Here is a 72,089-nt window from a genome sequence, read left to right on the forward strand (position 1 = left end):
ATATATTTACTTCAGGCCTTGCCTAGCTGCTAGTAGACCTGGCAATTTCTTACACGACCCGTTAACACGACACGTAAACGACACGAAAATAACGGGTTTCGGGTCAACACGATAACTAATCGGGTCATTATCGGGTCACACGATAATAACCCGTTAATAACGGGTCCTTAACAGGTTTCCACGAGAGTGACACGCGGGTAACCTGTTTCGACACGATAAGAAAAATGCTATTTTGATGATTTTAATTTTTTAAACTACTAAAAAAAACTTACTATAAAATGCAATAGATATAATGAATATGTATATATTGTTTATTAATTATTATTCTTTATAAACTTTAAATTTTAAGTTTTATTTATTTATTTATTTGTATGGTATATTATAGGCAAAGATTGAGATTAAAAATCATAAAACACATTAAAAATAAAAATATCAAGTAATATAAAAATACCAAACACATTAAAAAATAATAATAATTAATTTCCTGCCTAATATTTCAAGAGTTTCATCCATTTCCCGCCTAATGTTTGGGAAATTTTGCAGCCTATATCCATCCATTTCCCGCCTAATATTTAACCCAAAGAAACTCTAAGTGTTAGTTAATGTATCGTTTTGATGCGATACGCATCCTATGAAACAAATTTCAATGATCCAACTGTCAAACTTGTTTATATATGCTTCGAGATCTCATACGCCAAAATTTGAAAACAAAAAAATATTCAGAGACCAAGAAACGAGACAAAACTTTTCAACGGTTATAAACGAAAAATCACGATTTAACGATTGTTTTAACTCTGATTTTGATGATTTTTTTACATCTATACTCTTTGACCCTATATGAATATAATGAATGAATTCGATCTTCAATTTAAAATATTTACATTGGTGGATACCACAAAATCTTATATTATACTTGATAAAAGTATAAATAAACTCTCAAGTGTTAGTGAATTTATCATTTTGATGGGATACGCATCTTACAAAACTAATTTCAACGATCCAACCGTCAAATTTGTTTATATATGCTTCGATATCGCATACACCAAAAATTGCAAAAAACAAACATTCAGAGATCAAGTAACGAGACAAAAAATTTGGCGGTTATAAACGAAAAATCACAATTTAACGGTTATTTTAACTCCGATTTTGATGATTTTTTACAGCTACACTCCTTGACCCTGTATGAATACAATGAATGAATTCGATCTTCAATTTAAAATATTTATACTAGTGGACACCACAAAATCTTATGTTATACTTAATGAAAGTATAAATAAACTCTTAAGTGTTAGTAAATCTATCGTTTTGATGAGATACGCATCCTACGAAACTAATTTCAACGATCTAACCGTCAAACTTGTTTATATATGCTTCGAGATCGCATACGCCAAAAATTGCAAAAAACAAACATTTAGAGATCAAGTAACGAGACAAAACTTTTCAACGATTATAAACGAAAAATCATGATTTAACGGTTATTTTAACTCTAATTTTGATGATTTTTTACAGCTACACTCCTTGACCCTATATGAATACAATGAATGAATTCGATCTTCAATTTAAAATATTTACACTAGTGGATACCACAAAATCTTATGTTATACTTGATGAAAATATAAATAAACTCTCAAGTGTTAGTGAATCTATCGTTTTGATGGGATACGCTTCCTACGAAACTAATGTCAACGATCCAACCGTCAAACTTGTTTATATATGCTTCAAGATCGCATACACCAAAAATTGAAAAAGACAAACATTCAGAGATCAAGTAATGAGACAAAACTTTTCAACGGTTATAAATGAAAAATCACGATTTAACGGTTATTTTAACTCCAATTTTGATGATTTTTTATAGCTACACTCCTTGACCCTATATGAATACAATGAATGAATTCGATCTTCAATTTAAAATATTTACACTAGTAGATACCACAAAATCTTATGTTATACTTAGTGAAAGTATAAATAAACTCTTAAGTGTTAGTGAATCTATTGTTTTGATGGGATACGCATCCTACGAAACTAATTTCAATGATCCAACTGTCAAACTTGTTTATATATGCTTCGAGATCGCATACGCCAAAAATTACAAAAAACAAACATTCAGAGATCAAGTAAAGAGACAAAACCTTTCAATGGTTATAAACGAAAAATTACGATTTAACGGTTATTTTAACTTCGATTTTGATGATTTTTTTACAGCTACACTTCTTGACCCTATATGAATACAATGAATGAATTCGATCTTCAATTTGAAATATTTACACTAGTGGATACCACAAAATCTTATGTTATACTTGATGAAAGTATAAATAAACTCTTAAATGTTAGTGAATTTATCGTTTTGATGGGATACGCATCCTACAAAACTAATTTCAACGATCCAACCGTGAAACTTATTTATATATGCTTCGAGATCGCATACGCCAAAAATTGCAAAAAACAAACATTCAGAGATTAAGTAATGAGACAAAACTTTTCGACGGTTATAAATGAAAAATCACGATTTAACGGTTATTTTAACTCCGATTTTGATGATTTTTTATAGCTACACTCCTTGACCCTATATGAATACAATGAATGAATTCGATCTTCAATTTAAAATATTTACATTAGTGGATACCACAAAATCTTATGTTATACTTAATGAAAATATAAATAAACTCTAAGTGTTAGTTAATGTATCGTTTTGATGGGATACGCATCATATGAAACTAATTTCAATGATCCAACCATCAAACGTGTTTATATATGCTTCGAGATCGCATACGCCAGAAATTGCAAAAAACAAACATTCAGAGATCAAGTAACGAGACAAAATGTTTCGACGGTTATAAACGAAAAATCACGATTTAACGGTTATTTTAACTCTGATTTTGATGCTTTTTTACAGCTACACTCCTTGATCCTATATGAATACAATGAACTAATTTGATCGTCAATTTAAAATATTTACAGAAGTGGATATATACCACAAAATCTTATGTCATGATGATCTATGAAAATTGAGGATTTTGTAAAAGGAATAACATGTAAGCTTTGAGTTCCATTGGCAAGGTTACATGGTCGTTTAGATTTTTAAAACCCTTCAAATCTCATGAACAATGTTATTTATTTTAGTGAAAAATTAATAAAATTAATAATAATTATTGTAGAAGTGTGAAAAATGTAATCACTCGTAATAAAAAGCTTTACAACTTTCATTAAGGGGTCAACTCCGAAATTTAGTATGCATATACTGATTTAGTATTATGTTTTACATTTTTTTTGGGTCAAATTATGTTTTTCATTTTCATTTTTATTGATTTAAAATATATTTTTCTTAACGGGTAACGGGTCGGGTCATATTACCTGAAAATATTAACGGGTTGATTTCGAGTCGGGTCATATTAACCGTTTACTTTAACGGGTATTACACGACACGACCTGTTAAGCTATCGGGTATGACATGAAAACGACACGAACACGAGAAACACAACACGAATGCCAGGTCTAGCTGCTAGGCCTCAGCCCGTTGCTCGACTAGGGCCTAGCGTTTTTAGAACCTTGCCATTGGGTAATAGATTCCCCATTGATTATATGGTATATCCATCTTCGTCAATGCAAAAAAAATTATTCGTTCGATTGACACATTATAATTTAAAAGATATTAATTCCGTCATTAAATATCTATATCCGGATCATAAAAAACATAACAATACTTTCTGGAGGTGTTCATGTCAAATATGATAGCAAATTAAGGCAAATACTAAACGTTGATGGTCGGTTTGATGTCAATGAGGCTATCCGCGGGATACGAGTGGTAGCGCAAGACGCAGTTGGTGATTTTAAAGGTGTTGTTTCTATGCCCACACCTCTATCAATCTCGGTTCCAGCGGTAGAGCTGCATGCAATCAAGAAAGGTTTGAATTTTGCACTGGATTTACGATTCGTGCATTTTGTAGTTGAAACTAATTCTTTGAGAGCCGTCCAACTGCTTACTCAGGATGTTTGGCTGCTGAAGGAGTTTATGTGGATGGTATACGTGCATTATTACGAACTAATCAGGTGGTTTTGAATCATGTATCAAGGGAGGCTTATAGCGGTGCTCAACGTTTAGCTCGGTATAGTTTGCATTGTCGAGAATTATTGTTTTGGGTGGATATGGGGCCTTCATGGCTAATGCATTGTATCCATGCCGAGTCTGTAAATGGGAATTAAGTTTGTCTTGCATGTGTGACCTCTTTTGCCTTAGTTGGCATTTTTACCATTGGGTTTTACTCGGCTAAGGTTCTTTCAAAAGCCGTCTTTATACCTACATGTACGCTTATGTTACGTTTTGGATTGATGTTTGAATGAAGTACACTTTTACCTTAAGAATTTTTTTTAAAGACCAATCTAAATTAAGGTGAAAGTTGATGCACCAATTCTAAATTTTACTTGTATTTGGTTCTTTACCGAAAGAGAAAATTGTAGCAATGATCCCTCAGCTTTAACCCAATTGAAGTAATGGTCCTTCAACTAAAAATTCATGACCATTGGTCTCTTAACTCATCAAAACATGTAGCTATGGTTTTTTTCGTCAACTTCATTGGAACTCTGTCAAAATGAGTCATATTGAAAGGACCATTGCTACAATTGGTTTAAAGTTGAGGGACCATTGCTCCAATTAGGTTGTTGAGGGATCATTTCTCCAATTGGATTAAAGTTGAAGGGTCATTGCTACAATTTTTTTCGTTTGGTTTACCGTATTTTTCCAGCCTCATGTGCATTGCACATGACTAATTTTGATGTAAATTCTAATGGAATTGACGAAAAGGATCATAATTGTGCGTTGATGAATTAAGGGACCAATGGTAATGAATTTTTAATTAAGAGATCATTGCTCCAATTGAATTAAAATTAAGGGACCATTGCTAAAATTTACTCTTACCGAAAGGCAAACTTGGAACTTCATTAACAGGTTGCGATGGAGGTGGTAGAGAGAGATCATTGCTCCAATTGAATTAAAATTAAGGAAAACTAATGAAAATGACTTGAAAACTTTGGATGTTAACCAAAAACCATGCAATAACTTTATTTAATGGTTAGGACAAACCTAACACTAAACAAGTCTAATGAAAATGGCCCAAACAATGAGTTTCATGTTTTGTACCTAACGGCAAGCCTTTGTTCATTATGGATATCTCAGCTATGCTGTGTCTCCCCCATTTCATCATGACTGACGATAAACGATCTCCTCCCTAAGAAGGAGAGGAGAGAAGATGAGAGATCGTTGCCAGCAACCTAACACCAGTCATTCTCTTCTCTAGTCACCCTCCTTTAATACCCTCTCTTCTATAACAATCACGACTCGTTGTCCTCTGTCGTAAGAAACACTGATTCTTAACGACGACCTCCAGCGATGGACGCCGTCGTTTCGAAAAGTCTCGTCCCGCAATTGTTTAAGCCTTGGCTTGAATCTTGCAGATGATTGCAGAGACGTCCTAATTAAGCTGTCAAAAACCTCCTTCCAACAATTTCCCTTTCATTTTGTCTTTTTCCTTTTCTTTTTTTTTTTTAAATTAATAAAAAGTTGCTAGTTTGATTTTTCATTTTATTATTGATTAACTTTTGCCAAGCTGTTGAGCATGAGCCCTTGGTCCTTGGAGAATAGCATGAATTGAGGACACACGTTCTCATTATCTTGGGCAATGTATTAACCTTTTTGGAGAAATTTTATTTGATGTGACTGAAGCTTTTGCGAATTCTTCACCGAAAGGCAAAAAAGTTAAAAACTTTTGTCACATAGATGGCTATATGTTATGTCAGTGATTCAATATTTTGTGTTTAGATTAGTTGGTTTTTCCGATAAAAAAAAAAAAGATTAGTTGGTTTTTTACTATTAGTTTTGATAGTCGGTTGTATACTCATATTCAAACGTAAAGTTATAGTATTTGGCTCAAGACATATATGTTAATTTGTGGTGAGTTTAGTGTTTTCATGCAATATTTAAAACACAAAATAGGTAATGAAACCCCTCTAGTTTAGTCTTTCGTTCAATTAATTTTGAATTGAATCATCACATTCTAATCGTCTTTTAAACTAATAACATAGAAAAATTATTGTGAGATGAAACCATGAATCATGTATGTACATTTGCTTTAGAACTTTACAATATTATATAGGTTGATCCAAAAGTTGATTACTTCTGGTTGGTTATTTTTCTTGTAGGAATTTTTTTCTTGGATCTGATAAATTACAAAGATATGGATTTGTGAATGAAACCTATGTGTTGCATTTGTGGGTGCCTGAAATTGTGTTTTTGTTTAATGGATATCACACTATTTATGAAACTACAGCAAAATTACACGCTATTTCTGAAACCGAACCAAAATATTCTACACTATTTTTGAAACTAAATCAAAATAAACAACATTATTTCTGAAACATAGCCAAAATAACTCACACTATTTCTGAAACTAAATCAAAATAACCTAAACTATTTCTGAAACTAAAGCAAAATAAACAACATTATTTTTGAAACATAGCCAAAATAACTCACACTATTTCTGAAACTAAATCAAAATAACCTACACTATTTCTGAAACTAAATCAAAATAACCTACACTATTTCTGAAACTACAGCAAAATAACAAACATTATTTCTGAAACATAGCCAAAATGACTTACACTATGTTTGAAACTAATGCAAACTTACATACTATTTCTAAAGATTGAACCAAAATATTTCACACTATTTATGAAAGAGAACAAAATAATCATTATTTCTGGAACTATAACAAAATAACATACACTATTTCTGAAATTGATCCAAAATAACCTACTATTTTTGGAACTATAGTAAAACTACACACTATTTCTGAAAATTGAACCAAAATAACCTACACTATTTTTGAAACTATAGCAAAATAACCCACATTATTTCTGTAACTACAACAAAATAACCTACACTATTGCTGGATGTGGAATTTGCTTTTCTTGGAAATAGAACGTACAATGTTGGATTCAATTACAAAGAGAGCACATTAAGTTTCACAGTGAAAATTGGAAATTCTAGAAGGGTAAAACTTTAACCTTTTCATATTAGGTAAAGAAGGTGAATGCACTAACATGAATGAGGGCCAATTTTCATTAGGTACCGTACGTATTTAATTTTAAATACATAATTTATAGCTCCACGATGTACGATGAACGAACAAAATTTGAGGATCTCGAAATCCTCACAAAGAGGATCCGGAGAGGATCCTCAGTCCACTAACATGATAGGCTCTGACTTTTAAAGATTATCGATTGATCTCTTTTCCCTCCCAAACACAATGTTAATGGTATTGAAACCAACTAATTTCAAATTTGATTATCTTTTTACAATTGTTTTGGCCTCGGTCAGTTAATTCTTATTTTTGGTCGAAAGGGGTAAAAAAAAAAAAGAACATTAACGAAAAGCTTCTGGTATTGTTCACTTTAATGAAAAATCATATTTTTACACTAAAAAGTCAATCATGATACTATTCACTTTACCCTTTATTTTGTATCATTAAAACTCAAAGTTTTTAAACTATTTTCATTAGTTTTTCTTAAAAAAAATGTAGAGAATCAATTCTACCTGAAAGATATTTTATACACGAAGATCCTATAAATTGAAAAGGGAGTGAATTGATTTTTATTCAATCAAAGTTCTAGTTATGTTAATATTTATAAAAATTCAATTCAACCTTAGAAGTTTGCAAAGAAAGTAATCAACGGACAAACTTTCTTTTTCTTAGTTTTCTTCTATTTTCATGCCTTCTCTTCCTTCTATCATTTTCTTTTTCTCCTCTTCTCCGTCTACCATAGCAGATGGAAATTTTGATAAGTTTTGATAAAATTTGAAGTATCTCAAAAGCCTAGAAGAATTTGGTTGCTTTGTTAAATTTACAAACTTAACTTTTTCCCCAGAAAACTAACCAAGATTCCACGCTTCAAATTCCATATATCGAAAAACAACCAGCAACATGATAATCCTTGTATGCAACCTCTAGATTGTTGGGCATAAAAAACAAAATTGCTCTAAATCTGTGTAACAATTTTCGAAAAAAGAAAACAAATTGGTGACAAGTTTATGCAGATTCATGGAGAAGAAGAGAGGGTTGGAGAAGAAAACCTAAAAAAAGAGAGAAAGAGAGGGTGTAAAAACCAAGGTAGATATTAATGCTTTGTCATGGAAAAAACAAAAGGAATTTAATTTTCGATCACAGTTGGATTTGAATAAGATAACGGGTTTGGTTGGATTCCGTCAGGAGCAAGTTTGGAAAAAAAATATTTATTGTTGGTATGGGCCTCTGATGCAGTCCATGAATTGTTATGTTTGTAGAGATGATACATGAATAATTGTGTTCTTATGATTAAATTTTAAGTTTTTTTTATTAAATAATAATTTATGATGATTTTTGGTTAAATTAAAGTTAATTAATTCCTTTTCATTAAAGGTCTCAAAATTTAGAGATTATTGTGAAAGTTTACTCTTACGCAAACTTAGAACTTCATTGACAGGCGGCGGTGGACGTGGTAGAGAGAGAGAGAGAGAGAGAGAGAGAGAGAGAGAGAGAGAGAGAGGGGGGGGGGTAATTAATTAAACACATCATGGACGTGGTTGAGAGAGAGAGAGAGAGAGAGAGAGAGAGAGAGAGAGAGAGGGTAATTAATTAAACACATCTTATCAAGAATTTCGGCACATCGATCATGCCACAGAGACCCAACATCGTGGCTCGTCAAAGAAGCCAATGCACCCACAAACACAGGTGCATTTTAGGGCCCCGCTCTGGACGCGTGTCGTTTTCAGACTCTGCAACCCACTTGGCCCCGGCCCTTTTATTCTGGTACTCATAATTATTCCTCTGCAGTTTGTGTTTCAGTCGCTGGGGCTTTGCTCTGATCATTGGCAACTTTGCTCAGAAAAATATGAAGGTAATTAGTACGTACTAGTTGCAGAACCATGTACATTATTATATCATGTTTTAACTTAATGCAGAATTTATTAATTATAACCAATATAGTTAATTGTGCAATATCACTGATTGGTCTTCTTTCCTTCTCTGTATGCAGATCTTCAACTGGGTTCATAAGCGGCTTCATCACAAAGGTTTTATTTCTTAACTTTTCTCTTTATATATGGAATTGAATTTCTTACTTTAATTTGATTTTTTTGTTATATGTATTATCACTTAAGTTGATATATTATCGTACCTATTTATTTATTTTATTAACAAAAAAAATTTGTCATTTTTCTATGAATTTATTTTATGTGCTAACTGAAGAATAATTTGTTTCCCTCAGATGGATTTTCTGGAAGTGTGAAAAAGACTGAACTGGAAATGGAAACCAATGACAAGGGCACACAAGCATTTCTCAAGCAAGTCGGGCTTGTTGATGTTGACGGGCTTGACGGCTGGAGGGAGGGCATTTTAACGATAGGTACCTTGGGTTTCAATCCTCTAAAATCCTTCAACCAGAACGAATATTTTGTTTTGGAGAGCGAAGAGGACGATCAGGAAAACAATGGATTTTCACACAGTGATAATGATGACGACAATGATGAACATTATGATGATAATTTTGGAGATGAAGAACTGAATCCTTTAATGTTTAAAACATTTGGACACAGTTTTGAGGACGTTGGGTCAAACTCTGATGCCATTGAGAAACCAGCTGATGATGATCATGCCATCTTGACCGTTGGTGGTGTTCCTCTTACACCATTTGAAGGGTCCCACTATGAAATCAGTATTGCGTCACCTGATCTTTACTGTTCCGAGATCACCGATGAAGATCAAAGGAAGAAGAGAGGTCAAAGAATAACCCTAGCTGACCTATTCCAGGCTGATCATGTTCATGATGTTGGTCAACTGAATCTTGACTCCTGCAAAGTCCAGCCAGAAATGCAGAAAAAGGTGAATGTGGGAACAAAGAGTGGCCTAGCATTTGCCAAGAAGCTCATTCCTCGCGTCAAAGAGGATTCAAGTCCAATAAAAAATCTGCAACGAGTGAGTCATTTCTTTTGATTATTTATGATTTGGTTCATATGTTTCCCTTCTTTTTATTTTTTTATTTTTTTATACAAGTGATATTTTACACTGAATTTATCTCTAGTGGGGGACTGAACTTGGGGTGGGTCGTTTGTTTCCTATCAAGTGAAATTGTGATGCACATTTTTTGTCCTAGATACACATAAAGGGTACTCACTATAGTAACTACTTTTTAACTGTTAATAATGGTCTTAATTTTCCCAGTTCAATGATTTAATGAACAATTTGTAATTCCGGAACCCCCCAAAACGTAACTAATTAATTGTTTGTAATGCTAAAGCTGATGAGGAGGATGTTGAAGAGGAAGATCCATCCAGCTGAGCTTGATGTCAATGTTCACAAATCAGATGGCCTGAAGCAGCCCCGTGCAGTAGAACTCATCACCAATGTTGAAAGTGATGCCTCTGACTCAGTTTCTTTGCTTCCAATTCAAGGTATATATATATATATATATATATATGCGTACTCTCTTCAATTCAAAGACAAAAAAATAGTTTCCACATATTTTTGTTCACTAAATTACATACCATTGAAAATTACACTAATCCAAAGTCGATAATATAAAAAGGCCTAATTATCTTTTCAGTATCATAATAGTTATAATGTCATAATACTAAGTAGTAAAGGTTATTTTTATTTTGGTCAAAGCAACTATCATTAAAAATAAAACACACTAGTATACAGTGAGGCAAGTCCAAAGATAATTCACAACATTAAACTAAAAGTGCAACCCATAAGTAAAATAAACAAATCCAAAAAGTAAGCCCATAATAGTGCCTAAGCCGAAAACTTAGATCTGAAAATGAGAACTAGCCTCTTCACCAAAATAGCCGCACCACCATCGCCAAGACGCCACCAAGAAGAAGAACCAACGAATCGAAAGGATGAATGGAAATGGGGGTGGGGAAGCCACTCATGCTAAAAGCGTCCCCATAACCCTACCAAATATTGAGAATTGAACATTGGCAGCCACCGACACTAAAGGCACGCCCCAAACTAAAGTCTATGGAGGAATAACTCGAGGAGTCGAATAGCCAAACCAAGTGGGCAGTAGCTTGTGGCTAGGAACAACAATTTGGAAAGAAAAAGACATGAAACTTTAATAAGCGACAAGATTTATCAACAATTGAGACAGAACACAAGAAAATTGAGGCAAAATTCAAGGAAAATGAGACAAACTCAAACAAAACTACGAAAGACTAGAGAAAAGGAAAAGGAAGAAAATGAGGATCACGGAAGAAAAAATGGGGTTGACACCGACCCCACCAAAAAGGAAGGACCCGCGGCTAAGGTAAGATTGGGGTTCTTTGGGAGAGAGGGAGCGGCGCTAGGGGTTCTCCAGAGAGATAGCTCTCGAAAGTGGCTACTGGACATCTGTTCTATATTCCAGCACTAATTGCTAATACTAAAGGGTATCTATAAGGAGCTAATTTGTCAAATCTTCATCCAATCATTGTGAAATCATCTAATCCATCAGCATGATCATGCATGTAAAATATGGTTTCAATGTGTTAACTTTAGGGTAGTGCTATCCACAAACTCATTTTTACTTTTCACACGTCCTTTTGAATTTTTGGCTATTGAATCGAGTGAATTGAAGAAGCTCAAAGGTCAAAAATTAAGAAAGGTGTGTTAGAGGTAAAAAATGAATGTTTTAAATATGACTTTCCTTAACTTTATGGTCCGAAAGGACCTTCATCTTCTAGCACTACATATTACATATCTTTTGATGTCATAGCAAACATTTTAGATTGCAGCAAGTATAATGGTTGGATGTGTACTGAACAATTCAAAAGAATTTAACCAGTGGATCTAAATTACTTAAATATGTAGTCATATACTGATTGTACTGAAGTAATATTTAAAAAATACAAAAATAAAATTGTACACATAGTCATCAAATTAGAATCTGTATATAAGAAGAAATTTTTTTTAACGGAGTCAAGTATTTTGTCATTCTAAAACTCCATGGTCGCATCATGAAGTTATTTCAAATTAGTTGTTAGCCAAACTATAATAGATCTAAACTATTGATTAAGTTGAATATAATTTCAATTGTGCAATTTTGATTTACGATCTGATAATGTAAGTATATGTCTAATAATGTAAATCTAACAAAAGAACATTATTTTCACATCACTTTTTATTATTATCGATCTGTTGGTGATCCGTTGTAGTTTAATCAAGTCGAAATCATGTCTTGTATGTTTCAAATATGCGAATCTGAACACCACCTTATATGTTTGCTCAACTTTTTGCAGGTGCTACTGCTTGTGTCCATTGAAATATGGCTTGAAACTTAATTTATTTCCTGGAAATTACGTACTTTGGTTATTGCTGATCACTATATGAAGGACAATGTTAATTATTTAGCTTTTGGCGTATGTGTAACTGTTGAACTATGCTATTCCTGTTTTAATTTGTAATTTTTCTTATTTGTTTTGGTTTTAGTATGATGCGAGTTATATTTTTGGGGCATAGCTTATAGGCTATGATTTGTGTGTCGGCAGTTTGATGCATTATCTATTAAAGTAGCAAAATGATCCAACAGTAGTACGCTCAACAAAGAATATGATACTCCGGCACGGTTTCTAGACAAGGTTTGGCTTAAATTGCTTCAAAAACACTTTATTTTTGCCACTGTTCTAAAAACTCCCCAACGGCGTTAGGCAGCTTGCCATCACCCTGATTAATCCTTAGGTATTTGAAAATTAAGAAAGGGCGACATGCATAGGCACCCGTCTAGGTTGTAGCCCTCACTTAGATAGAAAATAGATAACTTTCATTTTGCATTTTATATTTTTAAATAAATTATAAGAGACTTGTTAATACCTAGATAAATACACATTATATGCTTATCTCCCATGTTTTCATTATGTTCTAATACTTTATAATCTATACGCCATTAATTCTATTTTGCAAATTATGTATTCCAATGCAATTATGTACTTTTTGAAGTATAAATAGGTACTTAGTTATACGTTATCTAATAAATTCACTTAAATCCGCCTAGACCTCACCTAGGAGCTAAGCCCTGGCTTGCCGACTAACTAGCTCTTAACGTTGCCTTTTAAAACCTTGATTTTTGCAAATAAATAAGGGAAACAGACAGAAATATGACATTTTCTTAATCTTGGGACAAAAATAGGATTTTTTGAATATGCACACGCTATGCACAACAATCGAACAAAAATAAGATTTTTCGTACACCTTGAAATGACTTAATTACCCTCGTATATAAATGGGTTATTTCCTTCCATTTTCTGATTTCTTTCTCTCTACTACCTCTCTCCTTCCCTCTCTCTTGTCTCACTTTCTCTCTCACGCATTGTCTCTTTCGTTCTCACTGTGCACACATGATGCACATTCGTCCCGACCAACATCGTTCAAAATGAAGCCACCACCTAATTCATCTCAACCTCACTAGTCCAAAACACCTAGCCTTGTATGAATCTCATCCTCGATCGTTAGGATCAAAACTCAAGCAGACCGTGAGTTTTCTGGCCATTTTTCGGCAACAGGTAAACAAACGAGGCTTGAGACCACCACTACTGGACTCGCATCAAGGGTGGAAACAAAGCCTAGTCATTAATTGTTGGTGCACACACGGTGCCTACTGGGAACAAAGCCCCCCCTCTCTCTCTCTTCCTTTCTCCACGAACATCCTAGGCATGAGGGGTCAACACCACCAAAACAAGTTTTTGACCAAAAATCAGAAAACCCAATTGTTGTTTGCTCTCTTCCTTCCAATATTTTCATATTAGTGGGATCAAAGAAGTGAGATTTTTCATATTTGGGGAAGGGGAGAATAAACCGAGAAGCTGTATGAAGTAATAGTGAAACAAAATTTAATCAATTTCTCCCTCTTTTATATCATGAGATTCCCTACCTTGTTTGAATGGTGTTTACTAAAACTTGGCAAAAATTGGTGTTTTGTTGGATGAATTTTTCAGGATATGCTCACTGTATGTAGACGACATGCATACGACATGCACATGGTATGCTCACAGATATGAGCCAATCCAAAAAACCTAGAGCTCACAGCTTTCTCTTCGAAATTAGAAAAATGACGTCATCACCTATAACGTGACCACCGTATACACTATATGCACACCACATGCACATCATGTGCACATTACATGCACATGATATGCACAGAACTGGAGATTGAAACTTTAATGGCAACCTATTGGTATAGTGGATATAATTAAAACATAATTGTTATGTATATAAGGTTACAGTGGCAGTTTGAAAAGTCTTGTTATGTATATCAATCACGCTTAACCGTGCACATGGAAAATATGATACTCGTTGTCGTTATTTCATGGACACGCATGACCCCTAACGTCATCTAAGCTTTTTCTTAATTTTTTTTTTTTTTCGCCGAGGCCAACTAGGTTGTGCTCATACTCGCTAAATTCCATAGCATAAGATATGTGCATCATAACTGGTGAACATTGTCACTTTTCATATTAAGATGTAGCTATGCACACCACATACACATTACGGGAAAAATTTCACAAATTTTTGCAATTGAACACTTAACCATAAATTGTTCCATTCCAGTTTTGAGCACGTCAAAATTTGAAATTTATTCCACAACCCATAGACCCTAATATGAAACACAAACCCTAGTTTAACTTCTAATTATATATTAATTTATCTTACAAACAACCCATTTATTCCATGAATCATTGATGAATGAACTTGGAACTAACTCTACCTTACTATTTCTGCCAAAGCTTCAGTTGCTAGAAAACTTTCTGGCCAAAACAAAAAATATGGTACAAAACCCAGCTCACTCTTTTCACGTCTCTCTCGTATCCTTTGTTCGAAATCAAAGGTTTGAGGCCAACCCAAAACCCAGCTCACTCTTCTCACCTCTCTTTGGACTTCCCTCTTTTCGAAATCGGAGCTCAGAGACTGAGCTCAACCCAGAAACCCAAAGCTCACAAAGCTATCTCGACATCCCTCTCTTCCAAATGAGAAAAGTGATGCAATGGGTTGATATTTTTTAGTATTTATATGGGGGTATTTTGGTAATTTTAGTTTTAAGCATGGTGTGCATGGCTTGTGCATGGCCGGTGTGTCCTATTTCTGTCCTAAGATTAAGAAAATATCCTATTTCTGTCTATTTCTCAATGAATAATTAATAGTTCTACCACTTTTTCTTTTCTTTTTCTATTTTAATGGGGTTCATTTCTTTTGTTGTTTTGCTTGTTTTTTTCAAGAGTGATTTCTTCATACATCACGGCGTGTCATCATTTCACTATACAAAAACGTTATAATCTGAACTATTCATTATCTTTATCATCATCTCAAGAAAATTTCATTCGATTTGGAGACCATTTAGTCATCCATATGATTCAAAGAAATTTGTAGTTAACCATTAGGATATTACAAGTTACCAAAACCCGTGATGAAATTGGTACAAGGCTGAATATTCTGCAAATAAAAATTTAATTTTGCATCGTAGACTAGCCAAATGAGCTGGTCAACTAGTTACAAGTTAGTCAGTACGTCCAACTAATCAAAGTTTGCCTAGATCAGTTTCACAACACCAAATCCTAAACATGAACACATTTACTTATTAGTTCAGACAACAGTGACAAAACAATTATAAATTAAAGTATGCTAAATTGACTAGTCAAGGTTATCAGTCAACTAAGTATAGATTCGTCATTTAACCAAACACAAATTACAAATCAAACTTAGTTCACTACAAGTTATCATAGTCAATAACAATTCAATTTATAGCACATAATATGCAGTGTAAACTTAGTCACAAACACATATCAATTAACAACTCAAAGGATGCATGAAACATATACTAGTGAATAAGATATGTGAACAAGTTTAAGAGACAAAAGACGCAATAAGTTTTTGGCCCGAAAAACCCACCTCTGGGTTAAAAAACCCGAAACTCTCCACTGAGTCCAATCCATTAACGCAAATAAGGTTCATACAAAGATCCACACATCTTAGATCTAATCTACAGAGCAGTTTTACCTTTGTGCAACCTTACTTTGCACGAGTTGAGGATTCCTTCGATCTTCATGAAGTGGCAGCTCTTCCTAAGCTCATCACCTTGTGGCACCGAAATGGAGTCGTCTCTAGTCTTCACAAGATGGCATCTCCTCTTGAACTTTTAACCTTGTGGCATCGAGACCAACACCAACAAATGCAAAATGATATGATGATAATGATCAAATCAAATCTAGATTCAACGACCATTCAGTTTCTCCAGTCAAACAGTTGAAAGGAGAAACTAACAAGAATAAAAAAATGGGTCAGTTTAAAGATTTGAAACTTGAAGAACTTGACCACAAAATTAAAACAAAACCATGAATAACAATGCAACCTTATTATGAAATGATTGAGTGTATAATGCATGAACATGGTTTTGTGGCTAGTGTTTCTAATGAAGAACACAAGAGGCAACCCAAGGTTTTAAAAACTCTTTGAAAATGTAAAATGTCCTAGCCAAAAAAATTGAGCATATAAAAAGATTTAAACAAGCATTTTTGGAGAATTATAAATATTCAAAGAAGAATATTACCCAGAAAGAATGCTTGATGCTCCTAAGGAGATCTGAGATGGAGAGGAAAAACACCTCTCAAAATTATGAACTTTCTCTCCAAAAAGGAAATGAAATCCTCTAACCCTATTAAAACAAAACCTTTGATTTCTGCAAACAAGGTACAAAGAGACACTTGTCAAATGTACAAGCAATTTGAGCAGATCAATGGAGAAAATCTTAATCCCATATAAAGGGTGCCAATCAATCCATATGGGCTATCTTAAATTGCGTGCCCAACTAGCTAGACAACAACGAGAAATTCTGACAAGACAAAGTCACTAGCCAAAATGCATCAGTATGTTAAACATGAAATGCATACATGACAAACCTTTGAGGTGATGTGCCACAACTTTGATGTGAATATTTCCAACAATAGTAGCCATTTTTGCAGAGTATGTCCTAAAACTAATTTGACCATGTGTGGTACGTATTACAATGTTGACAAGGAAAGCCAAACCAAAAAGTTTGGACTTCACACTTGCTTTGTTTGATACATACATCTGAATGACTAAATTGTCTCCAATTCAAATGATTTTTTTTTTTTTTGCTAGCTAGAGATGATCTTTAAATGATGAAAAAGAAAATGAACAGTTTGAATTACGACATTTGTACAGTGAAATGATGTTGACACACCCCGACCCGGGATATCTACCTAGAATCTGAATTGAGTTGTGGTCGAGGAACTCGCCGGAGAAAATGGCGAATGATGGTGCCTCGAGTTCGGCTGAAATGGTGTCAACACCGCCAGACTTTTTTTGGGTCTGTGTACGAGACAACAAGAGATGAATGAGATGATAGTAGAGGGACAATGAAGAGGATAGTGGTGTTCTGGTCTTGGTGCCAGTGGTTGTAGAGGGATGAGAGAGTTTGAGTGAGAGACAAGAGGAGAGTTAGAAAGAGAGAGATCCTAGTGTGTGGGAGAAAGGAAGACACATGGAAGAAATGGAGAAGAGAGCAGGTGTGGCCCCACGAGCCAGAAAAATTATTAAAATAATAAAATATCTCACTAGAAATTATTAAAATAATCAAGGACCAAAATTCAAAAATGCAAAATTACTAAAGTAACCTCACGTTCATATTTTCGTAAAATTTTAACCATAACTCCGATTTCAATTTCGCTTGCGCCCACACGTTCATAGTAATGAGTACTACACGAATACCATAAGATAGTAGTCCATACATGTCACAAAGTGACGGTCAACAAAAGTCAACAATCTCGCCTCCAGGGGCATTTTGTCAATTCACACATTTAAAATTAATAAAGCCGTAAAATTATGGACTGGTTGTTACAATTTGCCCACCTTAAAAAAATTTCGTCCTCGAAATTTGAAAATAACTTGCTATACATTAAAGAAAAAAAAAACACTTCGAAAGATAGGAAGAAAATGTATTTAAGATAGAAATCAGGTTAGAATGGTTGCATAAAAAAGAATGTCATTCTGTCGCGATCGGATTGCAATGATTCCTCTTTCATGCCTCCAAACTCAAACTTTTCTTCTCCTTCAATACTAGAGCATAAACGATTATTAGGCCTAGTCCTGTTCATGTTAGAATATCTCTACATGAACTCATGTGTTAGCATATTTCAACGAGTACTCAAAATGATATGTTTGTTTATGTAGATTATGTGATTACTGGACGTTATGTGTTTATTTATGAAATATTGTGAATTATTGCTTTCTCAAGATATTACTGTTTAGGGTAAGTATTTTCATACTATACGTACTACGCTATGTTTGGTAACTATACTTGTTTTACGGCGAAGAGTTATTACGTTTTCGAGAAGGTTTTACAAACGTTATTTGCAAGCCCACTCACCCTTGTTTTTCCCCCCCTCCAGGTTTTAGTGGCAGAGCTTTTGTGTTGACGAGGATTCTTGGCAAATATTGGTATAAGAGAATACTTTCAATGGTATAATTCTCATTCTACTTTTACTGTACTTTACTTATGCTCTGACATCATGTGTGAAATGGGTTTATTCCCGCTCACTTGCACACTCTTGCAATTTAGGCACTTTTAGGTTTAAATTTATTCACATTTTCCACTTCACTACACTTTATGGCTTCTTCACCTTCCGGGGTGTTGGCTAGCACAGCTCAATTCGGAGTCTATGTGGACATTCTGGATCGGAATGTGTCAGATGCCACATCATTAAGTAAAGAAAAATAATTTCTTACATGGAAACAACCCAAGTATAATGAGAGCTTTGTATATAAAGAGAAAAAAAAAAAAATTCACTATATGTCAAGGAACTCCACTTGTTTTTAAACATGTCAATGAGAGACAAAAGCATAAAAACAACTAACGCCCAGTCCAAGAACATAGAAATAATGTTTTAAAATATAAGCCATACCCCTAAGGCTTTAGGGTTGTGAATAAACCCCAACCCTCATAACTCCAACAAAATTAATGTGCCATAAGCTCAATCCATTATCGACTATTTCTGCAGAATCAGTTTTGAAACCATATGTAGAATCAATTTGTATAATTTATTACTAGAACTATTTCAACTGTCCTCAACCATTTTTACATAATCGGTTCAATTAGTCCTCCACCATTTTTGCAGAATCAGTTCACCCGTGATCAGTCATTTTTGCAGAATCAGTTCAATCTGTCCTTAATCATTTTTGCAAAATCAGTTCCACTTGTCCTTGACCATTTTTGCAGAATCAGTTCCACTAGTTGTCGACCATTTTGGCAGAATCACTTCCACTAGTTGTCGACCATTTTTGCAGAATCAGTGTAATCAATCATCGACCATTTTTGCAGAATCAGTTCAACCCATCCTCGATCAATTTGTCCTTGACCATTTTTGTTGAATTAGTTCAACCTGACCATTTTTGGCAAAATCAGTTCAATCCGTCCTAAACCATTTTTACAGAATCAGTCCAACCTATCCTTGACCATTTTTGCAGAATCAGTTTAACCCATACTTGATCTTTTTTGCAGAATCAGTTCAACCCGCCTCAACCATTTTTGCAAAATTAGTTAAACCTACCTTCGACCATTTTTGTAGAATTAGTTCAACCTGTCTTCGACCATTTTTGCAGAATCAGTTCAACTGTGCCAACATCTACTACTTTAAGGTCAAGAAGTCGGTCGAGAAGTTCGCCGTGCTTCAATTCGGTGTTTGTCCCTTTCGCTAGGACTTTTTCAAGAGCTTCTTGATTAATAATTCATATGTGCCTTTTGCATTTCCTTTATGGTTTTTTGTTTGTGCTTTGTTTAGCTGCCGAAAAAGTGAGGAAGAAAGTAAAGTGCAAAAGTTTAGGAATTTGCACGTATAACACGATCCAGACGTCGAATCAATGAAAAAAAAGAGAGAAATCAGAACAAAATTGAACTGGATGTGAGAGACTTCTTGCCGATATGTAAGGAAGAAGGTCATCTGTGATGAATTGTGTTTGTTTTGAATATCATATACCATAAAGCAGCAAGAACATTCTTTGATCCAATTTTAAGGCACATTGAACTTGAAAAGGGAAAAAGAAGGGAATTATAACCTTCTAAAAAATAATTAAAACTAGATGGAAACTTTAATTGTCCAATTGGGAAGGAAAATGGGATGGTAAGCTGGGTAAAGGGCATAGATCCACAAGTTCATTCATTAATTAAAAAGCCAATTACTAGTTTGGTGCATCCACCCTTCATTCAAATGGTGTCCCACTAAATCATTATTATAATTATCAACATTTGAATTAACTAATAAACCTTGTTGGAAAGCCAAACTGAAAAAGAATGGCAATTGTAATAATAAACCTTGTTGTCTACGTATTTGCCTTATTCAAATCCTAAAACTTATAAATCCAAACATTTTCAAAAAAAATTGGATAAAAGTTGGACCACATATTTAGATATGAAAATTTCCAAATAGAATGATTTATTTTTTATTTTTTAAATATCTAATCCCACTGGTAGATTAGTACAAATAGAAATAGCTCAACGAATAATTAAATTGAACCAATATTTCTTGAAAAGGGAAAGAGAGAGAAGGGAGCAACAGTTGAAGAGATAGAAGTATGGATAAAAATTTTCCACTATAAAGGGTAATTTTGTAACTTACACTCTAGAGAAAAAAAGGGTAATGATGTCATTTTTCACATTTTTAACTTTTGCCTCTTTTGGAAATGTATAAAAAGTATTGTCACAATGTACAATTAAGTATTAAAAGTATGCTCTAGGTATAATTTTTGCAAGTATAATCAAATTTAACCCTTTGATCAAATAAAGGAAAAGCTATATGAAAAGGTAAAAAAGGAAAAGGAAAAGGAAAAAAAGAAGTTGCAATACGTAGACACGATTTGGTTCAATTTGATTTCACCCCAAAATCATGGACGAAATTGAAAACATGTACTTGGCTCTGTTAGATTTTAAACTCGAAATTTTGAGAGGAAATCTAATTGATTTGGTTGAGACGGAAAAAGAGACTGAGGGAGTGAAGAGAGAGAAATTGGCGGAGAGAATGAAGTATTAGAGTTCATAAGGAGGGATGGAGAGAGAGAGAGAGAAACAAAGAGAGGCACTTAAAATTGATGGAAAGAGGGAAGTGGCGGAGATAATGAGGTATTTAGGGTTAATAGGGTTAGTTTTTGGTATTGTGTTGTGGGATTAGGAACTAAAGAGAAGATAAATGATTAGAACTATGAGTTTGGCTAGCAGAATGATTGGGTAATAGAGTTTGGCTTATAGAATCAAGCCTGAATCTTAAAAAATAAAGGGAGACTTTGGATCTGGTCCTTAGTCACTAACATTCTTTGACTAAAACCTTAATAGTATTCAATTTTTGATTAAAGTCTCTTGACTTTGTACACCTCATTATTGCTATTGATATGTATTTTCTCATGTTTGATATTAATTACTTGACATATTATGAGATTTTTTTTTTTTTGAGTACATCGATAGTTTGACACTAGGAAGAGGGAGAGTTCGACTAAGCCACACAATGTGCAGCTTAATTTGGTATCGAATTTTCTATCCACAAGATTTGAACTTAAGATCTCTCACCAAACTGTAGTACTGAGTGACTACATATTATGGGATTTAAAATCACATGTTATATGGCATATAAATTAAAAATGATTACTATAAAAAAGAAAATACTCAAAAATTTGACTGAATAAATAAATAAAAACAGGTAACAATATAGCTTTGAAATAATAGATGTCAAATGAATGTACCCATAGTGTTAAAAATAAAAAATAAATAAAAAAGGGGTACATTTTATTATGGAATATGTATACATTATAAATAAAAAACGAATAGATTTTACATTAAAAAATGGATACATTTTTCATAAAAAAAATGGTACATTTACAAAAAAGAATTGGTACATTTTGCATATAACAAAGTGGTACATTTATAAAGGTAAATGGGTACGTTATAAATAAATTATGAGTATAAATAAAAATTCTAAAAATATGGGCACAAAATGAAAATAATATATGGGTACAAACTAAAACTAAATAGAAAATTGGTACAAATTAAAAAAAGGTTGCAAATTAAAAATAGTACAAACTAAAAATAGTAATATATGATACAAAGCTTCACCATAAATATAAATACACCAAATGTAACGTTTCTAACACTAAATGAATATATATTTAAAATAAAGTTTAATTATGTTGATATATAAATAATTTATAACTAAAATAATGGCATTCATTAAAAGCTAGAGACCTTGATAAAAAAGTAAAAAGAAACATGGTTTTAATCAATGCAATATAAGAAATTGGGATAAGAACCTAATTTCTCCAAAATAAAAGTTAATAAAAGCATTCGGTTTAGTTCAGTTTGGACCGAATTTTCAACTTTATCTATTTCGGGGTTTTGATAGGTGCCTCGTTTCAATTTCGTTAATTAAGTATCTGTTTCTTTTTAGAATTTGATAAAACTTTTTTCCTACAATTTTACAAGAGGTACATTTAATTGTATAATCATTTGATTATATTGGTTCGTTCGATTACCTATAATATAGGTACATTGGTTGTGTGGTACATTTAGATTTCTGGAGTTTGTTTATTGATACATTTAGAATCTGAATGTACCAATATATAACTATACTTAAAATTTTAACAAATTAATGAAGTTTTCTTGACACACCCCGACCTGGAATGTCCACTAGGACTTCGAATCGAGCTGTGCTAGCCGACACCTGGAAGGTGAGGAAGCCATAAAGTATAGTGATGTGGAAAATGTGAATAAATTTAAACCTAAAAGTGCCTAAATATAAGAATGCGCTGTGAGCAGGAATAAACCCATTTCACACGTGATGACAGAGCAAAAGTAAGGCATAGTACAATAAGATAAGGATTATACCATCATCATAGGTAGCCACCTATACTGGGATATGCCAAGAATCCTTGTCGATACAATAGTTTAGCAGCTAAAGCCTAGAGGGGTGAAAAACAGAAGGGTGAATGGTTAGAAACAAAGCTTTAGAAAAACACATTTATCTTTTTTGAAAATACTAACCTCTCTCTGTAAAGCCCATATAGTTTCTAGAAAATACTACTATGTAGGTATGAAAACCAATGCACAAGAGCAACGAAAATTGAAGTATGCGATGTCATAATATCTCAGCCATAATAAGTGTAAGTTAGGTGTGAAACCAACATAAAATAGTATGCGAGTCGGAGTCACCTAACATGACCTGTACGACTGGACCTGTAGCTCATCAATCTAGGCTAGAACATGAGTCAGAGTCACTTAATGTGACTTGTACGACAAGCTAGGTATAAATAAGTGCTACGATCACGTGAAAGCTGTGCGATAAATTGCGGGTCACCTACGAGTTGGAACCACCTATTGTGGTTTGTACGACAGGCTGGTACTAGACTTGGATCCAAGATGAGCGTGGGGTGCAGGAGGTGAATGATAACGTGAAGGTTAGCCCTAGCCCCGGGTGGGAGCACTAATACCGGGATGCAGTCGTGATGAGCTCTCAAAAAATGTATATATACCAATGCAATTCAACTCATTCAATCACATAATACTTACCTAAAACTTACTTGAGTCTCCACAGCATCACACGATACAATTCACAAATATACCAATGCAATATTTAAAATGTAACTTATTGTGACATGGCATTCAAAGTATAAATCATTTTAAGAAAAATGTTCTGGAAACTGTAATATATATAGAAAGCAAATGCCCACTCACCTGAAATCCGCGCTACAACTCCCTAGCACGAATCTCAAGGCGTCTCGAACGATCGGGGCCTAGAACAATTATCAAATCACAACTCAGAATTCTTATCAACAGAACATGTAACTTACATTAAAAAAATATCCCCAAGGATGTTCTAGAATGATTTGAGACCCATTGACCAAAAGTCGACCGTCGGTCAAAGATCGACTATAGGGTCCACAATCCTACATAACTCAATCCGGAAGATCTAAATCATAGATTTCCGATCCATAAGTTCCAAAGATCCACATTATGCTTCTAAAACATCATACTAAAGTTTCATTACGATCCAACGGTCGGATCTCCGCCAAACACAATTCAAGTGGCTGTCTATGATTTATTTTTACGAGCTTACAAATCCAATTTGGAAAGATCTGTATGTCAGATTCCAGATCTGTAAGTTCCGATTGTCCTCAAATATTACGTACTATAACATATTAAAGTTTGGTGACGATCTAACGGTTGGATCGTTAATTCATATATTGACCAAGTCACGTATCGTAGTGAATTTAGGTTCAAACGATAAACCTACATCATACGAATATTAAAAATGAAATCAAGGCATCTAATTTAGCTTAAAAATAGCATTGATGGCCCTCTGGCCACACGCCGCCGCACGCGCCTCCGTGGGTGGCGATCGGCAGCCTTGACTCGCTGAAAAATTTCAACTATTTCCAAAAATTCTCAAATTTTACAGAAATGAAGATCCCAAAGATTAGAGCAAACTTTATGCTTGTGGCCAACTTCAATTTGGCTGGGAAAGGCTCCAAATTGACTCGAACCTGCCGGAAACTACTGATTTGGGTAGTTGTCGATTCGTCACCAAAACGAATTCCGACGTCACATCCAAGGCTTGGAACTTGCTCCTAGGGTTGAGAGGAGTCTTTTGGTGATGGTCATCGATGGTGAAGCTCGCCAGAGCCACCGAAAAAAAGATTAAAGCCGTTGGAAAGGTCATGGGCTTTGTGGCTTTGAATTGGAAGAATGGGAAAGAAATTGAGAAATCTAACACTACAGAGATGTAAGGCTCGTCAAGGGCTTTCCATGGACACCAAGATCACCCAAAACGGAGTTTGTACATAGGAGATATGAGCGGGTCAAGTTGGCGGGTCGGGTGGAGAAACCGGGTTTGGCCGGTTCTCTCCTTGTGCCTTCCCTCCTTTCCCTCATTTCCTTTCTTCCTTATTGGGTCACTCCCTCTTTCTCTTCTTTTTTATTGGTTGTCCTGCCTCTCATTTCTCTCCTTTATCTATCATCTCCACCGCCCATCTTTTCTTCCTTTTAATCTGGGCCACACACGTGGCTTTCCAGATTTTTCTCCAAAAATCTGGAGCTTTCTTGAAATTAATCAATTTACTAAAATGCCTCCGACTTTAAACATTAATAACTCCTTTGTTATAACTCCAAATTGTGTTCCGTTTGCTCCCACACATCCATAGCGACGAGTACTACAAGAATACGCCAAAAAAAAGATCTTACATGACATGACATGACAAGACGGTCAACAAAAGTCAACGTCTTTGCCTCGAAAAGCATTTTCGTAAATTCACATTTTAAAACCATAAAAACTATCATTTTTGGGGACGGGTCGTTACATTTCTTATGAAAGTATTGATGACCTTTTTTTAATGAAGAATGAGGGACTAAATAAATATAATAACAGAAATGAAAAGTTATTTCTTTTTCTAGTGGTACTGAAAAATTAGTTAAATTAATATTTTTAATAGAAAAAGTCACGAATCTAAAATTCCTAGATTGTAGGAAATTAATTGTTAGCTAGTTTAAATGGATATATATATATATATATATATATATATATATATTACCTAATAGAAAAATGCTAAGTTGACGATTGATCAAAGCATCTTAAGCAAAATTTTAAAGCAACGGATGTTTAGTCTAAGGCTTTGTTTGGTATTGAGGTGATTCTGGAAAAAGCTGGTATAAAAAAAAGCTGGGAGCTGTTTTTGTGTTTGTTAAACATTCAGCTTCAGCTTTTTTTCACAGTTTTGGGGTGAAAAAAAGCCAAAAACAAGAAGCTGCAAAACCCAGCTTTGAAAAACCGACTTTTTTTTCACATCTGTTTTACATAAAAGTTTACCAAATACTATAATACTGTTTTTTTTTCTTTTCAAAAGCACTTTTACAAAAAAGTTTACCAAAGACTACTACTTTATTTCACAACTGCTTATTCTCACAGCATAGCAGAAACAGTTTTTTTTCAAAGCATAGCAATACCAAACCAGCCCTAAACAAGTTGGAAAAAATGTAGAGAATTCTAATTACTCCTAGTTTTTTTTTTCTTTCTCCTCTCCCGATAATCTTTCTCCCAAAGAAAATCCCAAATCTAAAATTCCACTTCTACTAGCCCCTTACTCTGGCCTGGGGTCGGTGGTAGACCTCCCTGCCTCCCCTCTATCATCCCCTCACCCCACCTTATTTTCTTTTCTTCCTCATTCTCTCCCTCCTACCTAGTAGTCTCCCTGCTTTGCTCCCCCTCTATCTATCCATCCCTTAGTCTAACTCTCTCTACTCACCCCTTTGCATCTCCCACCCTTTTCACAGCCATCTCCATCTCCCGCGGCTCTTCATTTTATTTTATTTTATTCAATTTTCTCCCAATCTCACTCTCATTCTCCCCCACCATTTTGTGAGCAGCTTTCATTAGCTATTGGTAGGTCAGATTCACCGTTTGCTCAACATTGTGGTGGCTGCTTCGTGCATCCAGATCTGATGGTTAACTTGGAGCACTAATTTTGACGGCCGTGCTGCCCTGGGCAAAAGATCTAGCTCTTGCATCGCCTTGGGTGGCATGGCTGTTGAATTCTGCCTATTTTGTGTTCAGTATGGGTTATGCCGACAATTCCTCGGCATGTATATGTGGTTGCGCCACCTCGTACTGTCAGATTTGACAGCCACGCTGCGTTGGGGGCAGGATTTGACGGTCACATAACCCTTGACATTAGGATCTAGTTCACGCTACCCCGGTCATTGGGATCTAGCGTTCACGCCACCCTAGTAGATGAGATTGGTTAAGTCTGCCGTATGTGTTATTATATAAGTAGTGAGATATTTGTGTTAAAAAATTAAAAATTTGAATAATAAAATTTCATTTCATTTGTATAATTACTTGTGATGTACTACTTTTGTTCCCTAAGGTGTTCTAAGGTGCAGTTTGGGATTGAGGTGATTAAAAAAAAAAGCTACTATGAAAAAAAGCTATGAGAATTTTTGGTGTTTGGTAAACTTTGAAAAACAGCTTTGTTTCAAAGTTTGGGGTGAAAAAAAGCCCAAAACCTGAAGCTGACAAGAATCTGCAAATAGCAGCTTCCAAAAACAGCTTATTTCAAAACACACGGGTGAACAGTGTACGTTTAATGAAATATTGAATAACCCAAAACTGCCCTCCTTTCCCTTCACCTACGCTCTCACCTTTCAGAGCTCTGGCACTGCGCTCTCACCTTTCAGAGCTCTCGCACATAACCCGAACCAGGAGAAAACCACATTAGGCAGGGCTTCGACGTCGCGTCGTACGGCACCGGAGCCCACGTCAAGCTCCCTGGTCCCTCCCTCAGAGAACCCAATGTTTATGACTTTGGCACACCTTACAAGCAGATGTTCGACGATCTCCGGCGAAAAGACCCCAAACTGTATCCTCCTCCTCTAAACTTGTTCTTCTCTCGATTTTGTTCAATTGGGGTTTTCAAATTATGTATCTTTCTTGTTTCAATTGGGTTTTTCGAATTTTGGGTTTTGGGGAATATGATATTTTGGTGATGAAATAGATTCATATAAATATCCAGAAAATAGTGCGAACAAAAAATTTTGGTAGGAGCAAATTGGTTAACAGGAAAGAAAAAGAAGGACTTTAAGACTGTTGATATATGCAACTGAGATTGTAGGTTCAAAGCTTCTATATTTGGAAATTAAGTGGGCAGTCTGATAGATTTTGTGTATGAACTTATCCTTGAGGCTTTTAAGAGTAAATTCGATATTTGTGGATTCGAGGTGTTTAGCGAAGAGTATAGAATAGTTGATGACGACGACTATTGATTGGTAGCTCTGTGTAGCAATGCTCGAGTATTGTGGGATGTATGAACTGGAATTTATGTGCGTACTTTACGTTCTGAACTGCGTTGTTTTTTATGCAAAGTGTAACCTTGACGATAAGTACAGGTACAAGCGTAATGGCATCTTGCCTATGCTTAAAAGAAACTTGGGAGTCAAACTGGCACCTCAGCGATGGCAGGACAATGCTGCCGACAGTTCCTTTGATGTGGTGTTAACATTCAAAGAAAAGGTTTTTGACATGGTTATTGAAGGTTGGTTTTAACTCCCTTCTCCTAGTTTTGGCTTGTATCTTCTAGATTTCAATAGTCCACAGTCATTCGATAATCAATTAATCAAATGCTCTTCTTTGTGTTGGTAGTGTTGTTTCTTGGCAATCTCTTTCTGTCGAGCTGTTGGAATATGACTTGCTGGTAGAGTTTGAGCTCTTAAGTTATAGGCATGCAATTTCTTTCAGCTTAACGTAATCTTTGGAGATGGTAACAAACAACGATTGATATTTGAAATGGATTCTTTTTCCATTTGGGAAATGTAAGAAAGTAAGAAACCTTGAGTTTATAGGTTCCTAGGATTATTAGAACTTATACATACAACAGAGATGCTGGTTCTAGGAACTTGTGGTTAATGAATCTCAACGAAAAGATAAAGTTTAAACCTCAAGAGAGTTTTTGATTAAAAAAAAAAAAAAAAAACATATTGGATGGTTGAAAGTTTCTGTTTAGTTGAGCATGTGGAAGAATTTATGTTGAACAGGAAAATTTTGAACTTTTAGGACACTGTTAAAACCTGAGTTGGACGGTAGGAGAGAATGCCAAAATTTGTTGGCTTGAGTCTGCCTGCTTTATACGTGGTGATATTTTTCGCAGAGAAGGCTGTAGGTGGGAGAGACTCTTCTAATGCCTAAAAAACAGAAATTGAGTAACTTAACTGGGTTTTAATCAGATTTCTCTATGGATTTGATTTCATAATTGTTCGCTTGATATAACTCGCAAAACCAAATGGATCATACGGACTTATATTTGAACTTTGAACTTATAGTCCAAACTCTAACAGAAGCTTCAAAAGTATTGGCACCATTTACTTTTGTTCATCTTTTAGTTTTATGAAAACTAAAAGAAGATTTGTGCAGTTAATCTGTAACTTGAAGATGCCATCCTTGTTTGCTTGTCTGACCCGTGTGCAACAATGTATAGATCTCAACAACCGGGACCATGCTCTTAGGAAATGTGTGCTGATAATCAACTTGGAGGTGAAAGATAACCACGAGGAGGCGGCTGTAGGAGCTCGTCTTGCTTTAGATCTTTGCCAAGAGGTTTGTATTTATGGTTGCATCGACACCCCATAATCTGTAATGCAAAACAGTAAAGCTGACGAGTACATTATCGTTAATTGTTTTCCAGATTGAAGCAGCCGATTCGTGGGAGGAATCAATTGATGATATTGTATCTGGTTTTGAGAAACAGCAGCGACGGAAGTTAATGTATAGCATCTCATTTTATTGAAACTGTAATAATAGTCTGTTAGGGAGATTTCGAAAAACCAAGACCCGGTGTTGCTGATAACTTATGTGCACCGACTGTTCTCCCCAAATGTAATTCTTGCTTAAGCACCAGTTTCGATAATATCTTGATTAGAGTGACTCTCCTACCGTACAGTTACTAATAAGAATAACGTCGTCGCGACATCTCGTGCCAAATTTATCTCGACCATCTGACATTAGTAAGTCAATGTATAAACGCATTTACTTTGGTTTCACCGACATTAGTAACTACATACGGAGGTATTCTGAACGTGATCGTCATTTTGATGACCCCAGGGACTTTTGCGAAGAAAGCGATAGTAGTGATGATGATGATGATGAATATCAAAATTATCAAGTTGAAGGATCACATGAGATAGAGGCATTAAGAAATAGAATAGCGACAAGTTTGATGAATGCATCTAATTAGACTACTTTCAAGTACATTAACAATATTGTACTAATGAATCCTAGCTATTCACTCTAAAATATTTCTATTAAAGTAGTTTGTCATACTAATTAATATTTAAGTTAAAGTTTATAAATATTTTTCTTCTAAAAATAAAATATATTTAGTAATTCACTTTTATTTGTTAAGATAATTAAATTAATAGCACATCTAGTATTATACAATTTTTGGTCATTTCACACAGTCATAGCTGTTTTACAAAAAAGTTTACCAAACATTATCATACTGCTTTTTTTTTTCCAAAAGCACTTTTACAAAAAGTTTATCAAACACTTTGCTACTTTATTTCACAGTCGCTTATTCTCATAACAGCTTTTTTTCAAAGCACAGTAATACCAAACCAGCCCTAATATGGCTGCTTTGCTGTCATGAGGCCTCAGATACGGCTGATGACCGCCTTTTGTGACTAGACTTGAAGGATGGGTAGTCCTGTCTTAGCAGAAATTTGTTGATTCCAATGCCGTGGGCATTTAGATGTGGCGGCTGCACCGCCTTGAGTTTGGGTATTGGTGGATCTACTGATTCTTCTAACTCTTGCAGTGATGGCCTCCACTTGAACGGAGGTTGCAGGTCACCGTGGCCTGAGTGCCAAGCATTCGATGGAGCTAACCGAAGGATTTCGTTTCTCAAATTAGTCTAGGTTTGTTGGAACCGCATCTAGCGGATAATGTCTCACTTAGCAAGTGATTTGGCTCCGCTTGTTAGCAATAGTTTGATGTGGTCTCGCTTGTGTTATGGTGACATTATGTATGCTCTGGTCTAGGTTTGTTGCGTCTGCCGTCTTTGTGGCATATTTGTACTGCCGATGCTTGTGCCAATGTGTGTGCTTGTGGTAGCTAAGTAAGGGATTAGTACTAATGTTTGTTTGTGTGAATTTCCTCCATAACAAAGATTTGGTCACTAGAGAATCTACCTATGTGGCAACCCTTGTAACTTTTATGGTTTAGTAATGGAAATCACTATTGATTCTTGTTAAAAAAAGATGGAATTCTTAAGAATAAAAACCAACCACCGAGCTAATCCAAGCTGATTTTGTTTGGATTTCGATTTGAGTTTCATCAAATTTTCTCAATTAATCTGTTTTTTCCTGTTATTTTGCGCTCAGTGATTCGGTTTTTCAGTTTACCGGTATTTTTCCCACCTCTGTTACATAACTACCCTCCAAATCCAAGGGTAAAACCTAGTACGTAATTTATGGAGGCTTCATGTTCATTTGCATGGCAGGGTACTCACTGAATCAAACCAATTAACGAAGTGGATGTCAATGATTTAATCCGAAACAAGTGAAAGTAGAGGGTCATGACATTAGCTTTAGCTCACATTTATGAACCATGACTATTCTCCCACCCACATTATTTTTTACGAGTGAATGATTTAGGCTTAACTAAATATAATTTGGTTAAATCTCAAATTTTGCTTTTTCTGTTTGAGAGATTATATTCACACATCCCAAATTACTTCTCCCACATCATTTTAATTTTTTAATATTTTCTACACACTACTAGCACTTGATAAATAAATATTAAAAAATTAAAATGATGTGGGAGAAGTAATTTGGGATGTGTAAATATAATCTCCCATATTTTGATGCACAAGATGGTATCACTCTATGAAGCCATAACCTAAATCTGGAAGTTATTGACTATGGAGGGGCGTGGCCCTATGGGACACGCAAGTGGTACGAAGGTGGACTTTGGGTTCAAATGAATCAAATTATAAGGAAATCAAAGAGAACAAAACTTTACGAAATAAAATGTTGAATCAATTTAATGAAACTTGCAATTTGATACAAAGAAAGATAATAGGCTGCTCCAGATGATACATATTTTAAATTATTAAATTGTTTGCTAAATGGTGGGAATCCAAATAATTGGGTTGTTCTATGGTTGCTATATCAATGTCAAGTTCGTTTTACTTTCTATTATCTATTTGATTGAGTTCATATAAAAAAAATATTGTATTTCCCATCCAATTATAATGCCATCAACTGCACGCTATTAAACTAAATTGAAATTAGATTCTTATAGAACAACACAAGTTTCATAAAAAACAATATAATAATGGATGAGACCATATTTCTATGGTTGCTATATCAATGTCAAGTTCGTTTTACTTTCTATTATCTATTTGATTGAGTTCATATAAAAAATATTGTATTTCCCATCAAATTATAATGCCATCAACTGCACGCTATTAAACTAAATTGAAATTAGATTCTTATAGAACAACACAAGTTTCATAAAAAACAATATAATAATGGATGAGACCATATTTTCATGTTATATTTCAAGATTCAGTTACAATATTTACATGTATTTAATATAATTTTTATATTTGATTATAGTAGAGAAAGTAACAGACACTAAATTGCAACATTTTAAATTTTAATAGTCAGGTATCCGAGTGAATGAGAATTCTATTGTTAGGAGAAATAAAATTAAATTTACTAAGTAAAAAAAACAGTTGAATAATATTTTTTTGGTCAAACAATTAAATAACTTTACGAAATAATTTTTTTTTCCGAAAATAGAAATAGTTAAAGACGAATAAAAATGTTTACATCTTGAGCTAGAATATTAAATAAAAATCCCGGTCCAATACAATCCCAGGTAAAAGCACGCCCCTCCTTAAACACAAACTTAACCACCGAGTGAGCAGCACGGTTCCTCTCCCTAGGCACAAACATAAACGTCACCGACGTCAGCCTTCGCACTAGAATCTCTATGTTGCCAAGAATGCATTCAAAGCTAAAATCATGAGGCAGCTCCATCCTAAGCATTTGGATTATCACCTTGGCATGCGATTCAATAATTATGTGATCAAACCCATTATCAATGCATGCCACCAAAGCGTCATAGGTCGCACACGCTTCAGCAATAACTGCAGATTGATAGAAACCAATGTCCGTTCCTTCTGCAGCTTGGGGCAATCCAGTAAAATCACGGCCCACCTATCCCACTCCAGCACGCATAGTTTCCTTGCACCAAGTTGCATTAGTATTGATCTTAATAAAGGCATACTTCAGCTTCTACCATTCGATAGGCCGATGATTAGCAACTTTCATTGTCTTAGTCCTTTTTGGGTCATTGTCTTCAACTCTCTGGGACACAGGATCCCTAAACTCTGATCTACGCACCTCCAAGCCTCCAAGACTTCCAAAGGATAACGGAGGAAACCATTAAACACGACCTCGTTTATACTTTTCCAGAGTCGCCATAGGCTGAAGTCAAATTCTTGACAAATCTCATCCACCTTGTCCCTGTCCTTTACTCGGTTACAGAACATTTCCCAACTTTCAAAGAAGTCAGCCCTAACCAATTCATAGGAATTCAAGTGAAGCGAAGAACAAAACCAAAATAAATGATTGAAATCACAACGGAAAAACATACGGTTTTTTTTGTTTCATCAATCATTCTACAAACCCCACAAACATTGTCAACCCTCATATGACGTCCCTGAAGATTACGTCTAATTACCAAAGCATTATTGCAACATCTCCAAATGAAGATTTTGATTTTGTTGGGAATCTCCAAGTCACATCCCGGCCTGGGGCGGATCACTTCCCGGGCCCGCTCCACCACCGTAGCACGATATTGTCCGCTTTGGGCTTACCATTCCTTCACGGTTTTGTTTTTGGGAACTCACGAGCAACTTCCCAGTGGGTCACCCATCATAGGATTGCTCTAGCCCCCTTCTCGCTTAACTTCGGAGTTCCTACAGAACCCGAAGCCAGTGAGCTCCCAAAAGGCCTCGTGCTAGGTAGGAATTGGAATATACATTTAAGGATCACTCCTGTGAGCAATGTGGGATGTCACAATTCACTCCCCTTAGGGGCCCGACATCCTCGTCGGCACACACGACTAGGGTTAGGCTCTGATACCAATTTGTCACATCCCGGCCCGGGACAGATCACTTCCCAGGCTCGCTCCACCACCGTAGCACGATATTGTCCGCTTTGGGCTTACCATTCCCTCACGGTTTTGTTTTTGGGAACTCAAGAGCAATTTCTCAGTGGGTTACCCATCATAGGATTGCTCTAGCCCCCTTCTCGCTTAACTTCGGAGTTCCTACAAAACCCGAAGCCAGTGAGCTCCCAAAAGGCCTCGTGCTAGGTAGGGATTGGAATATACATTTAAGGATCACTCCCCTGGGCGATGTGGGATGTCACATCCAAACTCCAAATCTTATTCCAGACATGGTTTTGCTTTTGATACTCAATGGGAACACCTCGACCTCTCCTTCCCAGAGCACCGTTTTCTATGAGATTCATAGCTACCCCGTAGCCAGATTTTACAGAGTACTCCCCATTCATGGTGTGGTGCCACACTAGTCTATCACAACATCCAGATATACTTAAGGGAATGCTTAAAATAGGAATCACATTTTCCCGATTGAAGCCATTTGAAATCGTGTCAACTAACCAAGACTTAGTTGTTGGGTCAATTAAGTCACTGACCATAGTTCATTCTAGGCATTCCTTTGGCTTGACTTTGAAGGTGGAAGGCTTAGGGAACCATGGGTCTTCCTTGATGTTGATACAAGCTTAATCTCCCACCAGCCACCTTAAGCCTTGCTATAGGACCTTATGGGTTTCAAAAATGCCTTTACAACCTCATGATGTTTTCTTTCCAATGCCAGCTTCCTTGAAAGTTTTCCCTGGAAAGTATTTATCTCTCAATACTATCGTTAGAAGGAATAACGGATTTTGGGTCAAGCATCACCCAATCTTGGCAAGGAAGGCTAGGTTGAAGCACTAAATGTCTTTAAACCCCAATCCTCCAACCTTCTTTTTTTTTTTCATTAAATGATCCCATGATATCTAGTGGACTCCCTTCTGCTGTTTATTGCCTCGCCACCAGTAGTTTCGAACCGCTTTCTCAACATCCCTACACACCTCAATAAGGAGCTTAAAACAACTCATGGCATAATTCGGCAAAGCCATAGCCATCGCCTTAATAAGGATCTCCTTCCCAGCTTGGGACAAAAACTATTCAGCCTACCCCTGCCATTCGAGCTTCGATCTTATCCCGAACCTCTGCAAAAACAACTTTTTTGGAGTGCTCAAAATCAGTGTGCGGTCCTAAATACTTCCCAAAACCCTCTTTACATTGAATACCTAGAGTTTTTTCAATTTTCTTCTACCCTCTTTACATTGAATACCCAGAGTTTTTTCAATTTTCTTCTTGTTTTGCTTTGAGGTCTTTGAACCAAAGAAGATCGAGCTTTTACATAAATTGATAACCTGACCAAAACCCCGTGCATAAACTTTCAACACATCCAAAACTTCGTTCGCCTCATTCATTGTGGCATTCCCAAACAAAATAGAGTCATCAACAAAGAAGATGTGGGTTGTAGGATCTCCGTTTGGTGTCACCTTAAAATCGTGGAGTGTGCTGCACTCCAGTCCCTTTCTGATCAACATGGAGAATTATTTCGTGCATAAAAGAAACAAAAAGGGAGATAATGGATCTCCCTATCTTAGCCCCCTTTGCGACAATATGTAACCGATCGGGTTCCCATTGACAAGAATATTGAGCGAAACAGTAAAGATACATTCTTTGATCCACCTACAGAAAAGTGGTGCAAAACCCATTTTCTTCATCATAATATAGAGAAAGTCCCATTCCACTTGATCGTATGCCTTAACCATATCTAGCTTTATGGCCATCTTTGCCTGATCATCCTTTTTTTGGTGAAGCAGGGAGTGCAGAATTTCATGCACCACTAAGATATTGTCTAGGATTTGTTTTCCAACGACAAAGGTAGATTGGTTGTCAGCAATCACTTTCGGCATCACCTTTTTCAATCTATTAGTTAACACCTTGGCAAGGATCTTGTAAATTACATTGCAAAGAGCGAATGGCCTATATTGCATCATGTTCTTAGGGCATTTCACCTTTGGGATTATAACCAAGTTTGTATGGTTTAACTTCTGTAAAAGCCTGCCGGAATGCCAGAAAGCTTTGACGATCTTAATCATATCCTTCCCCACAGTATCCTAGTGGTATTGGTAAAAACACCCAGAGAACCCGTTAGGGCCTGGGGTTCTCGAAGGTGGAATTTGGAAGGCTGCCCTCACAATTTTGTCTTTAGTCACTAGTGCTGTCAAGGCAAGGTTATCTTTATGAGTAACCCGAGCCTCCATACATCTCTGGTTATCTTCATGAGTAACCCGAGCCTCCATACATCTCTTAATCTCCTTAAGTTGGTTAAGCTTACAAGACTGGAATAACTCAGCAAAATACGAGGTTGCAGTAGCATAGATCCCGCTTTCACTTTCATGCCATACCCCATTAGAATCCTCAATCCCTCAGGATCAGATTGAACCTTCTTTTTTTCATCGTTTGTGCATGGAAGAACTTAGTGTGTTTGTTTCCCTCCCTGAGCCATTGGATCCTAGATTTGGCTTTCCAGTAGGCCTCTTCTTTCTTGTAAGCGTCCCTGAGTTCCCTCTCCTTACGCTTAACCTCCTCTTTGCCGAACCTATTAGAGCTGTATGCCTTCTTAATCTTCTTCTTTAGCTGCTCAATCATTTTCTTAGAGTTCTTGTCTTTCCCCCTATACCATGCTTTTAAGCTCCTTCTGAGATTTTTCGTTTTTTCACAAAAGCAAAATGCATGAAAGCCTCTAAACTTGTCACACAATCCCCTGTTACCAGATCTCGACATTCCTTCAGCTTACTCCAACGGGCATCATAAGAAAATTTTCTTCCCCTCCACTCCCGCACCTTCTCAGTGGAGAGAAAAAGTAGGACATGGTCGGACCCTTCTAACACCACATGCTTGATTTTAATTTCAGGATAAAGGTCATGCCACCCCAAGGTTGCCAGCCCACGATCGAGTCTTTGCTGAATTAGCAACGCCTCCTTGTTATTTCTCCATGTGAATGGCTAACCTTCACATCCGAGGTCCATGAGCTCGTTCTGGGCTACGATTGCTAAAATCCCACATACTGGAAGCCATTATGAGGTTGCCTCCCACTTTTTCTTCATTGCACAGGATGTCATTAAAATCCCCTAAGAGTAGGCATCTATCCTTATCTTGATCTATTCGGTTGCTCAAACTCTGCCATTGGACCCTTATCTTCCTCTCATTAGTACTAGCGTAAATGGCAAACAAACGCCAGTGGCAGTTAGGCCTCTCATCCCATAATTTAACTTCAATCATGAAGTCCTCAGACTTAACCAACCTTACATGTGATTCATTTCTCCAAAACATACATAACTCGCCACCAATACCTCTTGGTTCCACGGCGAACACATGATCCATTCCCAGTCTCATTTCCAAATACTCATAGCTCTTGCTTTTGTTCTTTGTCTCTAGCAAGATCACTATGTCAGAGGTGTGAAGCCAATTCTATTCCAACAAATTGTTAACTGTCAGGTCACCCTTAATACCCTGATAGTTCGAGGTGATTATCTTCATGAAGACTTGGAATAGCCCATAAGGTTGGTCTCCTCCATCTCTGCAAATAAGCTTTTCCTTGGTCTATTAATTTTAGGCTCTGTACTAGGAACCGACATAGAGTATTCCACCTTTTGGTATGAGCATTTTTTCCTTTTATGTTCATTCATCACTGCCTCGATGATTGGTGCCAATTTAAATAGGTCACCCTCTATAGCCTTAACTTCTATAGAATTTACCCTTTCTTTTGACGCCTCATCAAAAGCCTCCCCCTATCAATCATCCCTCTATCTATACCATCAATAACAAATGGCTCACAGTTTAAATCAAAGCCCTGGCCAGTTTCCAAAGAGACGCCTGACACATTCACCCATACATTCTACTCCGGAATCTCATGAAGGACAATGTGCTCATCTTTTTTAGCAATCGTCCCCCTTCCCGGGTCCAATTAGCCCTGCTATCTATTTCTCGTAGCATCATCTTCCTTCCGTTGGTTTTGAATTTTATCAGCAAGCTTTAGACCCCTATACCACCTTTACTTGAAGATCATCAAGGCTTACTGGGGGAATTGGTGGTATCAATCTCATCATCATCCAGCTTAGCTATGCATTCACTTCTACTTTGCGATCTGTAACCCCTGGATTGGGTGTGACTCCCTATACCAGAGGTCGTTGCAGAGCATCCAGATCGTCTTCCCCTATCCTGTTCTTCACTCATTTCCTCATTCCAGCACTCTGGGCTTCTCTTTCCACCATTCGACCCCAAATATGCCTTGTTTCGAGCACTAGAGCCCAAAAGATTACCCTGCAAGTCCATCGCTGCATCTAAACCTCTAAACGCATAACCCTCTTCCATCTCCCCAAAACTCTCACCATCTAACCTTCCGTCCTCTTGGAGGCCTTTACAAATTCTTGTTACATGTCCCATTGTCCCACAAATAAGAAAGTATTTTGGTAGTGCTTCATATTTAAAATCAACCCAAACTCTACCATCGTCGGGAAATGTCACAAAAGTCTAACGCATAAGGGGTTCGTGGACATTAAATCTGATTTTCACATAGAGGAATCTGCCAATACAATCCTGGCTTCCCGATTTGTCCACCTTGCGAACTGTACCCAGCAGACCTCCAATGGACTCCGCAATCGCCTGAGTCATACTGAGCACTGGGACATTATGGATTTAGACCCATAACACACCGAGAGAGTGTGGCACCTACCTGTTTAGTCTTTTCTCCTTTTGATCCGCCACCATAACCATATCGTTTTTGAAAGACCAAGGCTGGTTAGAATCCACCACCCTTTGTAGATCGCACTGACTCGCAAACCGTGCCAGGAACCCACGCACTCTCCAATATTCCTAATGGAGACCCCCTCACGTCCCCGCCTATGTGACATGAAGCAATCAATGAACACTTCCCCATTCACATCCTTTGATGTGAAAAGCCCTAATAATGCTTATTCCACATCTTTCATTTCAATATTGATGCCTCCACGCTCTTTCTCGGATAGCCTCAGGTTGGACCCGAAACGTGAACCCAGATCCTCCAACTCTCTCTTATCATTATCCTCTGCCATGGCAAAAAAATACCCACCTCACCCAATGGTCCTTACCCACCCCGATCAAGCTCTAACACTCCACCCACCACAAGATCAGGTAGATCTACTAACAGATATTCACAATCCCGCTCCAGAACCCTCGGTGTCCCCTCAGATCTCGAAAAACTCCAACTTCCCAGCCCAGCAAGTCGACCCACTTATAGACCCAAAGCTCGTTCCTCACAGAAAATCCGACTTCACTCTTGCACCCTGAGAGAGGATTGCCGAGTAAGCCCCCTTATCAATGGCACAGGGGTGGACCGGAACCAACGCATCTCAGATCTCGATTGACCAATGGAGCACCGTTACCCTCGCCTTTCGAGGAACTCTCTCTCTTTACGAAATATTTTTGCAGTGCTCTTGAAATTTGGTCATTGTTCTACTTTAGCTTATAAAATTTTAATTTGGCAATTTTCTATTTTTGACAAAATACATTTACAAAACTAACAGATTGTAAGAAATTGTGACAAATTGAAAGTTTAAGAGGCACATAACCAAATTAAGTAATAGGAAAAAAAATAGAACAAAATCCATAATTCAGAAGCATTGCTAAAGTTGGTGAGTATTTTGGGAAAATGATGTGAAAATTCTTTAAAAAATGAAAAGTTATTAAAAACGTTTCTAAAAGATAGGAGCCAACCAAGCTGGACCAAATTGGAGAGGGTGTAAAACTTTGACAAGAGCAATAACATATAGGGCAAATAGAGTTAGTTAAGGATCTTTGGTTGGTGGTCAATTAAAATACCAAGTATGGATCTGGGTTCTCGCTCCACCCAAAGTATATAAAGTGTGTGTGTGCCAGCCACAAGTCTTAAGTCAGGAGGTCTGCATTTCAAGTACAGCTAAGACTTCTTACTACTCAGAGGAGGAGCTGTGCTTCAACCCCTTCACCTTCTTCTTCTGTTCTCTGTAAGTGGATTTGCTCAACCTTTTTAGTTTGCCTATGGATCCAATCAATATGTTTTTATTTGGTGTTATTTTGTTTGGTTTTTGTTGGGGTTATTTATTTTTTGGTTTGGTGGTGATGGGGTTGACTTTGGGATGAACAGAGGCAGCTGCCGGAATGGGTTCAAAATCTCAACTTTTTCACTACGATGAGGTGGCAAAGCACAACCACAAGAAAGATTGTTGGATCATAATCTCTGGAAAGGTCAGATTTGTGGTTTTTATTACAAAAATTTCCTTTTTGATTGTCCTTCTATTGTTTTTGTATGTAAATCTGTCCTTGTATCTGGAATTGTTTCAGTTTCTGGGTTGATTTGTGATTTGTGATTCATCTTTTGGTTAAAGGCGAAGACTTTTGCTGCAACCCTTTTTGTTTTGTGTTTTAATTATTAAAGGAGTTACTTTTGCATTATCTGCACTGAATGGATGAAAGTTTACAGATCTAATTGAAAGTATACAGGAGAATTCAAGAAATAAAAAGGAAAAAGGGTACATACTAAAATGTTAATTATTGCAAAAATCAATATGGTAGTTACTAGTTACATGGTTTTGTTGTGTGAAGGACTGAATTGCACAGTGTGTTTTCTGTGTAGTTGGTGTGTCTGTTTTTTTGATGTTATCAGAATCTAATCACTGAGAAAATGAATAGGATGGGATAGAGGAAAGTGCGTACGGTACTAGTTAGTACCAACGAGGAATTGCGTTGTATGTGGTAAACACGTTCAAGGCAATACAATAAATTAATTTCTTTCACCCTATGAGTGCTAAGATTTTTTGAAAAATGCTCAAGATAGTTCATTGGTGTCGCTCTATACTTGCTGGTCTTAAGGTAGTGATGATTAAGTATGTGATTGTATAACTCTGCCCGATTAAGGGAAATGTGTCAGATTGGAAATGGAATTGTAAAAGGCAAATGTAAGATGAGCGATTTGGTTGTTAATTGTTATTGTGTATAGTTAGATAGGTAGCATGGTGAGTAGTTGGACTTGAGGCGTAAAGAAAGTTGTTTTTTGTTTTGAATAACTCTTAACTTGCTAATCAGAGAAAACAAATGTAATCTCTGGTGGTATGTGAAACAATTGTAGTACTATATAGGCAACTTTCAGGACTGCAGAACAATGAAAAAACAGTATGTGAAACTTGAACACGCCGAGCTGGGCAGGAGCATCAGCTGATCTTGTTCAAATGGGTATGCAAATAGGAACATTTAAGATCAGCTGCTGCCCCTTCCCAGCTGCTGTAGAACTAAACAGTTTTATAAAGACATTTTCAGTCGTTGGTCAGGAAAGAATTAGCTGGGCCTCCTCACTGTTCTAAGGATAAGGACACTTGCTTTCAGCAGTGAATATACTGACCGACATACGCTTTTTTATTTGGTTCCTAGCTATGAGGTCCTTCTCTTTGTTGGTATGTTGATCATACACAAAACAACAGATATTTTAGTAAATTCTTCCGTCTGGTAACTTAGATAGTTCACTTTTTTACTTTTAACTTCATCTACTCGCATAAAATTTACCGGCTTCATTAACTATCAAGTATATTTTGAACAACTTACCACAGGTTTATGATGTGACCCCTTTTTTGGAGGAACACCCTGGAGGTGATGAAGTCTTGCTATTAGCAGTTGGTAAGATTGTAGACTTCAGCTAGACAATTTATCTTTTATGTTTCCGACTGTTTTTTCTTTACTAGTTAGAGTATGTGAACGTTTATGTGTGGTAATTAGAACTTTGTTTGAACATCTTGCAGAAAAAGATGCAACAGATGACTTTAATGATGTCGGCCACAGTGATTCCGCGAGGGAGCAGATGGAAAAATTCTACGTAGGCAAGGTTGACACATCCACCATACCGGCACAGCCAAATTACAAGCTTCCTGCTCAAGCAGCTGCTCAATCTGAACAATCTTCTGGACTTTTGGTAAAACTTTTACAGTTTCTGCTGCCCTTGTTGATCATGGGAGCTGCATTTGCTCTGCAATACTACAATAAAAAGTAGTCTAATTATCCTCCATGCGTATGAACTTACTTCAGACCGATAATCTATCACTCAAGTCAGAATAACGTAACAACAGAATTTCAGTTACTACTTTGCATTTTTGAACATGTTGTACTACCTTTTTACATATCGTATTTGTGTGTGCTTGGAATTTATTGAGTTGGCGAAGCATTGTTTCATCCCATTGCAATGATTTCTTTCAAAATATTTGCTTCTTCACCTGAAATTTGGCCGGTTCAGTGAGTTCGATTGATGGGATAATATTCACCATTACTGCTTTTGTGTTCATGATTTAGTCTTTGGATAGCAGAAAATTTAAGACTTACCAAAACAGCTTGTCCTCGTTTGTAACCCATAAGAGGAAAAGTTATTGTGTGGAACTGGAACACGGCCATGTGGTACTAGAACATGCAGATGACTGGCAGTTTATAGTACTAGAGTCACGCGATAGTTTCTCACAGATGAGCTATACTCGCAGAAAGTTAAGTAACAACTTATAAAAATGAAGATCGTAGTTGCAATAGAATTGTTCGATGGATCCAATATTTATTCCAATCTAAAAACTCTTTTGCGTTTCATATGTGATCTTGGCAACCACATGGAAACACCTAAGACTAGAAGCTGAAGATTTGAGTTGTGTGGAATGAAGAACACCATTCACTCGTTCGCATTGACAATTGTGTGTAAACTATTTCAAAATTTCAATGCGGATTATGCTTGGATCTTGAATAAGGACCTCATATCCTTACTCAATGACTAGTGAGTTTCCTATTTTTCGGTCAATGACTGGTGAGTTTCCATCAATTTGCAAGTCTCATCGAGGTTCCGTCTGTCAATTTTTAATAACAGAGGCGGATTCGAAATTGGGTGCAGAAGGGAGTGCACACCGGCCAATTTGAGAATACTTTAAAAGCAAAAACGTCTTGGATCTTGGAATTCTTTGGTTCGTAATTAGTTTTCTTTAGTTTTTGGGCTTCAGTCTTGGACCAAATAATAGAAGAAAAAAGAGGCTTGAGAATGTCAGATCGCTGATCCGAGTCCACAGATACGCACATTAAGCACAGTATTAACTACGGCCGAAGCTCATTCGATTCCCATCTGTCATATTTACGGTGGGATGGGCAAGTTTCCCGAGCACTTTCAAAGTTAATTATATTCGTCACAATTTCAGGAAGATCCAACGACAAGGAGATGGCTGCAGCAGTTGCTTCACAACGTTGGTGTTAGTCGGGTTCCTGCGCTTCAGGGTGGAGGAGGATTTGATCAGATGATGATGAACTAATGCAAATAATTCGGTGTCGTCTTTGGGCTGCCGTCTGTTGCATAATGCATCAGAGAGGGCTGGATGCTTTTTAATTTATCTGTCTCAATGCTAATTGGCAAACTCTTTTATCTTTCTCTGTAATTTACAAAATGTTTCTTCTGTAACTTGGCCTGAGGAGGCCAAGTTTAAACTATTGACTTCACTTGAAGTCGATTGTTCCCGGAAGAAATAAATGGTCTTCTTAGTTGGTTCATCTCTGATGTTGAATTGTGGCAAAATTATGAATAAAGCGAACCATTTTTGTGTAAACATATTTTGTTTGAATTGTGATAAGCCATTGATTAGAATCGAACTGAAGTGTTTGTTGACGCGGACAAAGTCGTGGAGAACCTCTGATTCCATCGGAGGCAAACTCCTACGAAAAGATAGCTTAAGCAGGAGAACCTCAGAGAAGTGCCGCGGGTGGGGAGCGGACATTTTCCATCATCAGTATAATGACATGTGATGTACTACTTCGTGTTCCAATCACATTGAAAAATCTCTCGGAATTGAGAGCTAAAGATGAGTTAAGGCACGCCAGACAGGATAAAATGTCCTAGGCTGTGTTCGGCCGAAACAAAAAAGCAATGACTTGAAGCTAAAGTAGCTGGCTGGCAACAGACTTGCTCCACTCCCTCTACCGTGAGATAGGGTTTGCCGATATTCTGTTGCTTTTCTTTGTCTCTGATTCTGATGATGATACTCTGCTTCATCTGTCGGGAGTGCTCAATGTTTGGGCACCAGAATAAAGGAAATTATCCCTCAAACAGACCTAATTTTCACCCTAAAACTCAAAATCTCCAACACTTGACTAATGGAGGTTTTAGCAAACACTATTTATTGTTCATCATTTTTCTATGACACTATTGTTGGGTTTCTATTGTTGTTAAGAAATTGGATGTGGAAAAGAAGTAAATTTTTGCAACATTTATTTTCAAACTCTCTTTATCTCTCAATTTCTATTTTAAGAGTATATTACCACTTTCATATCAACATTTGGTTATAATTATCATAAAGTTAAAAAGATGACTATAATTCTATTTTGGGTCTAAATTCTGGTTATTTTTCTAAATTTCCCAATTGGATTCAAAGTTGTTCAATCCGTCAATCATATTTTTCCATTGCATCATTTTACCCATAATTATTTGTCCATTTTGTTAAAATTTCTATGTTTCTAAACCCCTGACATTTGTTATATAACCGGAATTTAGCACTATGATGAGAGTTTTTTTCTTTTCATGTCACTACTTCACCATACTTAAAATTTACACCCCTTCTCCTCCTTTGTGGATCTCATTTCCCCACTTCACGTTTGTGGTTTGAGATGTTACCTTGAGTTTTAATTTAGATAGCTTAAATTTCAAGATATATGTAATGAGATATATAAATCTAAAAATTTAAACTTATCAAATAATAATAAATATGATGGTACACATTAGCACTACTTGAGAGTAGTGAGCAAAAATGCATCCTAAAATAAAGGGGTAGTGTTATTCCCAGACCCTTGTTAACTTTTATCCATTAATCTTCTTTAATTAATTCAATCTGATGGTCGAAAATACAGAACCATTTAGTTTCCCCAAAACAGAAACTTCAATAAATTAATATTTAACAATTTTGAAGACCGAGATGAAAACGAAGCTCACATGGACAACAATCTGAAGTACAATCGAGTTTTGCCGTTGAATCCGGTAAATACAGTACAAATTGTATAACACGTAACTGATATACAAGTAACAAAATTTCTGGGATTTAACTAAAATAGGTTAACATTAATCTCGTTAATAGATAGATTTGACGCCTAAACTAACCTAAGGATATAAACGGCACTCAAAAATGTTACAAATTACAAGCTTAAAAATATTTAAATCAATGGACCTCAATCGATAAGCAAAATTTTCAAAACTAAACCTAATAAATGAGTGTAAATGGATTTATATCTTATTAGGGTCGTTACTGAGGATGGGTGGGAGAGTCGACTGTTAAAATGATTCGAAACTAAATCTTCGTTGCCCTACCTCGTTGTTTTAGAATTAAATTTTGCATCATTTTAGCCAATTGCTCAAATTAATATTTATTTAGCCCAATACTTTCTATAAGTACACAACTCTTGACTTTGACAATGCCTGGCACTGCACATTGGTGTGGTTAGAAAATAAAAAAGAAAGGTATTTAATTTTTGTTTTTCAGAAAATATTTTCTCCAGGGCTCGCTGTGGATGATACTAATTATTCTTAAAAATTAAGATCTGGTAGCAGTTATATTGCCTTGGTTGGAAAACGTTTTTGTTCAATGTCGATATGTATTTGTAATGAGTATGACATGTACATTTGCGCCTAACTTCATTGTGGTGGGGTAGTGAATTTTGTCGGGGATTTGTTAAACCGTTGAAAAAATATCTTTGTAAGTATCTCATTGTTTTTTCAAATAGAATATTGATGGAGTCCAGGAATACGGGCAAATCTCCAAAAAAAAAAAAAAATAAATAAATAAATAAATAGATATGAATACAGACACGAATACGACGACAAAACAAATCTCAAAAAATAAGGATACAAACACGACTAAATATGACGATTAAAATATAATAAATATTACATATTTAAAAATAATACGTCAAATTAACCAACTTCTATTATCTTTACAATAGATAATAGCCAATAAAAAATTCAAAATACACAAAATCCAATCAAAATATGCAATGCTTACCTGTAAATTTTGGAGTCGAGGAGAAGTCCTATCCTGCGCTGCTGCAATGCTCAATCAACTAGTTGTTAGATGCTGCGCATAGGATGTGGAACCAAGTGGCTAAGGAACTGAAGAAAGAAAGAGATCTGAAGAGGCGCCAGATTAGAGAGAAAGTGAGGACTGAAGTTAGGTTGAGGTGGAGACTCCTTTTTAGGTTTTAGTTCCAATATTTCTAAATCTGCCCCCAATATGTTTTTTAAATTTACAAAAAGTCCCTTGCCATGTCTTGATCATGTTCAAACCATGTCTTGACCGTGTCTAAATCGTTAACTACATGCAAGCCATGTCAAGGGCGTGTCAAAGCGTCCCATACTCTTAACACTTCGGAGTTTTGGAGTGTCTGTGCAACCTAGGGAAAATGGACTAAAAACGAATTCATTGCCTCAATCTATTTTTTATATTTTTACATAAGTGATAGAGAATTTCATTGATCCGAACAAACACGTATGTAGTGCCAAATGGGTACATTTCTTCAATGACCAATCTCTTGATCCGGAGATAAATCTGTGCATATTCACAAATAGGGAACCCTAAACCACAACATAACAACAACCATTAGCGACTGACGCAAATCTGCCACAAAGACGACAAACCTAAAAACCTAATGCCGGAGCCATAAAAGCCAATGCAAGAACAAGGTCGCGAATAACTCGCTGCACGATACAAACACGATGAAACAAAACCAAAGAAAAACCACCTAATTCGAGAATGGAACCATCAATCAGCAAGTCCCCACTACGACAACCCAAATCACAAATATATCCCAAAATCAGATGGCATAACGTGGATCTAGGAAAAAACTCCAACAAATGTTTGAGGGTTGTATGCAAAAAAGGCGAGAATGGGAAGGAGGCGTTGGTCAACATCAGATAGGTGAAAATGAGAGAAAAAGAAAGAAGAATTGCACCGGAGGCGTGAAGGATGAGGACGTGTAGATGGAGGCCAATACAAACTCTGGACTATTTAAGAATCACTTTTCCGTCAGATTTGTGTTTCAAATCTAGCTTGATTTGTGGGATATGCTGTGCTCTTGTTAGGGTGGGATTTGATATCATGAATAAGCAAGTTCACCAACCAATTAGAAATTAGCATGTCATAATATATGGGATAGTACTGATTAGCATAGTAACACTGATGCCATAATATTAACATATGTACCGCCTAAGGGATGGTAGAGTTTTGTAATGATAAGTTGTTCTCTTCATCTCTGACGTTTTCATCAAGTTCCCTTTAAACCAAAAAAGAGAATAGTGAAACTTTGTAATGATAAATTGGTGTGTTACGCTCTTTTTTCATCAACCATGTCGAAAGGTCTGACAAAATTTTAAAGAGACCACATAAATACATGCGTACTTTTTTCTTCTTAGCAAACATATCATTTTGAAGGAAACAAAACAAAAACCCTAAAAACTAAACTCTGAACCCAAAACGCCTCAACTCGAAATCCCAAAATGACGCCATACAATAATTAATCAAGAAAATATACAAGTTGAATTCACGATCAAATTGTACGATCGTAAAGAAAACCTATGTGATTTAGGTACTTATCATAATCATACAACCACCTTATCATAATTAAGGTGATTGATTAAGTTCATGACATGCATGCTAGTTTCTACACCCCTTGCGTTTATCTCATGCACGCATTATTTTTCAAAAAAAACACACGTGAGGTTCAGCGTTCATGCCCCTCATCTATACATTATCCGATGCTACTGTTTGAACCTCATGCAACTGTTCATGTGCAGATTATATGAATATGCATATGATTTGATTTCAACTGAAAGCCAAGTTTTAGTTTTAGTTATTTGGGGAAAATCCTGACACTAGTTTTGTTGATACGCAGATAAGTTTCCTATGTGAACAAACCAAGCGTACGACTACGGGCGCCATCTCATACTTTAAGGATTTAGTTTTTAGTTTTTAGTTTTTATTTTTTTAAATTAAAATTTTCGTTTGATAAATAATTTCACTTCAGTTGTCATTTAAAAAAAAAATTAAAGTTAATTACCAAATGAATTTCATTTTTCAGTTTAAAAAAAGAACTACTGAAAACTAAATAGTTATCGAACAGTTCTTAACCTTTTTATTTATTTATATATAAACGACATTTTATATTAAATTAATTTAAACTACTACACATGAGGATACAAATTTGAGTACACACTGCTATAGGCTAATTAACTAGTTGTTGTTATTGATTTTAAATGAAAGAAATTCGCATTAAGCTCAGATATAAACAAATGAAATGTTGTCAAATTGTGAATAAAGTATTTTTCATAAAAAAAAAAAAATGGATAAAGTACAATTTTGAAATAATAATATGCATATACTTAACTTATTTCTATCAATTATTGACAAGTGGGGATTTAATTATTGATTAAGGAATGGTAATTAATGGTACCACAAGTGACAAGTCAAACAAGCATCCCATCCCATCCAAAATAGTGATTGGATAAAAACATGAACAAACCCAGAAAACCCATCACATGCATCTTATTTAATTCTTCTTCTTCTTCTTCTTCTTCCTCCTCATCCATACTTAGAAGGCATCCATTTTATTTTGTTTTTGTTCTGTACAATCCAAGAAATTTTGTTTCTTGTGTTTATCTTTCTTTTTCCAATCAAAATCAGTGTCTGGGAATTCAGAGCAAGCATTAGCTAGTGGAAGATTCTTGCAGCTATGATTAAATCAATTAATTAAGACTTGTTAACTACTGATTATAATTACAGTAATGTAGTGGTCGAGTGGTCCTTTTACTTTTATATGAAGTGAAAGGCTTAGAAATACTGTTTGATAGATCATTGTCGTTGGCTTTATATATATGTTTTCATCAATTGTCTTAACTGCATGAGCAAAATGAACGACAGCAACTTATCAGCTCTTACATAAGGTGTCCCTGTCAAGTTTTGCATTTGCTCTCGACATTCTCCTGCTTTAAGGCCCCAACCGTCTTAAACATTTAGGTTAAATAGGTAAGGCTAATTGTTACTCGTACTGCACGTAATGCCGATAATAGCATATGTTTCGCATCAACATATATAAAGAAGTAGGCTTGAAGTATTTTTATATGTCTGGGGTAGAGATTGCTCCATTTGTCTAACATCTTCTTACTCCCACTTTTCGGAAAAATTACTGCCTAATAGAAATAGTTAGAAACCCGTCATGCGCGCGGTATAACTAACTTATTTTATAACACATATACCATTTCAGTATTATATTGGAACTTGAACAATATATAAAATTTACTTTGTGTTGGAGGATATTATGTCCGTTTACTAATTCGTGATGAATAGGTCATTCATTTCTCAGTTAACTGTTGTAATCATTAGACTAATAATACAATTTCAGTATCATATTGGAATTTGAACAATATATAAAATTTACTGTGTAGCAGGAGATGACCATTGATACGTCAAATGACTAGGTCATTTATTTCTCAAATAATTGTTGTAACCGTTAGACTATTCATTCATGGAAAATTACACAAATACCTCTAATTCATTAAGCAATTGATTCTCCATGTTGAATTAGAGGTATTTGTGTAATTTGTTAGGATAGCCACACCACTATATAAAGTCGGCTATGCTTCACATCGTAACACACTAAGAATTTCTCTAATAGAATTTTGTCACACCCCAGACTCGGAGTCAGTAATAAAAACTCGAACCCGAATCCGAAACGTAAGTTAAAAGCTCAATAAATAAAAGGAAATAGAAACGGATTGGAAAATAAATTCCTCTTGTTAAAATAATTCACGATTCTTAAACAAATCTAGATTTTTTTACAACCTACAATAAATAGATGAATAAACACTATATTCTCACATCTAATCTGATCTCATCTTGCCTACCCTCTTGAATGTCTAATTCGTAAACCTGCATAACAATAGAGGGATGAGCTTCAACAGCTCAGTTGGACATAACCTTATCACAGTAAATTGACAATATTAAGTGTCATGAAATCATCTAGCCAAATATCAAACTTTCTTGATAACAATGCATGAATACAGTGCAACCTCTTCGGCTACCCCCGTTAATTTATGTAATAAAATACGCGGACATGCACGTCCCATACCATGCATTTTACCACTGCAATGGTGGTTCAAATGTTCTCTTATAGAAACTGTAATGCCCCGTCCTGAAAATATTTAATTTCGGGAAATAATTCCAATGATAGGCTCAAAGTAAACTCTTGTTTACATTACTACGAATAATCACTATTCTTTATCCAAATTCCTTAATCTTTGAACATTTATGTAACCATATTTTAGTTACCAAAATATACGATTAAATTCACAAATTAAATCCCTAATGCTTTCTCTTAAAGCAACTTCCCAACAAAAGATAAATCTCTATTATATAATTATGAGCTACTCATAAAATCTATAACCAAATTCATTTAGCAAAAACATAAGGTAAAATCTATCACCCAATTCCTTTTCTTAGACCAAATTTCAACAAGATTAATCTGGATTATTTTAAGGCTGCATCTAACTCTCGTTAAACTACTTACATACCCTTGATTGGGATCAAGTTTTTCGTAGTTCATAATTTATTCTTTTATCCACTTTCGAAAATATTCTAGTAACGGAAATGTTCAACATTAGCTTTCACAATCAAATTACATCAAATGGGTACCAATTGCGATTTTAAAATATTAGAATATGCATAAAAAGACAGTGTCGGCCCACTGGCCACGCGCCGCCGCGGGTGGTGGTTTCCACCAAACGGAAACCCTAATTTTTGACGAACTCTAAAAATTACCAAATTTTATAGGGTTGTAGAGTTCAATGAGGGGAACAACTTTCATACCTAGGCCGAAGTCCAATTTGGCAGGGAAAAGCCCCAATTTCACTCCATTTCGTAGAACCCTAGAATTTGGGTGTCCATGATTCATCACCTCCGGTGCCCCACCGCCTCAACCAAGGCTTGGAATATGTTCTTGAGTTCACGTGGAGTCTATTGGGGGTAGTGTGGGTGGAGGTTTGCTTCAGATATGGTTGATCGCCACCAAGGAGCTTCGGTGCACCATCGTCGCGGTTCAACCCGAATCGGGGCCTAGCTCCCTTTGTTTTTGTGTGGGAATGGAAGAGGAAGGGTCGTTAAGTCAAATGGTAGTGGTGGCGACACTCATCTCGCTAGGAAAACGCCGGAATTGGTGTCGAAGGTGGGGGTTCTCCGGGTCGGGTCACGCAGGTCAAATAGAATACCTGATTCCCTATTTTCCTTCTCCCTCATTTCCCCTCCTTTCCTTTCTTCCTAATTGGCCGGTCTCGTTCCTCCTTTCTTTCCTTTCTCTTCTCTCCTTCTCATCCTAGCCATCCATCTCTCTCTTTTCCTTTATTTTCCTTTCATCCTGGCCACACATGTGGCATGTCACATGGTTCCAGAAAATTCGGAGCCTTCTAAAGAAGGTTAAAATTACCAAAATGTCCTTAACTTTGCTCGTTCATAACTCAATCGTTATAACTTCGTTTCATGAACAGTTTGCACCCACACACTCATGAGATTGAGTTCTACCCAAATGTATCAAGAAATACGATTAAATATATGAGGATAAAACACGATCTCGTGTAATTACGTTAACCAAATGGGGGCACTTTTGTCATTTTCTACTTAACGAAAAATTATACGACATAAATAATCAGAAAATCCGGAAGCCGGATTTTACATTTTCCCTATTCGAATTTCATAACCATGAATCTTTATTTTCGATTTTCTCCACATATTCATAATTATGAATATTAAATTCATATACTTAAATTTTTCAGGGTATTACGGAAACTAACTCCCATACGATATCCCAAATTCATAAACACCTTTTGCTAGTCATCTTATCTAATTCATTGATCTCCAGCCCAAATCACCCACATCGACAATTATCTCGTCGATATCTTATTCTAATGTGCACACAGGGCTCGCCTTAAACTGGTTTCAGAATGAATAGATTCAACTACAAAAAAGATCCTTTCCAACTACCCTTATTTCCTGAATTCCAATCTCAACACTGAAGTTCCAACCACATCTCACAACATGAGTGATGCACAAATAATGTCATTTCATCTTTCACATGTATCACAGTATATTCTCAACAAATAGCATTCCAACAATAATTCCATAACCAATAACAAGTAAACACTTAAGTAAAGCAATTAGCCAATTAATATCCAACCATATTAATCAACCAAAAAGATCAAGAATATTATAACACTTCACGAAATTTAATAAAATCAATTTCCGTAAAGGTTTGCTGTATTTACCCTACCTGGATTTCAAAGTTAAAATAAAGATCCATGTCACTACCAGAATAGCTAAGCTCTACGTACTTATTCACATCACTACCGAAATAACTAAGCTCCATATACTTAAACAAATTGCTTGATCACTCCTAAATCATCATGTATTTCGTCCACCCTATTTCTTTTTTAATCTCTCTCCATATAAACATATATATATATATATATATATATATATATATATATATATATTAAGTGAACGAGCTCCAGAGCATTATGCATGCTAGCCCATGTTGGAAAGCAAATGGAGTTGATCTCGTATTTATAGGAATATAGGTCGGCTACAAATCGTAATGGCCAAGTAAAAAATACTATAAAATATATAAAGAGGATTGGTTTATCTGATTGGTAAGCAGGAGTTGTCAATCCACATATGAGAGATTAACACGTAAAGGCTAGGTGTTGAATTTATGGGATCAATATTGGTGACACTTCCACCAAGCATATCAAGCTTCTGATGGGATCAATGCAGGAAATGAAAGCATGCATGGCTTAACCAATAGGTATACATATATAGTGTCACAAATAACTAGGTAAGTAATTAATACAATATTAAAATGGCTAAAAAGGCTCTAGGTCAAAACAGACTGCTAACAATAACATTAATACAAAGCTTAAAAATACGGCATCTCACAACCTACCCTTTTTAAAAAAAATTCGTCCTTGAAATTTATCCAATCTTAATCGTTAAAAACATCCAATCATCAAAGCCTATGTTGATAAGTCAATTAATATAATAATGTAAGTCAATACTAACACTCCCTAAAATTGAATATTAAAACCAGTCAGCTCAAGTCCTCGTATATAAAGATCATCCATCCATCATCGTAGTCGTTCAACTTCAATTAATCTCATTTTTTTTTTCTTTCAAAAACGTCAACAGAAACAACACTCAATATCTTTGAAGTCCATGTCTCAAAAATTGTCTAATTCACCAAATGATTCCGAAGTTGAGTACTAATCTATAAAATCTTCTAAAACTCATCAAATAGTTGACCTTATATTCCCCATATTCCTACAACAACATATACTATGAAAAGTATTTCAAATAGTACAAGTTGTGGACTGAAAAGCCAACACACATCTATAATCCAAGTACTTCTCTTGATTTCAAAATATCATCAAGCTTATACAAATTAATAACCAAGTGCTACCACAAAAATACATCTTATAACCTTCAACTCTAACCTCATAATATTTCTCTCCAGTAAGTCAAATTTGACAATTCAGCTTATTAATCCTTAATTGATAACTCGTCTTCCCTTGAACTTAGAAACATTCCATTATCATTCCTTTAAGAAATTTCACCATTTGCATTCCTCCAATATCATTCTAATAACATTATAATATTCCCACCAAAGAAAATAAGCTCTTCTTAACTATAGGCATTTTCCACTATCAAAAGGTCGAACTTAATTACTACTCACTTGGGTATATAGCACAATTACTCATCTTGGCTAATTCTATCATCACATACACAAGAAGTACAAGTCGTATTTCTAATGGCTCAATGGTATACAAAATTCAAAATTGTGATCTGTCAGCCCACCATTTTGATTCTATTCCTATCACTCTGCAAAGAAAAGGAAAAAAATCCAGATAGCAGTAAGGTCTAGGAAATTCTCCTGTCACAAATCACCATTTGCATTGTTAATTCTTAAATAAGCAATATTCACTTTGTATCAGAACACCATTTAAAATCCTTGTCCCACAAGTCTATCAAAATACTATTGTCCACTAAGTCTCAAATATACTCAAGAGAGTTCAACTTAAATTTAATACTTTTCCAAGTATTTCTATAAATTCGTACATGCATTACTTAAATCTCCAAATCCAAACTTATTAAATCCTCTTTGAAAAGTTACCACTAAATCACATACTAAGAAACTAAAATTTTACAGCAATCTATCACTTTATGACGTCAATCTGAAACTAATTTCATGATTCCCCTAAACAACCAATATTCCAAGTTATCTCACTATTCTAATCCTCTACTAACCAACAACTTCAACCGCTTATTAATTTATCAATGACTAAAATCTTACATTCTCCAATAACTTCAACTTATGTACTTCTACTATGAGACTAAATTTCACGTCACATTGGTAACTTTATTTCTTAAACCTTCAAACCCAAAACTCCATAGAGATAATTCATGGTACTGGAGTTCTTCAATTTGAGTCGGTAATACACAGACGTCATATATTATTCCTACATAGGGATTACTTTGATCATCCAACTCATAACTCTCAATTCCTTTCATAATGTTCATTAAGATACCTAGATACTTGTGGTAAAAGAAAGTATATAAAGCTCTTAACTCAAATGATTACTTTCTCCAGTCCTCTGTACTTGTACATATCAATCTCTACAAATCAAAGAGAGAATAAGTACTATGCATGATGACCCTATGTTTTGTATTCCAATTATAAAGCATACCAATTAAACTACTGAAATAAGATCATCCAACTCCAAAAATTCAATGGCTTTACTACATGTCAAGCCAATAAAAATTCTCTAATTGTCTTATTTTCAACACATATAGTTCTTATACCTAACTAACATTAAGAACCTCGTCAATTTGTTCCCATTATTTCCTCTGGTTCAGTAGTAAGTCTTAGCTCCACTTTTCCTTCAACTCAATTCTTCTTCTTCTTCCATTTGAATTCTAACCACAAGACAACTTCAACACAATTCTCATTCCAGTAACCGCATCCCAGTAAAGTAGTAGTCCACGTCCAAATTTAAATAGATCAATCTCCTATTCAATCCTATGAAAGTCCGAGTCACTAAATTATGGCACTCCCACCTTCCCTTTCTTTATTGTCTTTCACTCTTTCTTTATACATTTATCACCAAGAGTGTATGTATACTTGTGGTTTTCATTCTCTTTTAAAATCCTCAGCTCCTCAATTCTTTTTCTTCTTAAAATTAATAGAAGCTTATCCTCTGACAATTACTCTCTTTCCATATGGACGATATTATAATACAGTTGCATCTCTTTTCGATCTTAATTTGATTCCCAAAACTCGTCATATCTTCATCAAGCTAGTTGATAGACAACCAAAGTTCATCCCTCATCTTAGAGCATCTTTCATCATTTCTACCACGTATTCAACCCTAATTATCATCGTACAAAGTGTCAACAACATATTTATACATTTCTTTTGAATTCTTCGACACTGAAACATGTAGAATACCTTTTGCATCAATATAGGTACTTTAAATTCTTATGACCAGCTCCAGAGCATTATGCATGCTAGCCCATGTTGGAAAACAAATGGAGTTGATCTCGTATTTATAGGAATATAGGTCGGCTACAAATCGTAATGGCCAAGTAAAAAAATACAATAAAATATATAAAGAGGATTGGTTCATCTGATTGGCAAGCAGGAGGTGTCAATCCATATATGAGAGATTAACACGTAAAGGCTAGGTGTTGAATTTATGGGATCAATATTGGTGACACTTCCACCAAGCATATCAAGCTTCTGAGGTGGCAAGCCTAATCACTAGTCCTTACTCTTTGCATGCATGGCTTAACCAAAAGGTATACATATATAGTGTCACAAATAATTAGGTAAGTAACTAATATAATATTAAAATGACTAAAAAGGCTCTAGGTCAAAATAGACTGCTAACAATAACATTAATACAAAGCATAAAAATACAAGATCTCACAAATTCTCTCATTCCCTCTCAAATTATTTTCCTCCGCCTGATGCTATCAACACTTTAGGTTGTAATTGATAAAGCAGCAAATAAAGAAGTAGAAGAAATTACCTTATTTGAATTTCTAGCCATGTGCATGCCACATGATTGACTCATCCCTATGCTTGCAATTTTTTTCTTTAGGATTGATCACGTGAAACTCCCTAAGTGTTGAGCCTCTAAGAGTACCCACACTGATAAATCTAGCAATGGATGATGGAGTGATTGGTTTAAATGTGCTAGCAATATCTCTCACTTGGGTCAATATAGAATGGGCAACAATATAAAAGGTGTTTTTGGCTTAGGGTTATTCTCTCTTTTCTCTGAGGGACAAAAGTGAATGACTTATGCATTAGGGTTGTAAGAGAAACACAAGGGGTATATATAAACCCCCTTGCCGCACCCCCTTAGCCACACCTCTTAGGGTTTGGTGGTTTGGGTTTTATCCCACACGCCAACCTTACTTACTTACCCACTTTGGGTTTTTGACTTGGACATATTTTAATTAAATAAAGCCCAATTGACTATTTACTTAAAACCATGTCCAATATGCACAGATAATTAATCTTATATAATTAACATTTAATTATATCGTATCTTCATCCATATAACATTACTAGAACTTATCATCTGTGTGTGACCTCTTAGGTTCTAACTAAAGCCGGCAGTGAAATTAATCAATGAATTTATTTATTTATTTTAACAAGAGTGACACCTAGCATCATGTCATGGCTACCTGGACTAGTAAAAGTTTACAATAACTAGTCATGATACTCTTTCGAGCCTTGATTATAGTTATAATGCAATTCGGCTCCTCCGTTATCCATATCTTGATCAAGATTTATGTGATATGGATTTATTTCAAATCACATGTAGTCATCTATGACCGCCATGGTGCATCTCATGTTGAAGCAATTTTTACAAATAAGCTTGATCAACATTTACCATGGCCAAAGATTTATGAGATAGATCTTCAAGATTCAAAGGATATCTCCATATATTGGACAATCACCAAAAGGTGATAGATTTCTTACTGCGCATTCATGTATCTTCATACTCAAACATATGAACCCAAATATCACACTATCGAGCCCTATGATCTCTTTGAGGGACTTAAGGTGAAATCAAAGTTCATTTTTACAAATATAAGATAGCTATGATGCCTCAAGTTTACGAACTATTTGCATACTACAACCAGAAGTTTGGAACGCTTGACATGTGGTAAGCATCCATGCGTTTTAGCTTCTTCGACAGTCAGTGTTCAGTGAACCTGTTCAATAGACAAGTACCTTTATATTCATCACGTGTCCAACATGCGTAGCACGAGACAATGCTAATCTTAATGGGATATACACCAACCTTTCCAAATAGTCAATGGCCATTTGACTTTCCAAATGGTGAGGAACTTAGTTTAAAGACTAAGTGACTGTGGAATACAAGTCTCCTTTGGTATAGAAGATTGAAATGAAGAAGTTATATTTCAAGTAAGCATATATATATACATACACACACACTAAAGAAAGCAATAAAAAAATTGTGTTCAACTTCAAAGTAGAAGATGAATTACTCATGAAACTAATCCATTTTCAATCTCTCAATATTGTAGGATTAGAAATGTTTCCTTCCTTTCTAATCCATTTCCTTCACGTTTCATTCCCTTCTAATCCATTTCCTTCACGTTTAATTTTCGTGGGCTTCGTCCTTTGTGGTTGGGCGTGTAATTACTTGTGTTGGACTTTGGATAGTTAAGTTTTGTGTATTAATTGTCTTTGGACCTTTTGTACTCTAGTTTCTATGTGATGAATCTCCCTTGACAAAAAAAAATACGAAGGGAAATGAGAAAGAGACCAGTTCTTTTTGTATATCATGTTATCGACAATAATCAGCAGTCACCGTACTGCTGACGCCTTCTTAACCTATGGCTTCGCACCAGCTGACGCTTTACGTGAATAAATAATTCATTAGCTTACGCACATTTTCATGACAAATACTAATTATTCTGGCTTAATTAGTTAAGTTAATTAATTTGACACATAGTTGACGTGAATTGAACAAAATACATGTCTGTTTCACACTTACCAACGAAATTTGATTAGCCTCCCGATCCCTGATTGATTTCAAGTATAACATTAGGGTAGTAATCTCGAGGTCAATAACCCTATTACGTTGCTAAAATTATGGCAAATTGAAAGGTCTAGGTCAAGTATACGAAAGCACATACGTTGCATGGTAAACAATGTTTAAACAAGTGACAAAAGTTGGATTTAATTTAGTCAAATTTCTATTAACTAATGCAAGAAATCTTGATAATTTAATACGGGACATTCACTTCACATTCTTGCATCAAAATCCCGTTCGACTTTATTTATGAATAGTTTAGTTAGCTTAATTCATCGTATTAAAAATATGTGCGGTATGAAAGGTCTGTCCACACGCTAAAAGACATTAGTTACCAAATGACGAGAATAATGATATACGAACAATATACTATGTTTCACCAAATAAATAAAACGTTAAATGTGCAGTTGATAATCCAACAATAATTTTTTTTATAAAAAAAAATGAAGATAAAAGCGAGCAAGGTAACACTTGGATTGATGGGTACAGATCAACATGGTGACTAAGTTGAATATTTGAGGCTTTTTAGCTAAACTGGTCTCTGAGATTTGCATAACACATCACTTTGGTTCCTGAGATTGAAAATCAATAGAAATAGTCCCTGAGATTGTCCACCATCCATTATTTTGGTCATTCCATTAAAAACTCTGTTAAGTGTCCTAAAGCTCTTAGACGGAAGTTTGGGCAATTTTCAAAGCTTCGTAACTCAATCGTTTTTTAACCATATTCGACCCATAATATATCAAAATGAAGATAGGAAAGTGTAGAACAAGATTATATCTATTTGGAAGCCGAATGGCTGCCAGAGATGGTCGGAAAATAGCCTGAAAGGTGACTGGTCCGCAGGAAAACTAGAAAACTCGCCGGAAACTGGGTAAATTTTAAACGTTCATAACTTCTTCAATACTCAACAAAATCGAGTGATTCAAAAACGAAAATCATACTTCTCAGTGAGACAAAGAGAATGGTACCTTTCTTGAAGGCTAATTCACCATGGTTTGGCCTAAAAACGGCTCGAAAGTGGCTAATCAAAGACCAAGACAGCCAGTTTCGAACCGGTCTTCGGTCAAACCACGGTTAGTTAGCCATCAATAAAGGTACAATTCTCTTCATATCGTCGAGAGGTATGATTTTTGTTTTTGAATCACTCGATTTAGTTGAGTATTGAAGGAGTTATGAACGTTTAAAGTTTACCCAGTTTTCAACGAGTTTTCCAGTTTTCCCGAGGACCAATCACCTTTCAGGCTATTTTCCGGCTATCTCCAGCAACCATTGGGCTTCCATATAGGTATAGTCTTGTTTTACACTTTCCTATCTTCATTTTGATACATTATGGGTCAAATTTGGTTAAGAACGATTGATTTACGACTCTTTGAAAATTGCCTAAACTTCTGGCCAAGAGCTCCGGACACTTAACGGAGTTTTTAACAGAAAGACCAAAATAATGGATGGTGGACATTCTCATGGACCGTTTCTATTGATTTTCAATCTCAGGGACCAAAGTGATATATTATACAAATTTCAGGGACCATTTTGGCTAAAAAGCCAATATTTGATTATTGTTTCCAAATAAGTTGGAACATTTACATTTTAAGGGGTTTGGAGCGTTGTGTGTCCAGCCACCATTGATGGGCCCAGTCCACATCATGATAGACATGCTTGTTTGGACAAAGGTGAACCCTGATGTAGATCAAGCTGTCGACCTCCATTAGAGGCCGGAGGATTTGTTTAATAGTATGATCAAAAGCAGATCTTATTCATCACGAAATGGATTTTTCAGGTAGAAAAATTTTCAGGCCAGGGAGAGACGTTTGCTCATAACAGGTAAAGGCTTGCTGCTTGTGGTAGAAATCGAAGAAGGTCTGGTACTCTATGTAATCATGTACTCATCTTGCCTATTTTATTATAGGCTGCTCTTTGGTTATATGTACAGTTGAGACTGAATCTAGTGCTAGTGAAGTAAGAGACTTTGCATGCATATGATTATAAAGAGTTGGATGACGGACTTTTTGTATTGTCAATTGATTTATAAAATCTCAATTTCTCTCATGGTATACATTGTTAGTCTAGTTAATTTCTAAGCCATAAGTCGTGACAAACGGATTTGTAGTTCCAATAGACGTTCACTCCTACACCCAATGTCTTATGTTTTAACCCAACTTCCTTAATATATTGCTTGTATGAGAAAAAGAAGACGCGGTGTCGTGACATGTCATGTGCATGTGGATGAGAGGAAGATTTATGAATCGTTATATTGTCCGTCAATTGAACATATATGTCCCCAATTGTAAGAGTCAAAATAGCTGAAAGGGTTGTGGTCCTGTGGACAACAAAAGCCACATCATTTTAAGGTAAAAAATTATATAGCCCGGTATGCAGAGGCAGCCCCAGTGCATGCCTACCTCTCACACACATATATACATAGAAAAGAAAATTAAGGGTCTTTATCATTCTTTGATTGTGATTTAATTAATTAATTGTTGTTTGAGTGTTGACTCATTCACCGAATAAAGTCACCAGTCCTCATAAATGAACATTTCTCAGAAAATATATACAATAATCCATTGATTTCGAACTATATGATGGTTGAGTCTTTAGTAGAAAGGGCAAGAGTTAAGGGCTAGAGGCTTTAGTTGGCCTCTCAAAATACCATTATTCATGAGATTTAGCTCTTTCAAAATTTTGTTTTTTCAATAGTATGAGAGGTAATGAGCTAAAAAGTGTTAGGTGATTAGTTTTCATTGGCTACCAAATTTTTTTTTACGGTCATCTCTAACCGAAAGGGCTAAACATAGCCTTGTATAGAATTATAATCCTGCAAAAAAATATTTTTAAATGAACAATGTCAGGCAATACTCATATACCATCTTCAACGAAATGGATTAAACATAGTCCCCTCAATAATTTATTAGTTTTAAGTTTATATCTTAAATATGTTGGTTAATTTAATTAAACTACTGTTGGATGCTTTCAAATCTAGCCGTTGAATTTACTGCAATTATTGCAACTGATGAGCTGGACCTCAAAAAGGGGATAAGAATGGGTGCACATTTGCCCAGCCTATGCCTTTAGTCAAATAATGGCCTAGTGAGCTCCATAGAATTATAACATAGTCATCGATTGGAGATAAGTTTTTGGACAAATCAAATCATTTTTTTTTTATACTTTCAATTAGACTTTTAGCCCTCTTCATTGAAAAATTTCCTAGTTGATCCTTCAAGAGCCTTGGGTAAGAACCAAGACTAAACTGGCCCCTTGGGGAGCCATGGGTTATTTTACCCTAGGCTTGATATGTCTCATTAGAAATTGATTTTTTTTCATTTGAGGCTAAATAACACTTTTGCATAAGCTAGTTTGCATGTATTAGATATGCTCGAAGAAATACCAATTAGGTTTCAACTTTAGAAATAGTCTCTTTGAACCAAGTTCTTCCACTAACGTAACCGTTGTTTGAATATCATTTTATTTGCTAGTAATAGAAAGAAATTGTTGTTAGTTTCACATTTTCTAACTCTTTCTCTTAGAATGAGAATGAGATGTGACGCTTTTATAATATTGTTAGATATGTCAATATGTAGAACTAAGCAATTGGTTTCGAACTATATAGTGTTTGAGGCTTAAAAAAAATACCAATTAGGTTTTGAACTCTAGCAATAGTCTCTTTGAACCACGGTTTTCCATGATCAAATGTTTGAATATCATTATATATTTGCTTCTAATAGAAGTTAGCTTCACATATTTAGAACTCTCTCTCATGAGACGCGAAACTCTTATAATATTCTAAGATATGTCATGTCGACGATGAATGACTACTTTGTTTAGTTTAAATTACCAAATGCTTGAATGCATGCATGTAAAATTGTAAATGCAGGTCTTTAGGAAACTAAAACTTGTATGATTTCCACCATTACTTACATATGATTTAAGGTACCTTGGCATCCAAGATAGTGACAGACTCAGACACAAGTCGAAAGATGTGAAGGGTATATGCTTTTACATGCATGCATTTTTGCTTGCTTTTTTTTTTTTTTATTATTTATTTCCGCTACTACTAAAACCTTAGTAAGCTGTGGTTACCCTACTACACCTTGGGCGCACTTTAGCAACCAGAGGGCTAGCCATCTCACATGACAGCCTTAGAACCTCCGATAAGTCCACGATATTCCCATCCGACGGTTGCCACTCATACTCGTGTAAAAGCGACGCCACCCAAAAGGTCACAGTGGTCAATCCTAGAGCTTTTCCTGGGCAAGTCCGCCTACCCGATCCAAACGGTGCAAGCCTAAGATCCGACCCGAAGACCGAAAACTCATGTTCTCCTTCCTGAGCCACAAACCTCTCGGGCTTAAACTCTAGTGGGTCCGGCCAAAACTCCGGGTCCCGAGAGATTGCCCACATATTCACCATGGCTGTGGTCCCTGCGGGCACATGATATCCATCAATTATTGTATCAGTGATCGCCAGACGGGCCCAAGATAAAAGTGGGCCCGGTGGGTGCATCCTCAAGACCTCCTTCACCACAGCCGTTAGATACACCAGCTGGGAGATATCTGTCTCCTCGACGGCTCGCGACCTTCCAACCACTTTATCTAGCTCGTCGTGGATCGTCGATTGAACAATAGGGTGCAGCACCATCCTTGCCAGAATCCACTCGATCAGAACCGCCACGGTGTCCGTCCCTCTAAATATCATTTCCTATACAACAAACGACGCCGTTTAGAATACGAGAAGATTTTTTTAAAATCCGAGTAAGTATCTGGAGAGAGCGGTTTTTAAATTCTTACCCAAAGGACGGCGATCATATCGGTGTCGGACAACTTATCGGTTCCTTGGAGGGAAAGAAGAACGTCGACAAAGTCAGGGGCCTTTTCATCTTTTTTGGATTTCAGACCGGTTCGGTGCTCGGAAATAATTCTTGAGACGAAACGGTTCACTTTGGGGACGAGATTGGAGCATCTGAACCGGATTTTCTGGGCATCAAAATCGGCCAACCAGGGAAGATGATCGGACCAATTTAACATACCCAACAAATCGTAGCCTTCGTCTACCAACCCTTTGAGCTCTTCGACTTCACTGTCCACGGCGGCGCCGACTTCGAGCTCGTACTTCCTGCCAAAAACAGAGCACATCATGTTGTTCAGCGACGCCCGCTTGATCACGTTACGAACGGCCAATTTCTCCTCGTGGCTCCCGAACATTGCCGCCATTTGAGAAGCTATGTCCCTCCTCTGGGCCTCGGAGGCCTTGATTTGCTTGGGGGAGAAGAGGTGGGCGGCGGAGATACGCCTGAGGGCCCGCCAGTAGACGCCGTTGGGGGCGAACCCGATGGCCCGGTTGAACATGAGGGAGTAGGCGGATTCCTTGACGGGGCGGTCGGCGAAGACGGAGCTGTTGAGGATTTCTCTGGCGACGTCGGGGTGGCACGTGACGACGACTCTGGTTTGGCCGAGGCTGAAGGCCATGAGGCGCATGGCATGGAGGGATTGGGCAGCGGAGGCGATTTTACGATGGGCCAGGGAGGTCATTAGGGACATGCTGCCTATGAGAGGCAGGCCTCTGGGCCCCGGAATTGTGGGCCTTTTGGAAAAGGGACCGATTATTTTGATGCTGCAGCCCCAGGCTGGGCCTCCCGGGTGAGACCAGTAAATTAGGGAGATGAGAAGCCATGTGAGGGAAACGATGAGAAGCGTGCATGCAATGCTTTCGGGAGAGAAGGCTCTGCATTTGGCGGCCAGGGCAAATACCCATAGCCTTTCTATCTCTAACTCTGTTTTCATGGCGACTAGTAGTCTGAGAGAGAGAGAGAGAGAGTAGGGTTGGCTTCCTTTTGCAGTGAGAAAAAAAGAAGGAAAGGAGGAGTAGCTTTTGAGTTTGAACCAAACACCGGCTGATGACGGGTATATATAGGGGAAGGTATGGTGCATATTGTTGTGTGCCCTTGAAGTATGAATTTCTGTTTTTTTATTAGATACAATGATATTCTACTACAAACAAATTACCTAATGGGTTCACCATAACTAAGTTTTGGTCTCGACACAGATATCAAACTTTCTCGTTATCGTACATTTTAATCAAACTTGAAATCTCTCACTTAATATTTCTAAATTTTCTACTAGTTGATTTTTACAATAAAATCTTAAGAACTTTTATTTGAACCCATATAACCTCACTCGGCACCTAATTTAAACATTAAATGTGAAATGTATTTTTTACCCAATTGTGTAATCATGATTTAGGTTCAATCATGAAAAAATGACCAGAACTAAAAGAGAGATACGAGAACACTCTTGTATTTGTGGAACAAAATAATAAACAAGTTAGTTTTTTATTGCAAAAGAAAAGTGGAAAAATGTAATACCCAAAATTTTATTAATAGAAAACTGAGAAAAAATATATATATATATATATATATATATATATATATATTAAGTATAACCGTGGCTTGATTGTGGTCACGGACTCACGGGTATGGTGAAATTCTCCAGAGCCTCTTCGGGCCCGAAAGAAGTAGATAACCGTGGCTTACCACTAGTTTTCCATTTTTTTAAATATATATAAGCTCCACTTAATTAGTTGTAATAAAAAAATCATATGATGATGATTTTTCATTTCAATTAAATTTTTTTTACTAAAAATTTATACACTCCCAACACCCCCTTTGGGTAGAGGGTGATGGAGACTCCATCCAAAACAAGTGTTCTAGTGTTGCCAGCATCCTTCTGTCATCCTCCTGTAAACTCAAATGATAAATTAGTTCTCACCAATTCTTATTAAGTTCGATTTTCGGTTTCTATTTCTATTAAATCATGAAGAATCAAAAGGAAAGAATGCCTCTCTATTGGAAGGAGGGTACGCCTTGATTTTGAGATTTTATTTTTTAAATGGGTGTAAGATAAATGTACATATTGAATTAGATTCTCTCCCCTCCTCTCATTTTCTCTTTTTGTTTTTCTTTCACTTATTATAAAAAATTAATATAAGATGTTAACATGATTAACCGTGACTGTTCAAATAGAAAATGAGAGAAAATGAAAGAAAAAAAAAGAGGAGAGAGAATCCTAATCCCGCTCTATAACCTGGCCAGGTTTTGTATTGTCGGCTGAAAATACAAAAAGAGCAACCAAGTGGAAGGCGTTCGTACAGAAAAGCCAAACTGAACTGCAATTGGCATGTTTGGCAGCAAAAACAAAAATAAAATGCAAAATGGGTTGTGTTTGGCTCCTTTTCTGCTTGTTAATTTGAGTTCAATTTCTTAAAAGAAACAAGATCTTTTTGTTTTTGTTTTTTTTTTTTCTTCTAGATTTTAGAGTTTGTTTGAAAGTAATTTTAAAATAGTTAAAAATGTTTTAGGTGAAAATATTTTTAAAATCAATATTTAATAAATATACAAGTAAAACTTGCAAAAGCACTTGAAGTGCATTATGCAAGAAGCATGAGTTAGGTGCTTCTTGCAGAAAACACACTGCAAATGCTTATGAAATTCAAAAATCATTTAAAAACTTTTTTAATTATTTTAAAAGCACTCATTTAGTTCGTAATCTTTTTATCCCTTGCTTTTACTTTTGGGGAAATTGCCCAACAATTGTTTGCATAGACCTTTTTTACCCCTTGGAGAAATTGCCTAACAATCATAAATTTTTTTTTTTTTTTTAAAAGCTGGAAAAACATTAAACAATAATGAACCCTTAAAATACCAATTAAATCTAATATAATCCACCAGAAATTTCTCAAATAATTTTAAAATGAAACAACAGTTTCGCGTCAATTTAAAAGGACAAATAAAAAAACACATATGCTGAAATTTACTTGGACATGAAAAGTCTATCGTAGAAGGAGTTGGAGGGGCCTCGACAATAAAGCATGGCAGTCGCAGTTTCAGGTTCCCCGCCCGGACACGTGGTGGTGTTTGGTGCGTTGTTGGGTAATACCAATGAGTAATTCTATGAAGATTAAATTTATACATAAAATGACATGAAAATTGATGATTGATTTATTATTTAAGTATTGATAAACGTGTTCATTCTTATTGGTGACACATCATTTGATTTGCAAATTTAATTTTTAAATTTAATCTTTCTAACATTACCTTTTTATAAGACGCACATTAATGCTCATGCACTCGAGAAAAACTCTAGGCTATGACGGATGCATACACTCGGTGGCTCATGCACGATTTCTCTTCTGGACTGATGCAGTGTTGTGTGCGGAATTGTGAAAAGATCGATCGACTGAGATATAATAATATCTGGATTATTTTATGGGGGTTGTTTTTGTTGACACGTGGCTAGTGCATACGGTAGCTATGAGTAGGCCTGGCAAACAGGTCGTGTCTGTTGTGTTCGTGTCGTTTTCGTATAACACCTGTTATTTTAACGGGTTATGTCGTGTCACACCCGTTATCCCATTATGACCCGTTAAGAAAAAAAAAAAATATATATATATATATATATATATTTTTTTTTTAATTTGCACATACCACACATTGCCGCATAAATATTACTTCAAAATATTAAAACATTTATCGTTTAAGTACTATATCTACACCATTAAAGCATTTGTCGTTTAAGTACCATAAGAGCCTAATAAAAAAATTAATATATACACTACTAATCTATTACAAATATTAAATGTGCAAGGATATGCAAAATGAAAGAGTTTTTGTTTTCAAGGTTGTAAGTCTTTCTCAAAAGTTTAAGCCTCCATTTACAAAATCTTTAATTTACATCGATCATCATGAAATTGTATTGGAACTTTGGCTTGATCTATTGCCTTCAAGAGTTATGTTGATGATGTTTTCAGTAAAGTTTTTCACGTCAGAACTCTCTTCCGCATAAACTAAGTATAGAAAAATCAAACATTAAAAATCATTCAAATTATGAGAAGTTTACCAAAATAATTATGAAAAGAAATAAAATAATAGTACTTTACCATATAAAAATATATTACCTCCTTTTCCAAATAGCCAATCTCGTGTGCACAACAAAGCTTGAACTGTTTCTAGTAACAATGGACGGCTAAGATTAAATCTCAGCCGATCCAATGATAATCAAAATTTTAAATTTAATAAAAAAATACATATACAATTATGAAATGGACGGCTGAGATTAATCCAATGGTCATCAATATAGGGTCAAGACGTGTAGCTGTAAAAAATCATCAAAATCGGAGTTAAAATAACCGTTAAATCATGATTTTTCATTTATAACCGTCAAAAAGCTTTGTTACGTTACTTGATCTCTGAATGTTTTTTTTTTTTGTGATTTTTTGCTGATGTGATCTCGAAGCATATACAAACAAGTTTGACAGTTGGGATTGTTGAAATTAGTTTCGGAGAATTCGTATCCCATCAAAACGATAGATTGACTAACACTTAGAGTTTATTTATACTTTCATTAAGTATAACATAAGATTTTGTGATATCCACTTGTGTAAATATTTTAAATTGAAGATCAAATTCATTCATTGTATTCATATAAGGTCAAGGAGTGTAGTTGTAAAAAATCATTAAAATCAGAGTTAAAATAACCGTTAAATCATGATTTTTCATTTACAACCGTTGAAAAGCTTTGTCCCGTTACTTGATCTCTAAATGTTTTTTTTGTGGTTTTTTTGCTGATGTAATCTCAAAGCATATATAAACAAGTTTGACGGTTGGGATCGTTGAAATTAGTTTCGGAGAATTCATACCCCATAAAAACAATAGATGGACTAACACTTAGAGTTTATTTATACTTTCATCAAGTATAACATAAGATTTTGTGGTATCTACTTGTGTAAATATTTTAAATTGAAGATCGAATTCATTCATTGTATTCATATAGGGTCAAGGAGTGTAGTTGTAAAAAATCATCAATATCGAAGTTAAAATAACCATTAAATCATGATTTTTCGTGTATCCACTTGTGTCATTATAAAAATAGTGAGATATGTCATATGTGTGATAAAAAGTTAATAATTAAAAAAAAAAAAAAATTCTCACCACTTTTATTAATTTTCATTTTTTCCCATCTTTTTTGTTTCCTTTTCAATTTTTCTTATAATTTTCACTTTTCTCTCTGGTAGCCTACGGTGCCTACCCATCTTTCTCTAATTCCCTCTCTTTTTTGTTTTCTTTTCAACTTTTCTTATCATTTTCATTTTCCCTCCTTTTTTCTTCAAAAAGGGCAGCACTGTAGGGAATGAAATGGAATTATCAATTATGGAATCAAATCAATGGATGCATATTAATTAATAATTATTATAGTTTTTATAAAATTTAATTCAAAATTTAATATTTATAAATAATTATTATAGATAGTTAATATTTTGGGGGTATAATTATTATAGTATATATAATTATTATAGTTAATTTAATATATATATATATATATATTTATCATAGTTTTTAGGGGTATAAAATTGTTAAATTAATATATATATATATATATATATATATATATAATTATTACAATATTTTTTTAGGGTTATAAAATTATAAAAATAATATTCTGCTTATTGTGTTACCCACGTGTATACCCGAATCAACCCGTTATCTTAACAGGTGCTTATCAGGTTACCCGATAACGACCCGATTCGTTATTGTGTCGACCCGAACACCTGTTAATTTCGTGTCGTGCCGTGTCGTATCAGATTATTGGATCGTTTTAGGAATTGCCAGACCTAACCATGAGTCACCTTGACATGACTGCTACTTCCCCATGTTCCAAAGCTCCAGCGTGTTTTGGAACTTCGAAACCCTAAAACACTCAATTGGAGTTGGGGGGTTAGAAACGTTTTACTGGTACCCTAGCAAATATCATAATTTCAGGTGAAAATACGTCATAATTTAAAAATGACAAGCTTATAATTTTGATGATTAAGCAGTTGCACTATACATTAACTTGAATTCAAATCACTTGAAATTGAACACTAATTGTTAAAAGGAGAAATTAGATCCTCATCCTTTCTTTTGCTATTCTATTAATTAAAATCCTATTCCTTTTCAATTTTTGATCAAGGTCCTTGGGTATTAATAACATCATTAATTATTTCAATAATAAAATATTTTTTTATTTCTAAATATAATCATTTAATGTTAAAAATGTTACAATTAGTATATTTATATTTATGACTAAATTTTTTGTCATATATTTTTATTTTTAGTTTGTACCCATTTTTAATTTGTAATTCTTTTTTAATTTGTACCAATTTTCTTTTCAGTTTTAATTTGTACCCATATATTAATTTCTTTTTGTGCCCATATTTTTTAAAGTTTATTAGTATTGTACCTATATATTTTTTTTATTTGTACTTTTTATTTTTGCTAAATGTACCCATGCTAATTATATGTACCTATTCATGTAAAACTTTTTATTTTGTTATATGTAAAATGTACCCTTTTTTTTTTATATATAAAATCTGTTCAATTTTTTTAATCCATTTTTAAACTTATATGGGTACATTTTTTTTCTTTGATTTTAAAATGTATCCATGTCAAGTTTAATCGAAGAAATTTACTAATGTTATTAAGCCTAATATCTTTTATTTTATTTTATTTTATTTATTTTGAAGAATGTACCCATGTTTATATATATATAAACACACACAATAGTATATTTATATTTTTAACATTTTTAATCTCTCAAATTATGGCTTTTTTATTTAAAATCTCATTTATATAAACAACTAAAATTTCTAATTTTTAATTTAAAAAATATAGTAACGTACATAAAAATAAATTATCACATTGATTTCAGGGACCTCGATCAAAAATTAAAAACCAACAAGGTTTCAATCAAAGAATATTCATAGCTAAGGACCGCATCCAAAGTCTCTCTTGTTAAAAATACCCTTTTCCTTCTATAAAAATTGTTAAGAATACTCAAAATAAACTAATTATACATCGAAAGCACAACTAATATAAATAACTATATATGTATATATCTCAACATGATCGAGGTTTTGTGTTACATTATTCTTTCAATATCGTTTGTATATTAAAAAAAATTGTAAAAATAAAACTAGAAAGAAAAAAATAGGTTGTTAGTTTTTTCTTTTCGAGTATACAAATTAATTGAAGTCATTTGTTCGTTGTAGCTAGGGGTGGTTCGGTATGGGATACCATACCGAAACTAGTATCCCGAATCCCAAACCGAATTTTTTTTCGGGACGGGAATTTGAAGACCAATCCCAAACCAAATTTTCGGGAATCCCGAAATATTTTCGGGATTTTGGGACAAATCGGGAATCCCAAATTGAAATATGAAATTATGAATTGTTCTTCAAATATATAATTCAAGAACACATTCATGAACTAGGAATTTCATTTCATTCACACTACCATTTAATTGAACACTGGCATGCTTGACTCTTTTTATCATAGTCAAAATTCAAATTAATTAAACTTTTTTTGTAATCTGTTGAGAGACAAAAGAATCAAGCCTTCTGAAATCATCAGCCATGACAGCAGCAATAATAAAATCCACATGAATATCAAACAGAACATGAAAAATATGCAAGGTGTAGGGCATTCTAGGTTGCTGAGCATGAATTAGAAACTACTAGCATCAATTATAAAAGAATAATATATATATATATGTATATATATATATATAGTAATTAATATTATATGTTTTCGGTTTGGTATGGGATTCCCGAAATATCGAGAAGCCAATCCCGAATCCCATACCGAAATTTTGGGATTGGTTCGGGATAGCATCCCGAAAATTTCGGGAATTTCGGTTTGGGAAATTTTTGGTTTGGGATCGGGATTTTTTCGGTTCGGTTTGGGATTTTCGGGATTTTTTTCCACCCCTAGTTGTAGCTAGGTTGTTAGTAAGATAACCTGGAGATATTACATTAAAAAAGTTGATTGTGATGAGTTGAAGTACCATTCTCTAAGTCTTAGAATCTTATTTTATGTATAGTATTTGTCCAAGATACAAAACACAATGTACGTGTATTTCATATCATCGATACAAGAGGGGCCTGAAAATGTGTATTATACATGAAAGTCAATTTGACATGTGTATTCTACATAAAAAAAAAAAAGATCGTTTAATATATTGACAGTTGAAAAGTAGACAAGAAACGTAACTATTTCTAATGAGGTGTATGTACAAGTATTATATTGGTATTAACTAATTTCATTTATTTATTTATCCAATTTGATAGCCTGCGTGTCACGCAAAGTAATTTTGTTCTGTCCGAAGAGACAAATATTTTGAACCCAGTGAACGGCTTGGATTCTGTAGAGTCGCGCACAACAATACCCGTCCGTAGATTTTCTAAGCAAATTCCAACAACGCGGTCAAACGAAAAAGACTTGCGACCCAAGGAAGACTGACTAGATTCAGGTCAAAATAGACAATTCATCCAAATAATTATTTGGATGAATCAACTAGTTTAATGCACATTTGTCCTAATTGCAGTAAATCAAGGAATGAATGTAACCTTGATTTTGTGTTAAGAAAATGGGACTCATCATGAATCCATGACCATCGTTATGATTAAAATATTTGCACGTGTAGAACCTTAGGTAATGAACATGGACTCAACCAATTCCTCTTTGTTGGTTTTATGTATTATTTTGTACAAAATGTTGTAATAATTAGTCTATAAAAATTAATTTAAACAATATAAATAAAAACTCGAACTTGGATGAAATGGGAGCACACCGCTCTAATCACTTGTTCAATATTCAATTTGTCATAGGACGTTTGGAGTTTAAATCTTATACACAATAACATTTGATAAAAATTAAAGTAAAAGAATTATAGGTTTCATATTTGAAATAATTGATTTTCATCACTTTGATAACAACATTTATACATTGGATGGTGAAGTATATATACGTGTGCTAACATTTTTTTTTAAATTTCTATAATGTGCTTATATTTTTTAATATTTTGTAATTATTATTATTTTCATGAGCAAAGTGCTTAGGTAAGTTCTTAAGAGTTGGTTGATCATTGTCAAAAGGCTGGCGTAAAAATTGCAAAATAATTTTGTTAGATTCAAAAGGGATTAATTATTAGGCATGACTAAAGAGTTGATTAATGCTTTCTCTAATGCGAACGGTTGAATGTTCCTACTAGGTGGTGACCATCACCACCTCTCTTAAAT

The 72,089-nt window shown here is 35.3% G+C and overlaps 4 protein-coding genes across 7 annotated transcripts; 3 read left to right on the plus strand and 1 right to left on the minus strand.

Moving 5' to 3' along the window:
* The first annotated feature begins 8,685 nt into the window (after positions 1-8,685).
* Positions 8,686-12,478, plus strand: LOC137735467 (protein TILLER ANGLE CONTROL 1). 2 transcript variants are annotated; one of them, XM_068474894.2, is made up of 6 exons: positions 8,686-8,759; positions 8,862-8,925; positions 9,064-9,100; positions 9,295-10,001; positions 10,324-10,477; positions 12,305-12,478. In XM_068474894.2, the coding sequence occupies exons 1-6, from the start codon at positions 8,701-8,703 to the stop codon at positions 12,325-12,327; spliced, it is 1,044 nt and encodes a 347-aa protein (XP_068330995.2). In that variant the 5' UTR covers positions 8,686-8,700; the 3' UTR covers positions 12,328-12,478. The 2 variants fall into 2 exon arrangements, with proteins under 2 accessions (XP_068330995.2, XP_088552630.1); XM_088696504.1 differs by lacking the exons at positions 8,686-8,759; positions 8,862-8,925 and having other exon boundaries at positions 9,058-9,100.
* A 14,825-nt stretch (positions 12,479-27,303) lies between these two features.
* Positions 27,304-29,503, plus strand: LOC137733571 (uncharacterized). Of its 3 annotated transcripts, none has more exons than XM_088696506.1 (4): positions 27,304-27,925; positions 27,988-28,133; positions 29,073-29,191; positions 29,280-29,503. In XM_088696506.1, the coding sequence occupies exons 1-4, from the start codon at positions 27,906-27,908 to the stop codon at positions 29,379-29,381; spliced, it is 387 nt and encodes a 128-aa protein (XP_088552632.1). In that variant the 5' UTR covers positions 27,304-27,905; the 3' UTR covers positions 29,382-29,503. The 3 variants fall into 3 exon arrangements, with proteins under 3 accessions (XP_088552632.1, XP_088552633.1, XP_088552631.1); XM_088696507.1 differs by having other exon boundaries at positions 27,304-27,461; XM_088696505.1 differs by having other exon boundaries at positions 27,304-28,133.
* A 10,003-nt stretch (positions 29,504-39,506) lies between these two features.
* LOC137735062 (cytochrome b5) lies at positions 39,507-41,991 on the plus strand. Its single transcript, XM_068474431.2, has 4 exons — positions 39,507-39,774; positions 39,915-40,015; positions 41,371-41,437; positions 41,560-41,991. The coding sequence occupies exons 2-4, from the start codon at positions 39,929-39,931 to the stop codon at positions 41,805-41,807; spliced, it is 402 nt and encodes a 133-aa protein (XP_068330532.1). The 5' UTR covers positions 39,507-39,774; positions 39,915-39,928; the 3' UTR covers positions 41,808-41,991.
* Positions 41,992-61,860: 19,869 nt separating this feature from the next.
* LOC137735306 (cytochrome P450 78A6-like) lies at positions 61,861-63,853 on the minus strand. The gene is made up of 2 exons (XM_068474720.2): positions 62,771-63,853; positions 61,861-62,681 (listed from the first exon to the last, which is right to left on the minus strand). Exons 1-2 carry the CDS (start codon positions 63,761-63,763, stop codon positions 62,046-62,048), a joined length of 1,629 nt encoding a protein of 542 aa, XP_068330821.2. The 5' UTR covers positions 63,764-63,853; the 3' UTR covers positions 61,861-62,045.
* Between the last annotated feature and the right edge of the window lie 8,236 nt (positions 63,854-72,089).

This window comes from Pyrus communis, chromosome 7 (genome assembly GCF_041283825.1).
Source record: "Pyrus communis isolate YQ-2024b chromosome 7, ASM4128382v1, whole genome shotgun sequence".
Classification (NCBI taxonomy): Eukaryota; Viridiplantae; Streptophyta; class Magnoliopsida; order Rosales; family Rosaceae; genus Pyrus; species Pyrus communis.

Excerpts from the sequence above, each read along its gene's own strand:
- LOC137735306 (XM_068474720.2), bottom strand. The coding sequence starts at position 63,763 with ATGAAAACAGAGTTAGAGATAGAAAGGCTATGGGTATTTGCCCTGGCC. Across the intron at positions 62,682-62,770 it reads ATATGATCGCCGTCCTTTGG|GAAATGATATTTAGAGGGAC; the intron begins GTAAGAATTTAA and ends TTTGTTGTATAG.
- LOC137735467 (XM_068474894.2), top strand. The coding sequence starts at position 8,701 with ATGCCACAGAGACCCAACATCGTGGCTCGTCAAAGAAGCCAATGCACC. Across the intron at positions 8,926-9,063 it reads TTGCTCAGAAAAATATGAAG|ATCTTCAACTGGGTTCATAA; the intron begins GTAATTAGTACG and ends CTCTGTATGCAG. Across the intron at positions 9,101-9,294 it reads TAAGCGGCTTCATCACAAAG|ATGGATTTTCTGGAAGTGTG; the intron begins GTTTTATTTCTT and ends TGTTTCCCTCAG.
- LOC137735062 (XM_068474431.2), top strand. The coding sequence starts at position 39,929 with ATGGGTTCAAAATCTCAACTTTTTCACTACGATGAGGTGGCAAAGCAC. Across the intron at positions 40,016-41,370 it reads GGATCATAATCTCTGGAAAG|GTTTATGATGTGACCCCTTT; the intron begins GTCAGATTTGTG and ends AACTTACCACAG. Across the intron at positions 41,438-41,559 it reads AGTCTTGCTATTAGCAGTTG|AAAAAGATGCAACAGATGAC; the intron begins GTAAGATTGTAG and ends AACATCTTGCAG.
- LOC137733571 (XM_088696505.1), top strand. The coding sequence starts at position 27,884 with ATGCTCGAGTATTGTGGGATGTATGAACTGGAATTTATGTGCGTACTT. Across the intron at positions 28,134-29,072 it reads TTTTGACATGGTTATTGAAG|ATCTCAACAACCGGGACCAT; the intron begins GTTGGTTTTAAC and ends AACAATGTATAG. Across the intron at positions 29,192-29,279 it reads CTTTAGATCTTTGCCAAGAG|ATTGAAGCAGCCGATTCGTG; the intron begins GTTTGTATTTAT and ends ATTGTTTTCCAG.